The sequence below is a fragment of the Silene latifolia genome, chromosome 3 (genome assembly GCF_048544455.1).
Source record: "Silene latifolia isolate original U9 population chromosome 3, ASM4854445v1, whole genome shotgun sequence".
In the NCBI taxonomy this organism is placed as follows: domain Eukaryota; kingdom Viridiplantae; phylum Streptophyta; class Magnoliopsida; order Caryophyllales; family Caryophyllaceae; genus Silene; species Silene latifolia.
In genome coordinates this window covers 133177714-133249802 of record NC_133528.1, presented here as the reverse complement: position 1 = coordinate 133249802, position 72089 = coordinate 133177714, and the positions used below count along the sequence as shown (strand labels likewise).

Here is a 72089-nt window from a genome sequence, read left to right as displayed (position 1 = left end):
CTCTGGTTGTGACTATTCAGTGTCATATATAGCAGGCCAGAAATGTTTGCAGGAATGATCATTATGTACCCAGACTAGTGAAACTTATTGGTACAGTGAAGGAGGAATCCAGGCTGAGATTGATGCAGTGCCATATTGGACAGATAAAGCAAGGAGATAGTGAGTGGTGTAAAAGGAGAGGGTCTTATGTGAAGAGAGAGTTTGTAGAGAGGCAGCATGTAATGAGCTATGTTATGTAATCCTCAAAAGTAAATCTATGTATCGTGTCATATATGGTGTCTGTAACAGGAAGGTGATTGCCCTATGGACCTTTTTTAATACTACTTATAATTACACCAAAAAGATGATTGAACTAAGTTAACAAAACTTGATAAGGTACTTGTTATGTTCAAAATGGATTCATCATGTATAACATGATGTGTGCTCGACCGGATGCTGCAAATGCTTTGAGCATATGCTGTAAATACCTGTCAAACGCAGGACTAGTGCTTGGGTTGGAGTGAAGAACATCCTTAAATACATGGGAAGAACTAAGGACAACTTCCTGGTATACGGTGGAGATGATGAGTTGGTTGTTATTAGTTACACAGATGCGAGCTTTCATAGTGACTTAAGATGACTTCCGCAGTTAGTCTGGTTTCATTCTTTGTCTCAGTGAAAGAGTGCTGAGCTAGAAGAGTTCTATGCAAAGCACCCTCCTACTTTCTATGTCTAAAACTGAGTATATAGCAGCGACAAATGCAACAAAGGAGGTTATTTGTAAGGTTCACACCAATGCAAATGTTGTAAACTCATTTGACTAAACTTATTCCACAACCTAAGTATGAGAGTTATACTAGGTCTATGGAAATTAAGTCAATGGCGTTTTCGCATTAAAATTGTATTTGAGGAAATACAGTTATTATATTAAACATGGTTGATGTTTTGGAATGTTCATCTATATTATAATATTGATTTCTTATTTAATTGTTGGTTTAGTATTAAATAAAATGTCTAGAAAGCGTGTGATTTCTCTATAGGATTATCAAAAGTCTTTTGATAAGTGGAAACTATAAGTGAACAGAGATCACAGCTTAATTTTGTCCCTAGTCCGTATCACTAAATTGGACATAAGTGTTACATGGAAAGACAAGCATGAGATTGTTTGATGGCGCATTTCCATGGGCTTTGGGAACATGAGGATGTTCACTCAATCGCGTGGATATATTGGATATATTGCGACTTGACCAAACTGGATTCTAAAGTAAAATCAATTTCTATATTTAGTAGATTCCTATGACATGAGTATATCATGTCAATCATAATATGATTAGTTATGCATTGACACTGTTATATATCGCGCCGTAAAAGGAGGTTATAAAGGCAGTAGTCATGGTGACTAAGAATTGAGAAATGAAATTTTATCTCAAAATTATGTCAATCACATTATATTATAACTATAATTTTTTTTATGGTTGATTTATATTTAGGTTTATGTATTATATATCTATATATGACCGTGTAATTTTATATGGGTCTAAGCTAGTAATGTTATCTATGATTATCAATTGTCCTAAAATATGCCATGTTTAGTTTAGTAATGTTATCTATGATTATCAATTGTCCTAAAATATGCCAGGTTTAGTTTATCAAGTTTACTATTTTTAATTCATATTTATCATCTTTTAAGTTATTCTCTTGAGTAATGATTGACAGGCTATATTTGTATACCTCATATTAACAATTTATATCACTTAAATCCAAATACTAAATAGTAGTAAATCGGAAATAGGGGTCAAACCCAAGGGAATCATACTAACAATTTATGTAAGCTATAATGAGGAAAAGTCGATCTCTAATGTAATTAAAGATCGTAGTAACTAAAAGGGAGGATTTTGAGTTGATTTTCTAATGAACTAAAATGAATAGCTAATGCAAATTAAGTAATAAAGTTACTGACTTTCGGTGTATCAAATGATTTAAACAGTCTCAGAGCCAAGCATATATCCACACTCAATAACAATTGATCATTGTAAGAGATTTCAACTACTAATCTTGATTACTCTATCGTGAATATGAAATTCCAATCCTCCTTACGAATATTCAATTAAAACGAATCACGTTCTTAATCAACCCTAATTATTAAACAACCTTAACAATTCAGTTCAAAGTTTAATTCAACAACAGCAAAATAATTTAGAGAATCCGATAGAGACTAAATAGTGCATACAATCCAGTTGCACTTTAGATATTTATGTGAATTACTTCTAAGTACTAATATCAACGTATCCCGTTCAATATTAATTCCTAACTGTTACTAATGTAAAGTTAATCAATTAACCCTATTCAATTAACAATACTAATAATAGAATGAAGAAATTGATCACTAGTTGTACACCTAGCAATAATCAATCAATGTTCAAATAACTAAGAACTAAGCAATTCACAATAATCAAGAAGAGGAATTAAAACATTCAAACGCACTATCGGATTTAGAGTGCTTCAATTGCTTGAATCCAAGAAAAAAGATTAGTTTCACATCGTCTGAAAATAACAGTAATAGGGTTTTTCTCTAAAACTTGCGTAAGTATTTTCTAAAACTCTAATAATAAGTTATATAGTAATTAGGTAAAATAACTTAAATAGGAAATAAAGTGTTAATAATAATAATAATAATAAATACTCATCGGAACAAACCGAGTAAATAAAGAAACAACCGAGTAAGTTGCTGAATTACGCGGCCATGAAACAAGCAGGTGTCAAATGTGTGTCGCGCGTAGGTCGCGCGTTGGTCGCGTTAGTGTCAAATGTGTGTCGCAAATTCTGCTGATGTCGTCTGCCTGTTTGTCGTATGCGCGCCTGATTAGTGCAACATATGACCAACGTTTGTGCACACATCTCAAGGCGTCTTCATAGGACTTGGACTCTGTCTCAAACATGCAAAACCGACCCAATAGCTAATCAAAACTCACTAACAAGTAACCTGCAATTAAGCTTCATAACACCACTTAACACAACAAATTCATACTAATTCTCTTCAAATAAGTACGACTAAATGACTTGTATCAACGATCAAACTTAGAATCAGAAGGAGATAATTTAATGAGGTGAAAGGAGTATTTCATAATGTATAGGGTAGTAATAATTTACTAAACATTTGTTTGTAGTGTGCATTGTCATATGGTGTGACGGAGAAAAAGAGGTAGGTATATGATAAAAAGTGATTATTTTTATATTAAAAAGTGAATATTTTTAAAGGTGGTCATTTTCTAATAACAAAAATAGTTACGTTTTAACATAAAATTCCATTTATAAGCTTAATATTGTTACTACTACTTTTATTTACTCAAAAAAATGGATTTCACTACATCTAAAACTCTCCCTGACCTCTCCAAACTTGAACTACTTGATGGAACCAACTACAAAATATGGTCCCAAAAATTGCTGATATTTTGATAGGATGTCAAAACCTAATAAAAAATAAATACCCTATACACATATGAATGTAGTAATAGGGGTCGAACACAAAGAGACGGGAGTTGCTATATGAGTTGTTATGGGGTGAATTCTATCTAGGGTGGTTATCGATTGATTGTATGATTGGGTTTATAAACAATAACAATAAAGGAAGAGTCTAGGGAGGTCGGGTCACACATGCAAATTATGTAAATATTCAAGTTAAACATAGGAGTTGATAAAATTGTTAATTGTTTAGGCTTAAAGACAACCACCTCTCGGCCTTATTGTCAACCATAGGTCGGGTCCTACAGAACTCTCGTTATGACTAGGTCGTCCTACTAACACATGTTTAGTCTAATTCAATTTTGTGTCTCTCGATTTATAAAAGTGAATTAACAAATTTAATCTAAGATAGTGATCATTTATCAAAGACTAACAATACAATGCAAACATGTGAAAGAAACAATGAAACGATATTATAACATCCTAATTCAACAATTGCAAAAACTACTTATGCATGGTTTCCCTTATTCCCTAGGCAAATTTAACTACACTTGCATAATGTAAATTAGACTAATGACAAATGATAAAGTGATCATAATTAGTAAATGGGAATGACAAAGGAATAACAAAGTAGTACTAGAAATCAGATTACCTTTATAATGGAAAAATAACTTGAATATAGAAGAACAAATACTTGAAATGGAAATCGCAAATGAACTTGAAATGTTTAAAGGAAATTACAATAAAGAAATGCTTAAGAGAAATCTAATCTAATCTAAACTAAGAACTAAAATAAGAGTATAAAAGTGGTGTAGAAGGTGTGTAAGAAATGTATAAGAAGTGTGTTTGAGGTCCCGGATCACCACCCTTTATATAGGAGTGAAAGATGAAACATAAACATTCAAGAGGGAGGTAACCCCGATCGGGGCCACCCCACCCTGATCGGGGTCGTGGGTTTTCTCATTCTTCTCTTAAATTCATCTTAACTTTGCACTTAATGTTGATGCGGAATCCGATGCTTGTTTCTTAATGCGTCCATCTAAGGTATCTTTGGCATCCTGTGGCATCCAATTCATGCATGTGGCTTGGGCTTTTATTTGGATTTCATTTGTTTACATATCCACCAACTAAGATTGGTTTTCTTTTGCTCGGGTTTTTCAATTTCTTCCCAAAATTCCCATATGCTTCCCGAAACACCTTTGCATGGTGAAGACTTGCCCTCATTAGCCTCGTGAACTTGGGTAATCGCTAATTTGACGGGAAAAAGCTATCAACAGCTTCATTTCCTACAAAATACAATGAATACTATTAAAAACACCTAGAACACGGAATTAGCTCATTAAATCACTAACATAGTGCAAATGACATGTAAAATAGAGCTAAAATAGGGGGTTAAAATGTATATAAAATGGACCTATCAAACTCCCCTAAGCTAAACCCTTGTTTGTCCTCAAGCAAGAATACAAAATAATGTATGATAAGGACAAGGGTACGAGCAAAAATCATCCCTTCCAAATGCTATTTTCGTCAAGTAACTTTAAAGAAAAATGAATCAAATCCCGAAACAACATTGGCATATAGAAAATACAACAACGTGGATGAGATTTACATGACGGCGTAGCATGAATGACTTCACATGAACTTTTCGGCCCTTGCATGATCATTTTTACTTTGGATTCTCACGATTCACTCGTTACTCATTTATATGTGAAAGGATTATTGTGTGAGTAGCAATCACCTATCCTCGACTCATGAGAGTGTGCCCGCAACTTAATATGGTAGTTATTTCAAATCACAAGTCAAAAACAATCAAAATGCAAGCATATAAAAGAAGCCAATGGGTAAGAAGAAGGCAATTTGTAATGAGAAAGGGGAACATGCAAATTATGGTATGTGGATCTAAATCAAGCTTGCAACAACCAAGTGAAAGGATGCTCAATCTCAAAACTAAATCCAAAATTTCAATGCAAACCATAAGAATACTCTCCAAAAATTCATGAATAAACATGAGAGCTTCTTATTTCAACTTTTTTTTTCAATCCAATTCATGCTTCTCTTTTTTTTTTCATTTCTTTACTCATTTTTTTCTTTTAATCTCTTTCATTCTTTTTTCATTTCTCTTTTTTTTTTCTCAACTTCCTTTTCACTTTTTTCTTTTCTTTCATAAACAAATTCCGGAAAATAGCAATTCCGGCATAACCAAGCTCACAAAGACTCAAAATAAAGCATATCCCAAATGAGAACCCTAACACCAATGACATAGCTACTAGCTTAACAAGGTATGAAAGTTTAAAATGTAGCTAGATAAGATGTAAATATGTGCTATTGGGAAGTATGTCTGGTGGATAGAAGCTAAAGCTGACCATCTTTGGGTCCGTTGGGTTCATGCCATCTATATAAAACAGCAGGTGTGGCAAGATTATGTTCCTCCTTCTTCCTCTAGCTGGGCTTGGCGTAAGATTTGTTGGGTGAAGACTTTGTTGAAACCGTTCTTGTTTAATGAGCAATAGAGAGGAACTAATCCTCATTACAAAATTAAGTTAGGCTACTCTTGGTTGGTTGATAAGGGTACGCCTGTTGGGTGGCATCCCTGGGTGAGTAATAGGATGCTATTGCCAAAGCATTCTTTCTTCATCTGGTTAACTGCTCAGAATAGACTATTGACTCAGGACCGTCTGCTCAAAATGAAGATCATTCAGGAGAACAGGTGCTTTTTGTGCGGTGCTGAAGAGGAATGCATTGAGCATCTTTTCTTTGCTTGTATGTTTAGTAGGAAATGTCTGGCTTTGCTGAATACATGGTTGCAGGTGGACAACCCTCTGAACGCAGTGCTTACTGGTGGGTGCAGCTGAAGGTGAAGTCGTTACTGATAAAGCATATTATTGGAACTGCATTAGCAAGCATGATGTATCATATTTGGCATTGTAGGAATCAGAGTCGAGTTGATCAGTTTATTCCTAGGCCTGGGAGAGTTTTTCAAACTGTAAGAATTGACTTGTTAGCTAGAGTTAGAAGCAGAAATGATCTGATTAAGAGTAGTATAGCTAAAGGTTAGATTGATAATAGCTTAAGTCGCGTAATATGCTGAGGGTGTAACTCGTGTATGTGTATGTTGGAAAATTGGCATTAATATATAACTTACCTTTTCCCAAAAAAAAGATGTAAATATGTGTATAAAGGGGCTAGAATTAGGCAACAATGTCAATGTGAATGGCTTCAAATGCAAGCATATTATGAAAGTAATGCTCATAAGAGATGAAATAAAAACCATACTTGTGCATTATTGATATAACACACACCATAAGGAGACCTACACTCACCTAAGTGAAACTGAAAATGGATGAACCGGTCCAAGGAGGCTCTACCTTACCATCTTGTGGCTTGGCAAAAGTCAAGATCAAGCCTATTTGGTTCAAATTTCATCTTCCACCTACTATGTCAAGACATCTCCATGAATGCAAAATCCGTCAAAAGCGCGACTCATTAGCTTTAAAAAGCTACAATATGGGAAATGCAAAGAGGAAAGATATTATGCATAAGACAAAAGGGTAGACACAACAAACACTTTTCATGCAATTTTTCCTTTTTTTTCAAATTTTTAGTTTAGTAGATTTCGCATAACTAGACTCACTAAACCCCTCCCCCAAGCTAGAACAACACATTGTCCTCAATGTGTAAAACAAAGAAGGACACCCAATAAGGGGAGATGGGATGACACATGCGGAAATAAATAAAGGAAAGAAAGCATACAACCGCGTAGAAGTTCCCCCAAGCTAGCTTGAAAACAGGGTAAAGTCCAATCCAAGTAGCAAAGTACCTGCGAAAGACAAGCTACTACATACGAAAGCAAGCTAAATTTCTTATTGTCCTAACTATTACATCAAAACGGAATTGAAATTGCAATTGTCCAAAAACTATAAATTGTCTTAAAAAGCAGAAATAAAACAAGAATTTTCCTAATGAATCATCTTTTATCCTCTAAAAAGCATGTCAACGCCCTTAGAATTTGATCATATTCCTGCGCATGAGCAATACTTAAGCATATGTAAGTAATTGATAAGATATAAGAATGAAAGATCAAAGGCAATAAATGACTAATCTTATCAAAATTCCCATGAGAGATTTCAAATATAACCACCGTACTACTCCACTCGTCAGCAAGAGATGGAGCATCATACTTAAGACCATAAAATAAACCGTTAGTGCACAAATTATCGTCATAAATGGTCTCAAATTCGTGGTATGAAAACTCTAAGTGGTAGGACTCGTCAAAAATGGGGAGTGGATCCCACTTAACCTCTATGTGTGCATCACTAAGTCCTTCATCAACCTTAAAAAGGTCAACCACATCCTCTACAAAAGGATTTTCAAAGGGTTCAAATGACTAGGAAAAAATCTCATCATTTTCATCACAAACAGGCCCAACATCATCCATGGTGAGTGTCTCATCTACTACAAGGTCATTTTCTTCAACACGAGTCTCTAAATTTTCAATTGGGATGACATCAAAGGGAATTTTAAAAGAAAGAGTCGTACCATCGTCATTGTCATCCAATAATTCAAAATCATTAGATTGAAAAGACTCACATTGGGGAGGTAGAAAGGCAAAATGAGAAAAGATAGGCTCACGTGGTCTCGATTTCTCTTGAGAAAATTGTTCCAAACGAGCCTGTAACACTTTGAGCTCCCCTTGCATGCACCACACATTCTATTGGCGTGCTACCTCCCGCATTTGATATTGGCTAGCCATGAAATCAAAGAAATGGCAAATTTCTAACCCGATCATGTAGTAGACACTCTCATTACTCAAGTTTAGAGCCATTTCTCGGGTCTCAAAATCCATGTCATCAAGCACGAGATGAACCATGTAATCCCCATCAAGGACATGTCCAAGAGAGAGGAGACTATCGCAAAAATAGTAGAGCCGGGCAAGATAGTCATGAAAAGGCTCATCTTTGAGTTGGGGGACAAATCCGTCATTCATTATGAAAGGCCAAGATTTATTATCTACAAAATAGGCACTAAAACTACAAGGAACTCGTGAGAAGATCTCAAGGAACAAGTGTTCCCCGAGATAAAATAAAACAAGATAAAATTCAACAACTAAATAGCAAACAAAACCGTGCTCCCTGGCAACGGCGCCAAAATTTGATAGGATGTCGCAACCTAATCAAATATAAATACACTAGACACAAATGAATGCAGTAATAGGGGTCGAACACAAGAAGACGGGAGTTGCTATATGAGTTGTTGTAGGGTGAATTCTATCTAGGTCGGTTATCGATTGATTATATGATTGGGTTTGTAAACAATAACAATAAAGGAAGAGTCTAGGGAGGTCGGGTCACACATAAAAATTATGTAAATGCTCAAGTTAAACATAGGAGTTGATAAAATTGTTAATTGTTTAGGCTTAAAGACAACAACCTCTCGGCCTTATTGTCAACCATAGGTCGGGTCCTAAAGAACTCTCGTTATGACTAGGTCGTCCTACTAACACGTGTTTGGTCTAATTCAATTTCGTGCCTCTCGACTTATAAAAGTGAATTAACAAATTTAATCTAAGATAGTGATCATTTATCAAAGACTAACAATACAATGCAAACATGTGAAAGAAACAATGAAAGGATATTATAACATCCTAACTCAAAAATTGCAAAAACTATTTATGCATGGTTTCCCTTATTCCCTAGACAAATTTAACTAATCTTGCATAATGTAAATTACACTAATGACAAATGATAAATTGATCATAATTAGGAAATGGAAATGAAAAAGGAATAACAAAGTAGTACTAGAAATGAGATTACCTTTATAATGGAAAAAGAACTTGAATATAGAAGAACAAATACTTGAAATGGAAATTGCAAATGAACTTGAAATGTTTAAAGGAAATTACAATAAAGAAATGCTTAAGAAAAATCTAATCTAATCTAAACTAAGAACTAAAATGAGAGTATAAAAGTGGTGTAGAAAGTGTGTAAGAAGTGTATAAGAAGTGTGTTTGAGGTCCCGGATCAACACCCTTTATATAGAAGTGAAAGATGAAACATAAACATTCAAGAGGGAGGTAACCCCGATCGGGGCCACCCCACTCCGATCGGGGTTGTGGGTTTTCTCATTCTTCTCTTAAATCCGTCTTAACTTTTCACTTAATGTTGATGCGGAATCTGATGCTTGTTTCTTAATGCGTCCGTCTAAGGTATCTTAGGCATCCTTTGGCATCCAATACATGCATGTGGCTTGGGCTTTTATTTGGATTTCATTTGTTTTCATATCCACCAACTAAGATTGGTTTCCTTTTGCTTGGGTTTTCCAATTTCTTCCCAAAATGCCCCTATGCTTCCCGAAATACCTTTGCATGGTCAAGACTTGCTCTCATTAGCCTCGTGAACTTGGGTAATCGCTAATTTAATGAGAAAAAGCTATCAACGGCTTCATTTCCTACAAAATACAATGAGTACGAGCAAAAACACCTAAAACACGGAATTAGCTCATTAAATCACTAACATAGTGCAAATGACATATTAAATAGAGCTAAAATAGGGGGTTAAAATATATATAAAATGGACCTATCATATTTTATGAACAACTTGAAGTCGATTACGTTCTGTTCTCTGAGTGCCCTGAAGTACTTTCTGATTCTGACCAAACCAGTCGACTTGAACTAGAAAAAATTAATTACAAAAAGCATAACAAACTGGTTCGTGGTCAGATACTTAGTCATATGTCTAATCCGATTTTTGATCTCTTTATTAATAACAAATCGGGTAAGTCTATTTGGGAGACTTTGGAAAAGAAATATGGAGCGGATGATGCAGGAAAGAAAAAATATGTGGTTGAAAAGAGGATTAATTTCCAAATGGTGGAGGATCGTCCAATTATGGAACAAGTTCATGAGTATGAAAACCTGGTAGCTGATATTCTGGCAAAAGGAATGAAGATGTGTGAGGTGTTGCAGGCTAATGTGTTGATCGAAAGGCTGCCCAAATCTTTTGGATGGATACCGTAACCATCTCAAACATAAGAAGAAGGATTTAACTCTTGAGGAGCTCGTTGGTCATCTCAAAATTGAGGAGGCCAAAAAATTGCAGGAGAAGAAAAAATTATCTAATGATAGTTTTATTAAATATAACCTTGTTGAATCTTTTGTTTCTAAATTTGACAGGTCCAAAAGACATGGTGGGGGCGCTAAGAAATTCCAAAAGAAGCTGAATGCACCCAAAAAGAATGTCACTTTTAAGAAAACAAAAGACAACAAGTTTGAGAAGGGCAATGGTGGATGCTATATTTGTGGAAAACCTGGTCATATAGCCTATCAATGTAACCAGCCTGCTGATCTTAACGATAACTAGAAAAAACCGCAAGCAAATCTAACCGAGAACAATGAAATTATTGCCGCTATGATTACTGAAGTGAACTTGGTTGGAAGCAAGACGGAATGGGTAGTAGATAAGGGTGCTACTCGTCACTTCTGTGCTAATGTAATAACCAGAATAAATTATAAGATATATTTACGTTTATATATATAATAAAGGACTACTAGAGACTTTATAGACTATACTCGTATATTTTTCTGTCTAATAAAAACGGCTCCACTTTAGGAATCTACTGAAAATATAGGAGTCGAGACTCGTATTAATAATAAAGTGCAATTTTTCTCCGTACGTTGTAGATTATACTATTCTAGATAAGTGTAAAAAAAAGAGTAAATGGATTTTTTTTACGACTCTACGTAGGGAGTCTAGGTGTAGGATGGATGACTCATCTAAGTTGGTTGCTCATACTTATCTACACCTAAGAGGTAAAAGCAACGGGATTAGTCCGTCACAAGCAAGACGCTTTGAAAAGCAAATCACATGACTTTGGAAGGATTAAACAGAGTACATTTACACAACCAAAACAGTAGGAAAAAAAAACAAAGCGAGAGAGCTTGGGACGAGGGAATAAGCGTTGACTAAGCCGGGTTTTTCTTAAACTAAATGATTCTTACGTCGTATCCGTATCAACCTTTACTATAAGATATGATTTCGGGACCCTTCGTCGATATAATTAATTATTTTATCGCCTTATATAGTCGAAATAAAATTATATTGTTAGAGCTCGTTTATATTATTTCGTTCGTAAGTTTTGCGTTAAAACTGTTATGGAGTATGATGCTCGTATGAACTTTGGACGTCACCATGAAACTTATTTGTTTGCCCTTTTCAATTAGTCTAAATAAAAGCTAAACCCAATTTAGTTATCATATTTTTTTTTCCTTATCTAAGAGGGTTAGCGTAAATTTACGATCGCCGCTTTTGAGGAATTGTGTATATAATTAGCCAAACGAGTGTTTGATGTAGGCATTTTTTTTTTTTTTTGCAGCTGTAAAGAAAGGCAAGACCGACAAAGTTCTTAGTTGCTCATAGCTCCTTTTGCAAGGGCATGAGCAACCCTATTGAACCTACGTGACACAAACTTAAACGATAAACAATGAAAAAAAGGAAATAAAAGACGCATGTCTTAAATGACACCATCAATGAGATGGTGCTCCTTCTCCAGCACGGCAAGTTGAACCAGAAGTTGAAGACAATCCGAGTTGACCTCCAAATGAAGAATCCCTTGTGAAAAAGCCCACCTCAACACATCCCCTAGTCCCAAAGCTTCGGCTTGTAATCCAGATTCCGCACAAATCCTAACACTTCTGGACAACAATGAACTACCACCATCCCCATAGGCCACCCACCCAATAGCCGCATGTCCCACAGATTTCCATCCTGCATCCACCATAACCCGGATAACCTGGCACCCTCCCCATCCTCCTACCACAAAGAAAGGCCGCCCTTCTCGTAAATGACGTAAGTCATTTGCGCATGTTTCCACCTCCACGCCCCCCCCTTTCCTTCTTACCAGCCTCAAATGCCCTCAACGCCGTCTCCACCGAGCATGACCATAAGCCAAAGAACATTTGAGGATGAAAGTGATCCCCCTGAAACAGAATCCGATTCCGCACCAGCCACAGGCACCACAAGGTGGCCAAGAATTTAATGACCTTGACCTCCGCATACTCCATTTTTCTTAAGTAGGTTATCCAGTTAATGACCCAGTCCCCAATATTGATGTGAGCACCGCCTAGTGTCCGAATTCTGAGGTCAGAATAAGCCCAGACCCGACGAGCAATTTGACAATCACGAAACAGATGAGCACTTGTCTCAGCCAGACCCTCAGAGGCCAAACACAGCTTACAAGAGGAATCCACCACAATTTTTCTCCGTGCAAACTCAGCCCCCATCGGCAGTGAGTTAGTCAAAAGTCGCCACAAGAAAACCTTCCAATAACTCGGTCCCGGTAATTTCCAAAGAATTTTCTTGCAGAAAGACACCCCTGCCTCATTAATTCGATCTCGATCCTTAGTGGTACCATGGATCCTCATATAGTCCGCAAAAGCAACACCATAACCACTCTTTACTGAATAGAGCCCATTACTAGTGTGTTTCCAATACACCTTGTCTCGCACCTGCGACAAACAAAGAGGAATGGCCAAAATCTTATCCACCGACTCCGGCGTGAACAAAAAGCGGAGGAACCCCTTATCCCATGTCCCATCCAACAACCGTATATCCTTCACTTGCAGATCCTTTAAAAAGACGTTGTCAGGTAGCATGGCGTTTTCACTTGGTTCGGGCCTTTCACCATTCACCCAACAAGAATTCCACACCGAAAGGCTAGAATTAGTCCCCGGCTTCCAAGCAATATTATGCAAAATGAGCTCCATCCCATAACGAATTCCTCGTACACCCCAGAAGACATTATTTTGCCGTGTAGGAGCTACTCCCGCAAACCACCCCTCACGGCCAAACAATTTGGCTTTAAAGACCTTACAAAACAAGGATTCCTGATCCGAAATAATTCGCCACGCTTGCTTGGCCAGCAACGCTTGATTCAAGCACTCAATATTCCGCATCCCAAGTCCACCAGCACTCTTAGGTAAACTAATAAATCTTCTACTGCACCAATGAGTACTCCTTCCAGATTTGCATCCAGCCCACCAAAAATGTGCCAGCATTGAAGTAATCTTGCTAGTCACACTTACCGGTAATTTGAAAACCGATAGAAAGTAATTAGAAATATTTGATAGGACGGACGAAATCAAGGTTAGCCTACCCTCTGGTGATAGAAAAATCCCATTCCAAGAGGACACTCTCTTCGAAACCATCTCAATAAGCCCTGCAAAGATCTCTCGCTTCGAACCCTGAAATTCAGTGGGTAAACCCATATATTTTCCAATTCCCGTATTATGTCGAATATTAAGCACCTGTAAACATTCCCTGACATGGCTCAACTTTGTACTTGGACTAAACAAGACTCCTGACTTATTATCATTAATGTGTTGCCCTGAAGCTCTGCAATAAGCATCTAAGATACCCTTAAGGCTGAAAATTGACTTGTTGGAGTCTTGTAGAAAGAAGACAGCATCATCCGCAAAGGATAAATGTGCCAAAGGAGGTACATTACGGCATAACCTTATGCCGCGAAGAGCCCCCGCATTCTGTGCCTGAAGAACTTTCCCGGACAACACCTCCATACAAAGAATAAAAAGATAAGGAGATAAAGGATCTCCCTGCCGAAGTCCACAAGTTGGCTGAAAAGCTTCCAGAGGGGAACCATTAAGGAGAACCTCATAGGACACCGTGGAAACACAATTCATGATTAGCTGAACCAGATTTTCAGGGAAACCAAACCTCCTCAGGGTTATATCCAAAAATTGTCATCGCACTCTATCATAGGCCTTACTCATATCAGCTTTAAACGTGAATCTGCCAGACTGTCCATATTTGTGCCTATTAATGACATGAATGGCTTCATGAGCAAGAAGGATATTATCACTGATCAACCTACCCGGGAGGAAAGCATTCTGGAACTCCCCAACCAGAGACCTCATCACCCTAGCCATCCGGTTTGCAATGCACTTAGTGACAATCCTCATAAAGACGTTACAAAGACTAATAGGGCGATAGTCCTGGACCTGTTCCGGATTGTCCTCCTTAGGAATAAGGGTAATGAAAGTGCGATTAGCCTCTCTCAACACCCTCCCGGAGTTAAGCACCGAAAGAACGGCCTTAGCGATAGTCCGGTTTGATGTAGGCATGTTAAAAGGGAAAGTTAGTTAAACTTCGCTCAAGTCTGCCTTTGACATAAATATTGATTTTCTTGTTAAGGATTCAGAGTCCATCAGACCATCATTTTGAGATCCCAAATTAATAAACGTATGAAGTAATAGGATTCTACCATTAGTTTAACACTTTAAATTGAATTAGTTATGGAAACCATACGTAAATAGTCTTATGGGAGGGACATTGGTAGTGTTTCTATAAAGGGATCACATAATCTCATAGTCTGACATCCCTGAATTTGCTCTTACGCTAGATAAATGTTATAAAATTGTCTTCATGGATATTTATGATTATTGTGCCTAGAGTTTATATATTGTATAATTGTCCAATTGTAGCATTCGGGATACGATTATTGGTTTGAGATGACATTATTATATAACCTGTGTACACAGAAGAGGCGTTTGTTAGAAAAAGTGGAGCAATATTACCGTAAATAATATTACAACAATATACAAAAATATAAATGGCGTAAATAAAAGAACAATAATATAAAATAGAGTAGAGAAGAAAGATGTAGCCTGGGTCGAATCGCGCTAGGCGCTTTCCTAAGAGAGATAACGCCTCCACTGCACTGATTACCAAATAGTGCGTTCCTCTCCCAAGATACGACAACCCGTTGGACTCCTTCGGTAGCAGCAAGAGGAGCCCCCGAACCGACGATCGCCCGATGCTCAATAATAATATTATATGATAAAAATAACTTTTAAGAATATTATAATAATGATAATAATAAAATGTTCTTATCCTTTGCATTCGTCGACTCGCATGATTGCATGTAGCTTCAAAAGCCATATTTGCAGAAGAACAAAGATCCTCATATATATTGAATAATTGATAAGGTGGTCAAAACCAATTAAGGTGAATAAAGACCAAGATCACACCATTTTGTAAAGGTAATTATAAACCCAATATAAATGCAATATCCAAAACGGACAAATGTAATAATAGTGATACTAATCACTCATTAGATCACCCACATAAATGTGATTGACCACCATCATATAAAAACCATTAACTACGGAAATAAATGGAGGATAAATCATATTTATATATTATTAAAACTCATTAAATAATTCTTAAATCACAAATATTTTCCAACAATCCCCCACATGATTTAAGAATCAAAAACTTTAAAAAATCAATATAGTAATCAAAATAAATAAAATAAATATTTTTAGAAAATAATAATAATAATGAGCATGCAATACCGCATAATAGGTGTAGGTACCTTTCGGGTTTGAACCAACACTTAGTGTAAGTGAGCTTGCACTCGAAAGGACCATAGTAGTATAAATACTTTGAACTAGGTCCCTTAGATCAAGCTTGGACTCACCACACACACACGGTACGGGCAATCGATCATGTTCTATCAGTGGTGCGCGTTAATGGTCATGCGCAGGTATCTTGTATCATGAGTGCATCTAGGGAGTTGCCCACGTCCCATAGTAGCGACCACACTACGAACACTCACTAGGTGAATCCTCCAAGGGTAGGTGTGACATCCACCCCGCAAAAAATTATGCCTTCGGATTCATTAAGAGTCAATGCTCAACCTCAAACCGTCACAACCAAAAACAATGAGAGCACCTCATAAAACACAATACCAGTATACCACACTTCGCCATAGGAATGAGACGCAGACCAAAATAAAATATCCGCCAAACAAATGGTGCTCTCCTTAATTAGCCCACCCACAGCTTCGTTATTACCCGTTGAACTTCTTTCATGGGATCTCCAATCTATGAAGACGGGTTTCCACTGCGATGGCTATCATATGGGCAATAAGTCTCATTCCCCTCGACGATTCAATTCTCATAATAATTCAAGTACGTACTTGCCGGCCGGCTTTTTCATAAACGGATCCGTAATATCACTTTAATCATATTCAAATAAAGAACATCATCATGATGGAAAACCATGTGTCTCAAGAACCACGTCTCAAATATCAAATATCTCACTTTCGATCGATCTCATCAAACTTTTGTTTTTAGCTTTAGCTAAAATTCTTCCACCACATAATAATGGAATAGGAAGGATAGGATAGGCGGCTTGAATAATATAAGTATATAGAATATGTCTCGATAACTCTTCGATCATTTCTCTTCCAAGCTTGTGGTTTCCAATATAATATAATAATAATAATAATCCACAACGAAAATCTCCATGATACCGCGCACATCTCTATAAAAATAAATAGCAATGATACCAGACCTCCGCCATATAAAAATAAATAGCCATGATAAGAGTCCTCCGGCATATAAAGATAAATATAATATATAACAATGGCTACCTTTGGTCTCAAAAATAAATAACCATCTCGCTTTAACATACCCTTCAAGTAAAGAAGGAAAAAACAATTAGTGAGATATATTATTGTTAGAAACGATAGACATTAATATCGATGTATTGTATTATTCCAAAACTGCTTTGATTTACATATGCTATAGCCTATTTATACCCATTACATATATACGGAAACAAATCATATTTACAACATATTAGGCAATCATATTATTCATTGCCTTGTGGGAGGTTTGGTTAGCCGTTTGGAGGCTCGGGTAGCCGTTGCTAGAGGCACGGTGTAATACCCCCCTCAAGTTGGCGCGTGGAGGGACGAGATGCCTAACTTGGAGAGCAGCGTATCAAATGGTATTCGTCCAAGTGCCTTGGTAAAGATGTCGGCCAGTTGGGCCTTCGTGTGAACATAGCCTGGACGTAGCGTGCCTTTGATTATCTCATCGCGGACGAAGTGGCAGTCGATCTTAATGTGTTTGGTCCTTTCATGAAAGACGGGATTTCGAGCAATGTGCAAAGCAGACTGGTTATCGCAAAAGAGATCAATGGGTGTGTCATGCTTGATGGCGAGAAAGGTGAGAAGGCCTTTGAGCCATTTAAGTTCACAGACCGAGTAAGCAATGGCGCGGTATTCGGCTTCGGCGGACGACTTGGAGACAGTAGATTGTTTCTTAGTTTTCCAGGAGATTGGAGAGCCTCCTAGGAACACGATGTAGGCGGACAACGAACGACGACTTAATGGGCAACTCCCGTAATCGGCATCACAGTAGGCATGTAGTAATAGATTAGTGTCGCGTCGGAATAATAAGCCTTGTCCGGGCCGAGTTTTAATGTACCGAACGACCTCTAAAGCTGCTTGCCAATGATCAAGGCGTGGTGCGTGCATGAATTGAGCGAGGATATGGACGGAGTAGAGCAATTCGGGACGGGTAATTGTGAGGTAAACCAGTCGTCCTACCAATCGACGATAAGCTTGCGGGTCCTTGATCAATGGCGAGGTCGAGAGACTGAGTTGATGATTAGGGTCCATCGGTATTGTCGCGGGTTTCGAGCCAAGCAGTCCGGTTTCTTCGAGTATATCAAGAGCATATTTCCTTTGAGATATAAAGAGGCCGGTTTTATTTTGTGCTATTTCGAGGCCCAGGAAGTATTTAAGTTGACCCAAGTCTTTCATGTGGAAGCACTCACTCAAGTATTTTTTGAAATGCGAGATAGTAGATGAGTTATTCCCACAAATGACGAGATCATCGACATAGACCAATACGTGTAGTTCGGTATCGGGTTTCGTAATAGAGAACAAAGAGTGATCATAAGGGCACTGTTGAAACCCATAAGTTTTAAGTGCAGAGGCGAGTTTAGCATACCAACATCGCGGGGCCTGTCGGAGACCATAAAGGGATTTTTGTAAGTGGCATACTTTACCATTCGAAGCCGACGAGTACCCGGGTGGTGGTTTCATGTATACTTCTTCATTGAGATCGCCATGTAGGAAGGCGTTGTGGACGTCCATTTGGTGTAGGTCCTAACCCTTAGCAGCGGCTATAGCGAGTAGTGTGCGGACCGTGACCATTTTGACGGTTGGAGCAAAAGTTTTGTTGTAGTCGATGCCTTCCACCTGTCGATTTCCGAGTACCACGAGGCGGGCTTTATAGCGTTCGATGGACCCGTCAGCGTTATACTTTATTTTGTAAACCCATTTGGACCCGATGGCTTTCTTGTTCGGAGGAAGATCTTCGAGAGTCCAAGTATTATTTCGTTCGAGGGCATCGATTTCATGTTGCATAGCAACGCGCCATTCCTTTACCTGCATAGCTTCACGAAAAGTGCTAGGCTCGTGATTGTTAGTCACGGCCGCTAAAAAAAATTTGTGAGTAGATGAAAATTTATCATAGCTAATAAAATGTGAGATCGGGTATTTCGTACCTGAAGATGATGCTGGTGTATGGATGGCATGAGTCGATGGTCGTCGAGGAGGTTGGACAAAGCCGGATAAGCGAGAGTTTGGGAATTTGGCGCGCTGTCCTTTGCCCATAGTCGTTGGTTCAGGGATGTTTACGGTTGGGTCGTTGGCTTGGGTGGGCTCGGTGTGGTTTTGGGCATTGTGTTGGGTTGTGTCGGGCGTAGGGATGGCGGGTTCGGTGGATGGAGTGTCGTGAGAGGTGGAGGAAGGGGTCGTGGTATCGGGTTGTGGTTGCTCATGGGTTGGTGTTGGTTGATTGGGAGAGGTTTGGTTGATAGTTTGAGAGGATGGTAAGAGGAGTAGTGTTTCAACGTGGGTTGTGGTGTCATCGAGAAAGGAGTGAGAGTCGGGGGACGGGTCGTTGATGTGAAGATTTTGATATGGGAACTCATTTTCAACGAAGACAACATCGCGAGAGGAAAAGTATGTGCCCGTGTCTAGGTCGTATACTCGCCAGCCCTTTTTCCCAAAAGGATATCCGATGAAGACGCATTTCTTACTTCGAGGGGCAAATTTGTTATTTGTTCGGTTGATGTTTCGTGCGTAACAGAGACAACCGAATGTGCGCAAATGACCAATGGGTGGTGGTTTTTGAAAGAGAATTTCGTAAGGGGTTTTACCTTTATGTAAAGACGACGGGGTACGATTGATAAGGTATACGGCGGTTAGGACACACTCCCCCCAAAATGAGATCGGTAGACTTGCTTGAAATAAAAGGGCACGAGCGACATTCAAAATATGTCGATGTTTTCGTTCGACTCTCCCGTTTTGTTGAGGGGTGTCAACTTGGGAGGTTTGAAAGATAATTCCATGTTCAAAGAAAAAATCGTTTAAGGATGTGAATTCGGTGCCATTGTCGCTTCGTAATGTTTTAATTTTCTTATGAAATTGTCGCTCAACCATGGCGAAAAAATTTAATAAAAATTGTCGAGTATCACTTTTCTTTCGAAGTAAATAAACCCAGGTAGACCTGGAAAAATCGTCAACTATCGTTAAAAAATAGTGTGACCCACACGAAGCATTTGCAGAGTATGGGCCCCAATAAATCGCAATGTATCAAATCGAAAATACCGTCAGCAATACTTGAACTTAATGAAAAATGTTCACGAGTTTGTTTAGCTCGAAGACAAATGTCGCAATGAGAGCTAGAAAACTGAGTTTTAGAACTTTTATTAAAACCAGGAAGAAAATGTAAAGTAGAGGAAGAGGGGTGCCCCAACCTCCGATGCCAAAGCTCGATGTTGTTAGGGACGGTGACGGAATTCGCTTGAAGCATGCTTTGTCGAACCCCAGTCAAAAAATAGAGCCCATCGACTTGCTCACCCGCACCAATCACCATCTTCGAGGAACGGTCCTGTATAAGACAGAGTTTATGAGAGAATTGAATGGTGAGTGTGGTGTCAAGAAGTAAACTAGAGACCGATATCAAATTACATGTTAATTTTTCGGCAAAATAAACATCGCGTAAGACCAAACGGGCCGAGAATCGAATGTCGCCTATATGGGTGGCGATTGTCAAGTCACCATTAGGCAACCCAACAGACAAATGTTTAATAGGTCGTAAGTTAGTAAAAAACGAACGGCAACCCGACATGTGATGAGAGGCGCCGGTATCAATTATCCAAGAGGAAGAGGAGAAAACATTACCATTCAGACGGTCCATGGAAGAGGTCTTATGAGCCTGCCATAGTGTCGCTAACTCGTCGAGTTCGTTGGAATTTAAATTGTTGAGGTCGATTTTGTCGAGCTTGGCCGAGGAAGAGGAAGGAATACCGAGGGACTTACCCGACACCATATGAGCGCGGGGGGTAGCTGTCTGCATATTGTTCTTAAGTGCGGCATACTTTGCGCGGCCTTGGGTATCGGGAATTACCGTACGACTCATATCTTTCTCATTAATAACAATTCTGTCGCGGGGACGGTCTCCCCACCAGTCGGGAAACTCCCCCGTAACGCGGAAGCAAACCGGATATAGGTGACCATGACGACGACAAGCAATGCAGTATGGTCTATTTGGGTCATCATTATCAGGTTTCGTGGGCCTAGGGTGACGGGTCTGTGGTGTTCCAGAGGGTCGGGGATTGTGGGACATACGGGTGGCAAAAGCCATGGAGTCGGGGCGTGATTCGGGTTTGTTAGTCGAGAAGGAACGGACACTTTCTTCCTGAAGGAGTCTATTATAAACAAGATTAAGTGTAGGCAGGGGATTGATACCTAGCAATTGAGATCGAGCATTATCGAACCGCTCATCCAAACCCATTAAAAAATCACGCACCTTCTTGCGTTCACGCCAAGCATCGACAATGGAAACCCATGAGCAGGAACACGGGTTGCACGGACATGAAGGAACCGGGTCGGCTTCAAAGGACTCATCCCAGAGGGTGATAAGTCGACTATAGTATGCCATAATTGTTTCCGTAGGCCCTTGACGACAAGCGACCAAGTCTGCCTGCAAGCGATAAATACGAGCATCGTTGTTTTGGCAAAATCGAGAACGGATGTCGAGCCATACCTGTTTCGCTTCGGGTCGTTTCGAGATGGATCGTTTGATAGTCGAGTCAAGTGTGTTAAACAGCCATGCCGTCACGAGAGCGTTTTGCGACTGCCAAGATGCGTAGGTAGCATCTGTGGAAGCCGGTTTTGGAATCGTGCCGTCGAGGAATCCACTTTTGCCTTTGGCTAAGAGAGCAAGGAGGAAGTCTTGCGACCATTCCTCGTAGTTTTGACCATTGAACTCAGTGGTGGTAATCTTGAGGCCGGGGTTTTCGATATGAGCATAAGAATAGATCGTGTTTTTCGAAGGATCGATGATTTGGGAATTTTCGGAAGTGGCGGTGGTGTTCGTCATGGTATTTGGGTGTCGAGAGAAGAAAAGGAGGCGGTATTATTGTTGATTTCGAAAACCTAAGCAATTGATACCATGTTAGAAACGATAGACAATAATATCGATGTATTGTATTATTCCAAAACTGCTTTGATTTACATATGCTATAGCCTATTTATACCCATTACATATATACGGAAACAAATCATATTTACAACATATTAGGCAATCATATTATTCATTGCCTTGTGGGAGGTTTGGTTAGCCGTTTGGAGGCTCGGGTAGCCGTTGCTAGAGGCACGGTGTAATAAATTAGTGAGATATATTATAAACATCCAATAAATAATATATGTCCCAAATTCTATGTATGCTTTCACCATATTTAACTAGTACATGTGATAAAATCTCATGAGTATATGTCACCAATTCAATAGTGATCAAAAATCACACACCAAACCAAAACTCCAGATGTTATCAATACACCACATATCAAATCTAAATAAACATGGTGATAAGATTAATAAAAATATTGAAACAACCGTTAATCTTTATAACATTTACAAAGTACAATAACACTTATCAACACTCATTAAACTACGAAATTCCGATGCACCATATTTATGAGTATCGCAATATAAATTCTCACTTCCATGCATTAATCCACAATACATAAAACAATGACTTTGCACATTGTCATGGTATATTATCACATATAAAAGTATAGACATAGATAAACCGATTGACTAAGATATGTCTGTCACCTACTCATTCAGTCAAAATAATAGGAATAACCATTAAAAATGCACTTATCCGCCAAATTCTTTATAGCGAAAAATTCACATATAACAATACTCTCAACATATAATCGAGAGCCATATAAACAATCATCAACTCTTTAAAGTATATCATCTGTTTGGGCAAACGTAAACAATCCATAATATAATTCTCGTAATCAAAAAAAAAAAAAAATTATCACAAACATGAATATTTGCGTCCCATTCATCGAAAAACCGCTAAAATCAAAGATATTCATACAAATTTATTGATTGAAAATAACCCCCACATTTGTTAAGTCCATAGTATTAGTTAAATAGAAAAGAATGATCAACTACATGCTTACTACAAGATATGCATGCAAACAAATATATTTAGCTACTAGGCAAGACTAAAATCCTAACAATGTAATCGCAAAGCATAATAGGATGATATCTATATATCCCTTCAATAACATTATTAATAATTCACCAAACAAGTACAAAAACCGCATAAATTAAACCGAAGTGCTTGTTCCACAATATGAAAATGAACAAAGATGGATAGATTATCATCCAATTAACACTGAGCAATCTATACACATGAGTAATAGCGGCGAATAAAATATGGAATTATGGAAGATGCAATCTCAAGTAAAAACTAGAGTTACGTGTTTCATGCAATAATTTTACTCACACGTTTACTCGTATCCCAATTACTTTAACAATACGGTAGTCAACAAAATAAAACAAGCTCCGAGACCATGACTTAACTAATTACGAAAGCACATTATAATACTATTTACGGTAACAGTTTATCTCTCTTAGATTGTTAGAAAAAGTGGAGCAATATTACCGTAAATAATATTACAACAATATACAAAATATAAATGGCGTAAATAAAAGAACAATAATATAAAATAGAGTAGAGAAGAAAGATGTAGCCTGGGTCGAATCGCGCTAGGCGCTTTCCTAAGAGAGATAACGCCTCCACTGCACTGATTACCAAATAGTGTGTTCCTCTCCCAAGATACGACAACCCGTTGGACTCCTTCGGTAGCAGCAAGAGGAGCCCCCGAACCGAATATCGCCCGATGCTCAATAATAATATTATATGATAAAAATAACTTTTAAGAATATTATAATAATGATAATAATAAAATGTTCTTATCCTTTGCATTCGTCGACTCGCATGATTGCATGTAGCTTCAAAAGCCATATTCGCAGAAGAACAAAGATCCTCATATATATTGAATAATTGATAAGGTGGTCAAAACCAATTAAGGTGAATAAAGACCAAGATCACACCATTTTGTAAAGGTAATTATAAACCCAATATAAATGCAATATCCAAAACGGACAAATGTAATAATAGTGATACTAATCACTCATTAGATCACCCACATAAATGTGATTGACCACCATCATATAAAAACCATTAACTACGGAAATAAATGGAGGATAAATCATATTTATATATTATTAAAACTCATTAAATAATTCTTAAATCACAATATTTTCCAACGGCGTTGGCCCCAAGGGTGGTGGCTCCAGGAGCGTTGGTTTCACATATAAACTGAGGGGCGTTGGCTCCAGGAGCGTTGGCTCTATATATAAACTGAGGGGTGTTGGCCCATGGGAAATTATTCTTATCCTGTGTACATGGAGGTGGGTCTTAGACGCAGTTAGAGTTTTTACTCCGTAATGTTCTCTTTTCAGTAATGGTATACCGATATTAATATAATGTGGTTTTATATTATTATTATTAGAATAATAAAGGTATAATGTCTCTGGGTACCAGGCAGGTACTTAGTAAAATATTGAGTTGTGGTAAGTATCGTATCGGGTGATACGGTGATAAAAATTGTTATCTAATAAAGAAAAGGACATAAAGTCGGTGGAGGTAACCGGGGTTATACTGCCTGTGGTTGGCTGATCCTGTTATTTTATATTCTTTTCAGGTTTCTGTGCTGGGAATTAATAAGGGGTGAACATTGACTGAAAGAGGAAGTTTGTTAGATATGTAATGTATAAAAAGAACGTTTTTTTTTTTTCAGTACCTGTTGAAAGAATAAGATTGTTGTCATTTTGTAAGTAGCCTTGTATTTTATGTAGGGAAAATACGGCAGTAACGTCTTTGTAAAATATGTTTTCTTCTTAACGTTGTGTAAGTTTTCGCTACTTAATAAGATAATGATACTGTTTGTACACCCGTTCGTATTTATATTTGCTCTTTTAAAATCGGGACGTTACAGCTAACCGTGACATGTTCACATATTTTGAGGTAACTTCTGACCATGTTTACATGGATAATGAAAGTTCATCTGAGGCGCTTGGTAAGGGTCAAATCCTACTCAAACTTAATTCTGGTAAAACCTTAGCTTTGCAAAATGTATTGTTTGTGTCATCTTTGCGTAGAAACTTAATTTCTGGTTATTTACTTTATAAGGTTGGTATTAAGTTGGTGTTTGAAGGTGATAAGCTTGTTTTGACTCGCGATGGCCAGTTTGTAGGAAAGGGTTATTGTGCAATATATTTTATTATTGTTTGTTTGGTTCAGTGGTAAGAAGTATTTATTCTAACCTAGAGGTTGTGCGTTCGATTACTACAACTAACAATTTCTGTTTTTTTTTTCTTTTAATTATTTTCACCTATCATTGTACAAAATAGGCCTAATAAATAATTAAATACTCTCTCCCTAATATAACAAGTAGTTTTAGTATTGTAATTATAAAATTCTTGATAAATATGTCCATCATTATTAAAAAAAATTACCAAAAAGAATAATTTGTTTGGTATATAATAAATGATTTTTCCGTAGTCTAATTTTGCATCGGTTTGATAGCCTCGTATTAAAAAATCCTTTTAAAAAAGACATCCTTTAAGAAAGGCGTATGTGAAATATATGAAATTTTATTATATTAATATTGATTTCGCCGTCACGAACTAAAAGTCTTTCGATTTTGTAAAATTTCCGCACCCCCTTTATTCAAATCCTAGAGCCGCCACTAATTCTTGTGGTGGCCGGTTTGTTTATGTTAGACACCATTGTTGAGATGAATAATAATGCTTCTACTTCAGCTTCTATTGTTGAGTCTTTTGATCGTACACTATAAGAGCAACTCCAATGGTTGCATTTATGGACATGCTTGCAATTATTTTAAATATTCAAGCGGTATGCTCACCATTGGAGTATAGAAATACGTCCCTGCTTGTAAGCTACATGCTTGGAATAAATTAGTAATTAAGAAAAAAATAAAATAATTTAAATTATGATATTTATTTGTTATGTGGGCCCTTTTAAACCAGATTTGTTGTAGTTTACCATTGGAGTACGTTATAACTTAAAAACCGTGTTGCTTTAAAAAACGATGTGACAAGACAAACTACAAAATATTATAGCTTGCCATTGGAGTTGCTCTAACATGCATTTACAAAATATGGTCAGGACATATTATAAAGCCACTAATTGTGTGGAAAAAGGGGGTCTCAAACAATTTGGAAAATAATACTGGTGAAAATATTACCCGTTGTGATACAGAGTTACAAATACGAAGTATCTTTTTATGTCTAAACAAAAAATTTGCTTATGGAAGAAGTTTTTACATAAAATTCAGTTGGTCTCTCTTCAGATGGAATATTTTGTTGATCTGAAATAATAAGATGGAATTTTGTAATCATTTTATAATCAAATGTAATCACTATTGAAAAACAAGTTACCATAACCTATAATACTGGTTGTACCATTATTAAATTTGGCAAATTCTCATTTGTGACGGCGATATCCGTCACAAATTTGTGACGGGTACCGTTTCCTCTCACAAAATACCCATTGAGAGGTGAGTGGGAAGCACATGGGGGGTGCTCCACCTTGTCCCCTCTCCCCTGTTTGTGAGAGGCAGGGCCGGCCCATAGGACGTGCAATTCGGTTCATGGAACTGGGGCCCAAAGGGAAGAAGGGCCTCATAATATGTATTGTTTGACTGCAATTTATATCAAGATAATAGGAGTGGCATAGTGGTGTAGTATATTAGTTGCACGATTAGATGGACTACGAGGGTTCAATCCTCATTCAAAGCATTTTTTGATTAAATTTTTAACGGAACTATTATGTTCAAACTTCTGATTAAATTTTCAATGGACTTATAATGTTCAAAATTCTAAAAATTAAGTGCGTTGAGAATCGATCCCTGTCAAATATGCTTCGCAAAGGTTGTAATGTACTAATGTAGTATCACTAGACCACTAAAGATTTGATAGATATAAAGTGAAGTAAATGGTCTATAATTTGTACATTAGTCTAATATTAATACACTAATTATCATTTTAAATCATGTAGAGTATACCCTTTTAAATAAATTTTTAATGAAAAATGTGAGAATGACATATATAAAATAATGGAGGGAGTACAATAAATTTTTAATTGTAAAAGTATGCAATTGATAAAATTCAATGGTCGGTAAATATAAGATAATATATTATGTAACTTTTTTATAACCATAATATATGGGGCCTCTTAATAAAACTTGAACAGGGCCTCCAAATATCATTGGCCGCCCCTGGTGAGAGGTCACAAGCTTGTGACGGGATTAGCCCGTCACAAGCAAGACTAGCTGATTAAATTTAACCGTAAAATAATTACATATATCTTTTGAAATTTCAGATAAAAAGTAGCCGTCTGAAACAAGAATTTGCGCATAAAATTAGTTTCGTGAGTGGGTTATACTTTATATAGCATATGATATGCGGCCTATTGTACATAATACACGGGAGGTTCGAAAATCGAAAAGCATGATTATGGATTTAAGTGTATGCTAATGACTACTTACACTAATAATTAAGCTCACAAAGCGTCTTGCTTGTGACGGGCTAATCCCGTCACAAGCTGAAGACCTCTCACAAAAAGGGAGAGGAGACAAGGTGGGGCACCCCCCATGTACTTCCCCACTCATCTCTCATGGGTATTTTGTGAGAGGAAATGGTATCCGTCACAAGCTTGTGACGGATATCGCCGTCTTCAATGAGATTTTGTGTTAAGCTCATTAGTACGTCGGTATTAACGCCCAAAAGGAGCTTTTCTTTTCATATAATTCCTTCCAATTCATTTTCACATAATTCACAACACTTGCTTACGTCTATCAACGCATGCTTTGATTAAATCAATTCCTGGCCACACGGCCTTGAAAACGGTTTATTGATTGATTTACAAAATAAGAAGTCTCGTATATGTATTCAGTTTTTAAAGTAGGAAATTAGTTTCATCTATATAAGAAACTTCGATTAAAAACATATAAGAAGATTTATGTACGATGATGCAGCAGTAAAAAGAGGTGGTAAGAAACTTCTATATTTATTATTATAATAATAAGATTGTTGTATGTCTTTTAATGGTTTTATGAGATGCTTCATTTTGTCCCAATTATTTATTTGTCTTTTTTAATCTTTGTGAAGGATATTTTAATTAAAGATAAACAAATAATTGAAACGGATGGAGTGTAAATTAATAGATGCTTAATAGATAATGAGAGTTAATTACGTTAACAATGTAAATGTCGAAATAATAAAGAACTATAATATTCAAAAAGCTTATTTAGGAGCATGTGTAATAAATGGAAACTCTATATCAATTTAATTGTTTCAGTTTCTTCATACATGATGCTTAATATTTCACTCTAAAAATGACGGTGGTGAGATTTAAACCCTTGACCTTTCAGTCACATGACTCTGATACCATGTCAAGGAAATTGTTAACTGTATTATTGATAATTGTATTATTGATGATGTTGTTTGCCATTAGAATACATCGACATATATAATAAACCATAATACTCTAACCCCTAGACGGTTGCCGTCGTAACTCATAACTCGTAACCTAACCCTAATGATAGCCGGCCCTAATGTGCCTAATATCCTAATACCCTCCAGCAATCGTAAAGGCAGTACGTAATACGAACTTTACGATTGGAGAAATACAAAGAAAAATATAAAAAGAAAGCGTTGTTCATCTTCACTAAAGATCTCCATCTCCGCAAGGTTGGTAAACGAGTATAAGACTCGCTAGAAAATTTCCGAACAAGAACGTTAATTTTTTGGGACTTGTCGGAAGTATGAGTTAATTTGCAGGAACCCTAATCGAACCTGACAAAGATCAATAAAACGAAAGATTATCCGTTAATTTTAAGATCCGGAGAACGTTAAGCTTTTCGAACTCCAAATAAATCAATTTAGGTACCACCTTGAACAAATTTGAAGAATTTTAATTAAGATTTCACAATAGAAGAATCATGGTTTTGTTTCTTAAGGGGTCTTGAGGACATTTTATTTTGGGTAAAAGAAATTGGGAAAAACCCTTGAATAGTGGTACAGCATGCTCTTATGATCATTTCATGGATAAAAGATGGAAATAATCCATGAAAGCATATTTCATAAAAGCTGACGTACGTGCATCCAATTATACAGTAATTTTTTTTTTGAAAGGCGAATTCAGTACAGATTATCATAAAATCCTACCGGTGAGCGCCATGAATTTTCGCCCACCGGCAAGATGGCGGAAGCGATTTTAAGAGTCCTCTAAGGAAAGAGGCTCTGATATGTTAACTGTATTATTGATAACTGTATTATTGATGATGTTGTTTGCCATTAGAATACATCGATATATACAATAAACCACAATACTCTAAACCTTAGACGGTAGCCGTCGTAACTCATAACTCGTAACCTAACCCTAATGATAGGCGACCCTAATGGGCCTAACACTACTAGAAAAACGACATATTGGGGCGCTAAGTTTCAGACGCTCTTATAATAAAAAGCACTAACTTAGATTCAATAAGCCCAAAACTGAGGCGCTTTTAAAAAACGCCGCCCAACAACACCGCTATGATTATATTCTACGCGGGACTTGGAAAATCTAAGATCTCAATTTCCCCAAATAAAAAGGCAAAAGGAATTAAAAAAAAAGCTTCCCCTACTCTTCAAGACTTCGCCTCTTTCAACATTAAGGGTTATTCTTCCATTAATTGAAGGCTTTATACTGTAAGTTCTCATGATAAATTGGTTTCTCGTATGAGTTCTCATCGCTCTTTTTTTATATTTGTGTTGATTTTGAAGTTTAATTATGATCTTACTTTTATTTGTTCGTTTTCTATTCAAAATTTGAGGTTTCTCCAATTTTACACAAAGTTCATTCTTTATGTCTTCTTTTTGAGTGGACATCATTTCCGAACCCAGTTTAATCTCATATTCTTAAAGGTAAAGTAAGAATTTTCTTCAGGTGTTCTAATTAAATGGATATTTGATCTCAGATCTGTTTCAAGCAAATAGTTAGGGTTTCTTAGTTTTTGTTGATTTTAGTAGATATTGAAATTGGATTTGAATTAATTCAGAATTTTATGTTGTACACTAATTGATTCAGTTATAAATGTTATTGTTCTAGTCATTGTTCTACTCATACTACTGTTTTTGAGAATATTTTTGTCTTTGTTAATCGACCAAAATCATACTACTGACTTTGAGAACGTTATTGCTCTAGTCATACTAATGATTCAATTAGGGATTGTAAAAGATCACAACTTTTAGTACTCATATTATTCTTCTCCTCATCTCAATTGATATTTCCGTTGGTTTGGTGAAACTTAATAAATTGAATAACAACTACACACTTTGAGGCACAATCTGATTGTTCAAGTTATTGTTGATAGGTTGTGACTAAATTTCTAAGCGCTCTTTATATTTAGTTTGTGTTAAATCCAAATGATGAAAGTGTAGATAAGACATTAGTTAACTTAGTTTTTGATCTTACTGCAGCTTATGAAAATTAAAGTGCTCAACTTGTAGATTGTGACGATGAATCATTACAATCAGGTATGCTTGATATATCGCAAGCGTCAAGAAGTTTAGACTTAGTATATTTGTTTTTTCTGTAAAATTTTGTTTGCTCTTTTCTTACGTTATTAACTATTGTAGGGACATTTGATCGTGTTGAATATATATGAGGACTTCAATCCAGAAGCGACATTCGACATCAGGTGAGTCAGGTTAATGTATATAATAACTTCCATAGTTTTATATGCTCACTAGGTATCTTATATGCTGATATGAAGTGTGAATTTTGTTTATTTTTATACTAAAATTTGTTGTTATTGGTTAGCTTTTAGAAACATTTGCCAATCTGTTAGATTTTACATACTGGACTGATCAATGTACCATTGCTAAAACTTTTGGGTGATTTCCTAGTTCCACAGTAGATAATTGATATTGTTAATAATTTCATCTTTTTCAGCTTTATTTGTTGTAAATAATCTAGATGTAATTTTATTCTTTTCCGATTACAGTTTTGTATATTTCTACATTATGGAGCGTAAGTTGACATCAATCAACTCTCTTTGAGTTAATGCATTCTACTTTTGTGGTACAGGTGGTTGTTTCAGGCATAAACCTAACATAGAAGATGGCAATGATGTTCCTCACTCCTTGTTGCATCCTGAGTACATGGCCTGACAATAATCATTTCATGCTTTCCCATTTAGTACTTAAGTTGTTCTTTTTCTTGTACAAGATATGTACGGTCTTGGATTGCTATCCGTATTTGACATTGTAATGAGTTTGAAATTTTGTATCAAAAAATTGTGAAGATATGTACAAAATATTAATAAGAAAGTTGTTTATTTGAAATATGTATTATGCGTATCATATTTTAATACTCTTGGTAAAAATGTGGTCTTTTAGCAATCTCAAAAGCTACTACAAGGTTTGAAATATATCTAGCACAACTAGCGCGATGCTTTTAGAAAGCATTGCTAGGCTTTCGCAACGCTACAAAGCGCTGTAATTTCACTCCTATAGCGCCTCAAACATTGCGGCGCTTTTAATTGATCTATACCGACGCTAATAAAAAGCGCCGTAATAGGGGGTAGCGGCATAGGCAAACGCAACGCTTTTTATAGCGTCGGTAAAACCCATTGCGACGCTATTTAGCGTCAGGACAAACAAATTAAAGCGCCGCAAGAGCACTTTTTTGTAGTAGTGTAATATCCTAATAAAACCATCTCAACCAAAAGTTTAAGTTAATGGTTGTAGTCTCAAGATCCGTTTTATACTTTTGACAATTTTCATATTGAAATTTCAGTCGTCAGCAATAAACTAACAATGAAATTATACAAAAATATGATGGCACTATTCTCATTTATGATGGTACTATTCCGTCACAAGCTTCTAACCTCTTACAAAAAATAAGTAGGTGAACAAGTTGAAGGACAAGTGCAAGGGATGTTGTGAGAGGCCGCAAGCTTGTGATCGTCCCAAACAAGACATCCTGAAAAAACATTTAAATAACCAAATGATCTAATAAGAAAAGTTCAAGATTCAAGAGTAAAGAGTAAAGACAAAAAAAACCATGCATGAGTAACTTCTACAATTAGGCCCTGTTCTTTTGGACTTAAAGTCACTTAATTTAAGTTCACTTCAGATCCTATAAGTTCAGTTCAGTTTACATCAGATCCTATAAGTGCAATTCAGATCCTATAAGTTCAGTTCAGTCAGATCCTATAAGTTCAGTTAAGATCCTATAAGTTTAGTTCGATTCAGATTCTATAAGTTCAGTTCAGTTCAGATCGTATAAGTTCAGTTCGAATCATATAAGTTCGGATCCCATAAATTCAGTTTAGAAAAGTTATATACAGAGTATTATTTTTAAAAACCGACGCAAAAATATTTGACATTATTAATTATTCGATACATATATGCATTATTATTTTTAAAACAAAATTATCACTCTTCTCATTATTTTTTATTTTAGTGTAACCGTAGTATAGTGTATGAACAAACCAATGTATATAAAGCGGAAAAATCTTATTATCTTACCTTATGTTTTAGACTATATTTTCTTATCAGGGTTTTCTCTTGGCTGCTCACTAATTTATTGTAAAATTTTTGTTTAATTACGTTTTTTTATAATAATAATAATAATAATAATAATAATAATAATAATAATAATAATAAAAGTTGCGGTTATATAAAAAAAATTCAAAAAATAACAATAATAATAATATTAATATTAATAATAACAACAACAACAACAACAACAACAACAACAACAACAACAACAACAACAACAACAACAACAACAACAACAACAATAACAATAACAAATAACAATAAAAATAAGTGTTTTTTGATAACTACTAACTACTATAATCTTACTTTCGACAACTACTACCAAAGAAATTTTGGGTTAAAAACTACTACCATTTTAATTGGTTCGGATTGATAACACTACCTAATCCTAAAAACCCCAAAATTGCTTAATCTCAGTCGTTCATTTTGAATTTGCCTCTTAAGTTCCAAATTGTCTTCCTATTTTACCCTTTTCCTCCGTTTATATTCAATCATCATTCACTGCCATGAATGTTCTTCTTCCATTTCTTTTATTTTTCATTATAATTCCAATTCTCTCTCTTCCTTACTTTTCCTGGGTTATTTTTGTTGAATGTAACTGCAAATTATCAGGTAACACTTCTTCTTCTTCTTCTTCTTCTTTGTTTCCATTCCTATGTTTTGTTTCAATCCTTATGTTTGATTTATTGTTTATGTGTCAATTAAGAGTTAATTGTTTCAGTCCTTTGTTTCAATTTAGGTTTATTGTCTCACTCTTTTTTAATTGTGTCCTAGCAGAAATGTCAAAGGGGGTTATTGTTGGTAAATGCAAGTGTGGTGTTCCATTGGCATTGTTGAAGTCTTGGACTATTGATAATCCAGGGAGAAGATTTCTAACCTGCAAATCTTCAAACCCAACTACAAAAAATCAAGGTTGTGGATTTTTTAGGTGGTATGATGAAGAACAAGTTGAATGGCAGAGGGATGTAATCAATAACCTTGTATTGGAGAAGAAAGTTGTTCAGTGCGATTTGAAGATGCTTAAGTGTGAAAATACACATTTGCAGGATCAATGTGAAAAGCTTAAAGAAGCTAATGGCTCACTTAGAAAATTCAAGTGAGGTGGTGAAGAAAAAAAGAGGGGATTGTTAGGGTTAAATCTTGGTTGCCATTTAAATGGCTTATGTTTCTTTGTGTTGTAATAGTTTTTCTTAGTATAGTGCCAAAGCTTTGATTGTGTCAAAGCTTTTAGGATGAATGGATGAATTGTAAAGGCTTATTAGTATTGTGCCAAAGCTCAACACAGAAAGATGTAATGCTTGAGCAATTTTCAAATGTAACCCTATTAAGGCATCAATAAAGTGGCAGATTAAGACACAATCGTCGCTTCAAATTTAACACAACTTAGAAATTGTATTCAAAAGCTTCCAAATATTGTCTTACAGCAAAATGAACACACATTGTCTTGCAAAAACTTATAGATACCTTGTCTTACAAAAGGGAAAGATATATTGTCTTACACAAGTTATGAAATAGTAATGTTTTAATTGAAACCAACATCTTTAATCTTCAAATCCTAGCTTTCTCCTTGAATTTTGAGCTGGTGGAGCATTGCTTGCACTTGCTTGACTTTCTTGATGCTGAAAGTGTTGGCTAACACTGGGTCCAGAAATCCCTTGCACCACTGCTGCATCATGTTATTTCTTTGCTGCCTTTCTTGTTGCTGCTTCTCTAACCTTAATGCTCCATGCTGAGGTGCTAGTTGATCTGGTGATTTTCACAGTTTGCTTCTCTTCAGTCATTGGGGGGTTCTTACAAGTTTTAACATTATGTCCTATTCCCCCACATTTGCCACAAGCCCTGGTTTGCCTCAGTTTTTTGATGTCTTACTACTTTCCTCACCTGCTTCTTTTCTCCTTTTGTTGAGCTTTGGCCTACTAGGTAACTTCTTAAATGAAGGTGGAAGAGGGGCTACCTGTCCAACCTTCTCCCATTCCTAGTTGTAACACCCCCATACTCCAAGTGCCTTACCAGGACCACTCTGGTATAAGGATGCTACCATCTCGGTTACTCGAGGCAATGATAATCAAATAGACAATAACGAAACAACATTTAAATAGTAATACTTTAGCGAAAGGTTACAATCCGAAACCAAAACCAAAATACGAAATACGAATACAAGTTCTCAAAACCAACTGTCTACTGAGTTAACTGAAATGTTTATTAAACTACTAAGCTACAGCGGAAAACTTCTATCATCAGACGGTGGCACATCCCAGCTATCCCAAAGAACTCGACTCATACCGCTCAATAATCGCTCACCATCCCCGAATGGATCACTACGCTTTTAAAACATTAAACAGGGTCAGTACTAATCACACAATTTATATAAACCAACAATACAGTAAAACAAACAGCTCAATCGTCACAGATATTCTCCGATCTCCAAACCCAACTCCACAATCCTGACTACACACTAAAGTGTGTAGCCCTGCCAGAGTGCCCATCGCAACAGGTCACTCCTCGCCGCCAATGGGGGACCGCAGCCGTTCCCACCTAAGCCCCGCTCATCTCCATCGAGCGATAAACCCAAATCCATTAATGTGCACATCCCTTCTGTGGCGGGTTCCACAAAAGGCGAATCATGGGTGTGAAGCCACTCCCGCAAGTGACTCCACTCAGCCAGGGAAGCACCCCGAAGAACACAGATAGATACAATCAATCACAACTACTATCAAAGAACCAAATCCAAAGAATCGTCACAATACGAGTATGATAATATTCAACAACCACAAAACACCACAACACATTATGGGACTAATACTGAGTAGGAAACCCTACCTGGAAAGCACAACACAATCGACGATCTCACAAACCGATATCAAAACGCTTCCTCTACGAATCCTCCTCCTAACATACAAACATATAATCACTACCAATCATAAAATACAACAAAACCCCCAAATCCCAACACTAGGGTTTAACCAACTTTAATGAAATACTATAAAAACGGTACATAGATCTTACCCTCGACGCAAGGATTACAACGGTATAAAGAAAGGTAAAATCCGACCTTCCAAGCTCCGGGATTTGCCAACAATGCGATTGATGCGAAGAACGTAGTTTGATTTTTCTCTTTGAAAGTAATTAGGTTTTAAAATTGTTTAAAGAAAAGTGACGGAAGTTATTATATACTTAATCGGATTATTAACAAAACCCGACAAATCAACCCCCGTAAACCGGCTACTCGATCGAGTAGCTGAGGTACTCGATCGAGTGCCCCCTTACTCGATCGAGTATCTACGTTACTCGATCGAGTACCCAACAGGTCAGAAACTATTTTAAACTGCATCTCACCCTTACTCGACAGAGTAAGGCCTACTCGATAGAGTACTCAAAGACTCATAAATCCGTAGTATTACACTAGTAACCAGGCATAGCTCTTATGGCATATTTAAAACACCTGATATATGTGGCTTTTGTATAAGCCTCATCAACATAGTCCACCACTTCCTCTATTTCCTCATTAATGCACACAATGGCATGTGGACATGGCAAACCAGTGAGCTCCCAAGTCTTGCAAGAGCATGTTCTGTTACCCAAGTGAACTGCTTTTTGAACTCCCCTATGAGTTACCTCATACTCACCACTTATTGAATGGACATAAAGCTACACAACCTTGCCTTATTATCAGCCCACTTTAGGTACTTAGTCACAAATGGCATGACTGTTCCCTCATAGCCAACAACCCCAACTCTTTTGTCATAGTGCCTCTTCATAACATATCTTCTTATCCATTCCATTAGGGTTATTATAGGCTTATCTCTTGCTTCTTTCAAGACAGCATTGAAAGACTCACACATATTGTTCAATAAAAAGTTGGTCTTACTTGTGGTGGAGAAGGCATGTCTTGACCAATGCTTTGCAGGAATTGAGGCCAGGTATTCATGGGCTTTTGGGCTTAGAAATTTGATTCCCTCCAATTCCCTATTGAACTCTGCCAAGGAAGTGGATTTGGCAGCCTTCCAGAAGGGTTCCTTATAATCTGGGCCACTAAACTGTAGCTTGAAATTTGCCCAAATATGCCTTACACAAAATCTGATCTCATCCTTCGAAGTGACAGTATTGAAAGCCTCCACAAGACCCTGACATCAAATGACAGTACATGTTACAACCTTCAAAATGACATGTTATAACATATGAGAACAAATAAAAATAAGAATTGATTATTAACCTTTTTTCAATCAGACATTATTGTTAACCCTTGACCATCCTCCTTCTCTAAATCTTCCATAGGAAGGGCCAAAAACCAAGTCCAAGTAGCTCTATTTTCAACCTCTACAACAGCCCATGCAACTGGATATAGGTTGTTATTGGCATCCATGACAACTGCTACCAAACACATGCCTAGGTAAGCCCCTTTTAGATGGCATCCATCAATACCAATAAATGGTCTACAACCAGCCAGAAACCCAACCTTACAAGCCTTCAAACACACATACATTCTTTGGAAAAGTTGGGGTGGATTCTTAACACTGTCAACAACAACAATGGCTGTTGAGCCTGGGTTATACTTAATCTATGCAGCTGCAGACTCCCAAATTCTACCATATTCATCATCCTCATCACCATAAATCATTAATTTTGCTCTTGCCCTAGCTAACCAAACTTGTGAATAGCTGATATTTATCCTCATATCCCTATAAACACGCTTCACAAAAATACTTAACAACCAAGTAGGATTCTCCCTCCATTCCTCTAAATATTTTTCAGCTAAATATTGGGAGGACAATTTCTTATTGTATCCATTAGAAGAGCAAGAATGATTTAAATTCATTGTTCTAATAACAATATAATCTTTTGAACTCTTTTTAGTAACATAAATTCTAAATGGACACAAGAATTGTTTGCAAACACACCTGATCTTAGCCCTGATTTTATCCCACTCACACTTACATTTGTATCTGCAGTATGTTGTTAATTTTTTACTACCATTGTGTAAAAATTAGTAATCATACCTGTTCTCTATGACATGTACCCTTAAAGCTTGCCTTAATACCTCAACTGTAGAGAACTTCAAACCAACATCCAGCTGAACCTTTCTTTTCAAATCAGTGTCAGGGTTGAAAATATTGTATCCATCTCCCTCATCTTCTGAACCATTTAGACTTCTCAATTCATCAGATTCACCTTCCTCCTACTCTAGTTCTGCCACAAAATCTTTACCATTTCCCTTCTCTACTTCAACTTCAAACACATCCTTAGCTACCAAGTCTTCTTCATCTACCTCAAAATCTGAAACTTCAATGTCAAACTCTTCACTTACATCAAAATCTTCCTCCAACTGTTCTTCCTCTACTACACTCTTCCTCTTATTCTGTAATTCCTTCTTCTTTCCCTTTCTTTTCACTAATCTCACTGTTTTTTTTTGTACCCTTCTTATTCACACTTTTCTTTTTACCATTCTTAGACACTGTTGTCTTTTTACCTTTCCCCTTACCTAAAACAACTTCACCTACCACAGATCCACCCACCTCAGCCTCCACCTCAGTCTCAATAGATCCACCTTCAACAGTTTAAATTAACCTGGCACAGATCCACCCACCTCAGTCTCTTTGCCCTTCCCTTCTTGCACACCAACCTCTTTGCCCTTCCCCTGTTTTACACCGGCTCTTCTAATTGGTAATTTTGAAGGTGGCAGATTTGAAGGTGGCAAAATAGTCTACAATGGTTGTATGTTCAGGGGTTTACTCACCAAAGAGTCCTCAAAAGGAGTGGGTTGTTTATGTCTTGGGCTTTTTCTTAAGGGTGTTGTAGGAATGGGCTTCACTTTAGGCTTTGGCTTTGTGGCCTGCCCAATTTTTGAGGTTGTGGTATGACTACTGCTATTAGGAATTGAGACATTTGCAAAGGGTATAACTTTTGTGGTAACATAGAAAGTCTACTCTATTATCCTTATCCCTGGAGTTTAAAACATCAACCATATCCATATCACCAAGTACAATAGTCCTACCAAGACCCATAGTCAACCCATGCTTTCTGAACCATATAAACACACTTACATCATGCCCCGCTACCTTTTTTGCTTTAGTCACTACCATGTAATAACTCAGTTTGTTACTCCAAATATCACTAAGAAGTACAACTACTCCACCAGTATACTGACTTCTCCCATTAATATATTGAAAACGACTACCACAATGAAGCATGACATCAATTTTAAAAGGATTCTTCATCCTATATAGATAACACCCATTACAATAAATCAATCATACAAACTTTAAGATTAACTAATTAAGAAAGCTGTAAATTTCTATATCAATTTAAAATTCCAAAATTAGGGTTAAAGTAATACTCCTTGCTGCTTTTCAATAAACTATTAGGCACGACAATCAAAATCAATTTTAAATTGTTACCAATAACCCTAAATTTTATATAAACAACTAAAGAATAATAATAAAGTAAGTAAATTTCAGTAAACAAGAATAACGCGCCTGTAAAGGAAATATGCAAGTATCAAGGTGAAAAGGATCGATAATCTGGGTAAAAGGGTTAATAATTGTATGTGATTCAAATGAAGTATTTTTTTTTTTTTTGGAGTAGATTTGATGAAAAGTGAAGGTGATTTTTCCTCAAATTAAGATTCACCAGATGATAATTTGTGTTTGTGAGATGGGGTAAGATGAAGAGTGAGGTAAGTAATAGAGGGTTAGGTTAAATAAGCGGGCAAAATGGTCTCTTCACATCAACGTTTCGGTTTTTTTAGGATTAGGTAGTGTACTAGTGTTATCAACCCGAACCAATTAAAATGGCAGTAGTTTTTAGGGTTTTTTTGTCAAATACAACCTTTAAAAAACTTTTTTTTTCCAAACATCACCTTTAAAAAAAAGTTTGTGAAACACAACCTTTAATAAAAAAATTTTTGTTAAACACGACATTTTGGCTAGAGCTTGAACACTTGCAATGAGGTGACTTTCAGTCGATGTTTGGGATAGCAAACGAGGTCGGTTTGAGATGTTTTTAGACTCGTTGGAAAGGTGGGAGTATAAGCTTTCTAGACATTATCAATACGGTGGTGATAGGTGGACTTATGTGGGGTCTATTGCTGTGTAAAGTAAGGTTGGTCAATGAGTGAATTGGTGTTTTTCTGATTTGTTTGTATCTCCAATTCACTCCTTGACCAGCCTTACTTTACACACCAATAAACCCCACATAAGCCCACATATCACCACCGTATTGGTAATCCCTGGAAAGCTTGTACTACCACCTTTCTAAAAAGTCTAAGAACACCTCAAATCGAACTCGTTTGCTACCTCAAATATCGACTTAAAGTCATCCTATTGCAAGGTGGTTAAACTCTTGCCAAAATGTCGTGTTTTACAAAAAAAAAAAAAATTATTAAAGGTTGTGTTTTACAAAAAAAAAATTAAAGGTGGTGTTTGGAAAAAAAAAGTTTTTTAAAGGTTGTGTTTGACAAAAAAAACTCTAGTTTTTAACCCAAAATTTCTTTGGTAGTAGTTGTCAAAAGTAAGATTATAGTAGGTAGTAATTATCAAAAACACTAAAAATACAATAATAATAATAATAATAATAATAATAATATTTAAGTTAAATTAATTTAAGTTAATTTCAATTCGGATAGTGTAAGTTCAGTTTAGATCGTATAAGTTTAGTTCAGATCCAATAAGTTCAGTTCAGTTCAGATCCTATAAGTGCAGTTCAGTTTAGATCCTATAAGATTTGTTCAGATTCTATAAGTTCAATTCAGTTCAGTTCATATCCTATAAATTTAGTTCAAATCCGTTTTAGTCCAAAAGAAGAGGTAGTGCATTGTAGTCTAAAGAGTGCGAACTGCGAAGTAAGGTTGCCGATGAAAGTGAAGAAAGACTTGAAAGTTAAGCATGCTTTCAAAATGAGCCACAACTCTGAAATTATTTTACTAAACAAATAACCAATTTACATGCATGCTTCCTAAATGTAATAAAAGACATAGTGCGTATTTACACCCATCATTTACATTTGACACTAACTAGCTTAGGGTTTTGTGCATCTTGTTCAAGAAACAATATTAAAGTTGTTCATCATTTGCATAAAGTCACGATCATTATTATCACTTTCAACAAATCAATTTTTAATCTTTTTATTTATTATTGCCTAATTATTAATTAGTTTACATCATCACTTGCCGTCCAGATGGATGAGAACATTGTTTTTTGACATCATTATTACCACAAATTCTACTCTAACACTGCCGCAGGTGCGACCAAAAAATAAATAATAATTTTACGAATACTTTTATTGCTATAATAAAATGATTATTTTTATAAAAGTGGTCACTTTTTAATATAAAATGATTACTACTCATTAAAAGTGTCACTTTTTGTCAATTACATGAATAAGACGGTCGTACCCAAAATTGCTGCATTATTACTAGGGAGACACTACTACAAAAAATGTATAAGAAACCGGTTATAAATGGCCTAAGAAACCGGGTTATAACCGGTCTATATCTCACAGGTGTCTTAGCCTAAGAGACCGGTTAACAAGCCGGTTTCTTTGTTAATTCTTAGGAGTCCTGTTATAGAAAATAACCGGTCTCTTTGCTTTGTATGTAGAAGACCAGTCACTACCAATAACTGGTCTATTTTCTTTGAATTTAAAAGACCACATGTCGGTTAAAACCGGTCTCTTTTATTAACATTAGAGACCAGTTTTTCAACGGAACAGGTCTCTTTAGCTTTCACCTAATTAAGAAAACCGCCTTGCTTGCTATACACTGATTTCACTATTGTCATTATCATGCTACATACACAAATATGCCCATTGATACATTGTTTCACCTGCAACTTATTATTGTTGTTCTGAGACAATAATAATATTAATAATGCTCATCTATTAATTTATACCATCAACAAAAAAATTCAATACATATCACCCAAATATCCCAATCATTACTACTCCAAAACTACAATTCCTTTTGATGTTCTAAAAAATAAAGCCTCCCTTCTAAAAAAATTATCAACTACAAAGGAAGTCAAAGAAAACTCGAGGTGAAAAAGAGAAGTTCTAACAATGACTACAATCCAATTAAGCTTTCACCAACATCCATATATTATGATCGCCTTTCATCGTCTTCAATCTTTTCATCTTCACCGCATAACCAACTACAAATGAACAATCTCAAAATTAGCTACCAAACTGATAACTTGACAAACAAAAACATTATTCAGCAATTAAAAGTCGTACTTGTTATAAATCAGTACAAATCTCACAATTATTCAAAAATAGAAATGTATAATGATGGCATCAAGATGATTACCATAATCACAGCATATATGATGAATCAAGGCCTTTCACGCATGAGATGTAGGCAATACATACAAAAGAATCGATTCGCTGATTGATGCTGGCAAAGTGTTTCATACGCACTTGAAATTTATGTATTCTTTATGTGGCAGTAAGCCATAACATGCTCATGTCCCTTCTCTAACCAATTTTAATATTCAAAAGTAACATCTCAGACGGGTAAAAAAGCAATCGCTATCTTTGACAACTCAAATTTGAGTTGTAGCAACATTCCAATAACTAAACAAGTCATCTTGCACATCCAATATTGCAATTTAGCCTACCATATACTACACATCTCATCCTAGTTTAAATTATGATATAGATTATCTAAAGTAATTTGTTATGCTACTCTAGATCAAACTACCATATACTACACATCTCGTCCTAGTTTAAATTCTGAAACCGCAATTGACAACCTATAAACCATTATTTTTGTGAGTGGATATAAGCTTTCATTAAAAAATCAGCCGTATTAAAATTCGTTTTGACCATTACCAGCCATTATCCCATTACAATCAAGCAAATCAACAGAAATTACTCTGCAACCCGATCAAATTTTGCTTCAACTTTTGAACAACTGATCAATGACTAAGAAACAATTAAGCAGTATTGCAAAAATAATTCTACACATACTACACCGCACACAATAATATATACACCTTAAAAGGACTTGAAATTTAAATAGTTTAGCGGAGATGAAATCAATTAACCTTTTAAATTGAATTTGAACAAACAAAAATAGGATCGGAAATAATTAATCAAAATCAGTAATTTCACCAATTGTTTATGAGCAGTAAACTGACTATATATACTCACACACAAATTCAAACTTCAAAGTAGCAAGAATAATTGTGATTCACATAGAGAAGAAAACAATCAAACCTAAGAGAGGTAGATGTGCGATGGCGTCGAGATCGCTACGGTCATCGCTGGTGATTCAAGTAGGAGACGAATAGACGATCGAGAAATACTTCAATGGTGATGCAGACTTGGCGGTGTGAGTAGCTAAACTGACGGCCGAAGAAAACAACGGCGGCACTAAAGCAGTTGTGTTTTCCTTCTTTGTTTTTTTTTATTTTGGAAGTGGTGGAGATGTTTTTAGGGCTTAATTAATAATTAATACGTATATCAAAAAAGTTAAGAGACCGGGTTTAGTGGGAACAGGTTTGTTATTCCCGATTCTATGAGACCGGTTCTTTCAGATCAATGGTTTCTTATATTAAGAGACCGGTTTAAAAACAAAATCGGTTTATTATTTCCAAATCTATGAGACCGGTTTTAAAAAATTAACGGTTTCTAATATTAAGAGACCAGTTAGAAAACCAAACCGGTTTGTCATTAGTAGTTCCTTTGGCCATTTTTGTAGTAGTGAGATTAGGAGCTGAAGTAGTAAGGCCCTTTTCTTTTGAACTTAAAGTCACTTAATTTAAGTGCACTCCAGATCCTATAAGTTTAGTTCAGTTCAGTTCAGATCCAATAAGTTCAGTTCAGATCCTATAATTTCAGTTCAGTTCAGTTTAGATCTTATAAGTTCAGTTTAAATCCCATAAGTTCAATTTAGTTCAGTTCAGATCCTATACATTACTTAATTGAAGTTCACTTCAGATCCTATAAGTTTAGTTCAGTTCAGTTCAGATCATATAAGTTTAGTTCAGATCCTATAAGTTCAGTTCAGATCAGATCTTATAAGTTCAGTTCAGTTTAGATCTTATAAGTTCAGTTCAGGTCCTATAAGTCCAGTTCAGTTCACTTCAGATCTTATAAGTTCAGTTCAGATCTTAAAAGTTTAGTTCAAATCCTATAAGTTCAGTTCAGTTCAGTTCAGATCCTATAAGCTCAGTTTAGTTTAAATCAGTTTCATTCCAAAAGAACAGGGCCTAATTCATCCAGGAATAATATATTTGATTGATTTAATGGAGTTCATATAGTGGAGCTACGTGTAGGGTTCGTAGGGAAGGTCGTTAAAAACAATAATAATATAAATTGTTTTTTAATACAAATATAATTTTTCTGTCTCACTATTTTTTTTAATTCGCTCTAAAAAATTTCAATCTGAATTTAGCTCTTTTAAGACCAAATATTGGTTTTGCTAATCAGTTTGTGGAATGGAGACATATAACGATTTGTAATAAAGTTATACCAAGTATTTTCTTTTTTATTTTTGGCTAGAAAGAACAATAAATAAAATAGTCCAACGATGCATTTGGTCTAAAATACAATTATATAGTATTCCCTAATGTATAGTTTTCCTCGTTTGAGATGTCGTTGGACTAAGTTATTTGCCCGTAATTGTAAAAGTGGACCTAAAAGTTAGCGCCTTACTCCGTAATACTTATATCAGTCTGACAATGCCACCAAATATTTAGACCAAACGCAGCTAGCTAGACAACATTTTAAATCAACAATCGACGTGCTTACTAAAACTGTTACTAAAATGGACCATTCACAGTGCACGCTAGTTCATTTCTCCCGTAATTTGGAGCTATTGAAAATACAAGTAATATCATGTACACTATATTATAGAGTACTCTATAATACTCGTATATCAAACATTATAGAGTACTCTATAATACTCGTATATCAAACGGCAGTAGTACTCCGTATATTATAACTATCCTCGATCTCCGTATATTATAACTATCCTCGATCTAATGTATCCATTATTAATACTCCGTATCACAAGTGATAACTATTAATCGTGACAGGGGAGTACAAATCTCCCATTTACACATGGGCTATAAATGAACAATATAATGATAACTATTGATCGGGACAAGGGAAGTACAAATCAACGAGACTCTAATCATAAAATCCTGACTCAAATTGCCCACCTTATTTGAAAGAGTTCATGGAGATGAAACCCTCCATTGATGAAGATCAATCAAACTTGAAGAATGAATGGGTTGTAACTGAATTGTAACAGATTAGAGAGAGAAAGAATTGTTGAGAGAGTAGGTAAATAAAATTTGGGAATTGTATTAATGAATCTAAATAATTACAGCTGTACATGGTGTTATATACAAATGAGTAAGGTTGACTTGGGTCGTATCACCACGAATTTTTAGCTCAAATTTGGCCAGGGTCGTATCACCACGAATTTTGGCTTACGTATAGTTGAAATTTTGCAGGATGCGTTTGGCTTGAAATTTTCAAGTTGGACTTGCTACGCGGACAAAGGTGATTTTGTCCTCTTTACTTGGACGAAATGAAAATGAAAACATTAAGTAGCATTTTTGGCCAATTTGTCACTGCCTTTCACTCAGGGGCGAATCCAGGATCTAAAATATGGGGTAGCGAAGTTGTTGTACAAAATAAATCTGCTAAAAGACGGGTAAAATTAAGAAAATGGATTTTTATCAAATGGCTTGTGTTTTTATCCATAAATTCCATATTAATCATATTTTTCATTTTGAGGATCCGATAAAAAATTTTGCAGCTATGACTATGGTGTGTTGATTATTTCTCACGTCTTAGGATGTTACCACTTCTAACAAAATATTTTGCGTGAATAAGTTGTTTGACCATCAAGTATAACTAACATACGAGATTTCATTTAATATGATTGTATTATATCATTGTCAAATTTTGTATGTTTTCAAATGCATTTAACAAACTGATTTTTTTTTTGTCATATTTTCACTTTAAAAGTTAAAAAGAAACACAAAATCATGGGAAAAAGAAATGAACTAGGAAAAAGATATACATCAAACTTATAAAATGAAAAGCGATCAAAATAAATGTGAAAGAAGTAAATTAGGAATAAATGTTAAAGAAGTAAATTAGTGAAATTAGGAGAAAGAAAAATAAATAAACAACTAAATATATTAAAAGTCGAGTGGCAAGACAAGCATAGATTAAGCTAGATAAGTAAATTAGGAATAAATGTTAAAGAAATAAATTTGTGAAATTTGGAGAAAGAAAAATAAATAAGCTAGATAAAACAAAACATTTAAAAAAAAACGCTGCTACCAGGAGTCGAACACCTATGCTCTTGGAAGTTAGATTGAAGCCTTAACCACTACACCCAATCAGATTGATATGAACAACATGGTCTTGTTATTTATTTATTATTTATTAACTGTGAGACGGGGTAGCAGAATATCTTCTTCTTCATTAATTTTTCTGGGTTTGGGGTAGCAGGGGCTACCCTTTGCTACTCTTTAGCTTCGCCCCTGCTTTCACTTTTTTACCAATTTGGTATTAGTTTGTCCCCTTTAATTCAACCTAAAACCCAATTTGGCATTTGTCATTGCCAAGTCTAATCCATATGAATGACAAACTAAAAAGACACACATCAAACTAAAACTCCAAAACTAGAACCCCATAAAAACCAAAGAAAACGAGACAATAGACAAAATACAAGAATATGACAGACTGACAGTTACGCATTTATGCCTACTATTTCGGGTGCTAAATTTTACTGTTATGTAACACTCCAACTTTTTACTACCTACGAAATGAAAAGTCGAAAAATAGGAATGTGATGACAGATTAATTTAACAATGGCCCGCATTTCGGTAAAATACGCGTGGTGGTACATTCTCTGCACAAGTGCGGCGTTGTATTCACTGCTCACTAATTACTGCAATCAACTTTCTGTGCTGCTACATACTCTGGGTGGTTTATGAACTGTACATTTTTGTTTACTGTCACTGTAGTCAACTACGTTTGGTCTTGTTTATGCCCCACATTTACCTCGGTGCTTGCTCTTTTGGTCCCTCCTTCCATCCTTTTCTACTTTTTTTTACCAGTTTTCTTGTTTCACCTATTTCAAAGCCAATTAGTCTTGCTGAATACGGGTTGGAGCAAGTAACGGATAATGCCACTCACAAAACGAATAGGGGGGACAAGGTGTGGCACCCCCATGTACTTCCATCTCTCCTCTATTTGGTCATTTGTGAGAAAAAATGGTATCCGTCACTTCAAAGTGACGGATACGTGCCGTCACAAATGAGATTTTGTGTTTCAAAGCCGGCTTATTGATTTTTATTTTTATTTTAATTCCTGCGTGATATGGTTAAAAAAAATATTTTTTCAAAATGCGATTACAAAAAAAAAAAAAAAACAATTTAGCTAACACAAATTCTTGTTTAAAACCATAATATTCGTCAATTTTAAAACGGATCACAAACGACTCAAGTATGGTAGATGAGATAAAAATATTATGCCTAGGACTAACAAACGATTTATATATACACAAATTCTCATTATAGACGGGCACTGTCCGTCTATAATGAAAGACGGAGTCAAATACAATACCACTTTTCTAACAGGACAAACAACAAGTGTGAACATATTTGACCTAGGGCTGTTTTTTTTCCTAAGATGAATATTGTCGTTTTAAGAGAGACATAATATTTAGCAAGTTAGGTCGGAAATAAAAGTATTTCTCATTACAGGGTTTATTTATGTAAGATCTTGCCCAAGTAAGGTCAATTGCTAGGTCATGACCTTACTTGGTCACACTAATCACCATTTAACTAGAAAATTATGGTGACCTTTGGGGAGAAGAAGTCAATTTGTAACCTTTGGTGGAGCAAGTTGACCCAACTCATGACCTTATATGTGGAGATATGTGATTGGTTGACAATATTAATAATTAATAAAAAAATATATATATGAAAATGTGATATAATGTGGAGAGATGCATGTAATTGGTTAGAAAGTGAAAAATGATTGGGTTGATGACCTAGGTCGTGACCTTCTGCTTGGGAGGGTGAAAGTAGGTCAAAATAAATAAATTGGAATTAAGAGTAAAATTGGGTCGCGACCTAATTAGCGCGACTTCTGCTTGGGGATGGTCTAATGAACCTGCACCTAGAGGCGGTTTTGCATTAATTGAATACAATGTTAGATCAAGTTAAGACTTTTTTTTAATGCGGACTGTCATTGCGAGTGGCGATTTTAGTGCCTAAACATTCAGTCAATCGCCACCAGCCCGCTCATAGTTACAGTTTTAAGATGGGTATTATTCCCTTTTTGAAATTAACTGGCCTGAAAACTGACACCAGAAGTGACGGTTAACTTCCACTTCCTAATCCAAAAACGAATCATACATGAATAACAAAATGGTAAAAATTTTCGATCATTATAAATGATACTAGTATTTAAATCGTGAAATTAACCTACATAATTAGTTATTTGAGGTAGTATAACAATTACATCGTCAATCATTATACATGATACTTCCCCCTGTTTTGTGGAACTGAAACATTCCATTGAAATATTTCTCATATATAATAAAACAATGTTGGCATTCAAGGAATAAGACGGATTAGTATCCTAACTCTGAAAAAAAAAACATTTACCTAAACACAAATTATTGAATAAGCTCCTTTTACACCGAGATGGTTCTTTTATTAATTAAAACTCATTTCTTTACTATTAATTAATGAATAATTTTATATATAAATTAACCGTCTTACACTATAAAACAGTCTCAAACTACAAATTGTTATTGAACTAGTATAGACCCCGTGCAATGTAAGCACGGTATCTATAGAATTTCATTTATTTTTCATGTTTCTAGCAACTCATTGTATTTTGATTAGAGAAATAAAAATTTAAATCGTAATAAGTAATGAAATGAGTATTTTCTGAAAGCTTTTTTTTTGTTTTTTTATCGAGAAATTAATGATGTTAATTTACAAATATTTACTAATAACATATTTTTTAGCCGTAACTTTTTATCATAAAAAGTCAATAAATTTTTAACAAATATTTACTAATAACATATTTTTTAGCAGCAACTTTTTATCATAAAATGTCAATAAATTTTTAACAAATATTTACTAATAACATATTTTTTAGCAGCAACTTTTTATCATAAAAAGTCAATGAATTTTTATCGTAAAGTTCTTTAAAAAAAAAGGGATTTTTTTTATCATAGAATGATCGGAGATAAATTTCTGCATAATGTGAAATATTGAAAGTTATAAATATTTAAACACAAAAGATTATGTACATTTATAACCTATCATGTCCATACATATAATATATGTTAAAAATACCAAGCACTATTTTAGGAAATATGTTTTAGGCGGGAAAAGTTGGAGTTCCGCCTATTCATTTAGTAAATAGGGGATGTGCATATTCCACCAAAATAAACCAATGAAAGAATAGTTGTCATTACTTATTAGTTATTACGATAGTACTTAAAGTAGTTCAAACATTTCCATTAGTTGAAAAATTGAACCACCCTTAATTAAAGCTTTAAACACATTTACTGACATAGTCCATTACACAAACAAAACCAATAAATACTCCTAAAATATAAATCTGACATACAAAAAAAAAAGCTAAAATAATTTAATTCCATTTGGCCCACTCTTTAAAAACCCCTTAACTCTTCCCGCTTATCTTCCACACCAACATACCCAACTCTTTAAGGACACTTAGAAAGACACCTGAAAACCATACCTAAATTAGTAAACCATCAAATATTACTCCATTCTATTTAAACCTTAAAGCTTACTTATTCTTACCATATCTATCAAAACGGGTCTTCCTTTGTGGATGCTTGGCCTGGCCGCTCAACAGCTGCGTGCCGATATGAATCGCTTGCTCGGCCTTCTCTTCCACCAAGTATGTTTTAATTTTCTTATACGATTTTGTAAAATGTTCAAATTCTGTTAGCATCAAATAGTAATATTAGTATTAGTATTCCGTATTATTTTTGCGCCTCATTTTCGATAGAATGATGTAAATTTATGTTGTAATTTATGAATGTGAAAATGTGTAGGGGGTGTTGGATGAACAATTCTTACAACTACAACAACTAGAGGATGAGAGCTCTCCAAATTTCGTGTCCGAGGTTGTCAACATTTACTTCCATGAATCCGAGAAGCTCCTTCGCAATCTCCGAGCATACTTGTAATTTATACTACTCTTTATCTCTCAAGTTAATACCAACCTTTTGATTTATAATTTTAAAGTAACCTAGCTAGTTGATTAAAAGTCATTTTAATTATTGAATTCTTGATTAGGGTTTTGTTGAATTTAAAACCAAGGTTGATCATTATGTATAAATCTTTATTTCTAAATGATTTGCCCAATTATTGATTAATAGTGGTCTCAACCTAGCTATTAATTTACATTTTACAATTGTCATGATTGTTTAAATATTCTCTTGAATATTGAGAAAAAATACATAGATTTCCTAATTATTACATACTCCATAATTTAAAAACTAATATTTCGTAATGATTTTCATATAATGTATTGTCGTTTTATCTAATTTTAGGTATTAAGAGTACGACTTTTTATAAGTAATAATTTCGTGTCATTTCAAATTAAATTAAAAGAGTACGTTAAACCGCTAACTCTCGTTATCAAGACATTAAACCATTGTTCTCTCAAACTCATAAGATATCAAAATATTAGCAAGGGGGGTCATAATGCAATTCCAATGGTCCATCTTACTCTTCCAAGACATTTATAGATTATACGACTAAATGCAAAAAAATTAAATCCATTTAATTAGCTCATAAATTTAAATCCATTTTTTTATTTTTTTTTTATAGTAATCACAAATTTTTTCATGAAATTTTACGAAGGTTTGACTTTTATTAGTAGTGTTATTAATTAAAATTGTGTGACATGAACATGAAGGATGGATAGGGAGTTTTCGGACTACAAGAAGATAGGAATGCATTTGAATCAGTTCATGGGGAGCAGTTCGAGCATTGGTGCTAAAAGGGTCAGAAATGTTTGCGTTGCCTTTCGTGCTGCTTCTGACCAAAATAACCGTGCTGGGTAATTTTCCTTTCTTATTCATTGCTTTACCAAAATACCGAAATACGAGTATCAACTAATCGGTTTTTTCTAATATGTGACCTTGAGATATAAGACGGCTTTTTAATTCGTTAAATACTCATATACTCCGTACATATCAATCAATGGGGTATCTAACATACAAAAGAAACATTATGTAGTAACGTGTAGTATACAACAGTCTTATATAATAGCTACTGCGGAAATGGATATATATCGCAATAGTGACTCAAACAATACTTAATCTCTATTATTTAAATTTTTTACTCATGCTTGTATTATTGTTTGCGACTTTTAAGGCCATACCTCTATTACTTTTAACATCCGCATGAACTAGGTATTATAAAGTTATAATATGTCAGTAGTTAATTAAGTAGTAGCACGATTATTAATCCTATAATTTGTTTGTCTTATCTTAATTATGTAGGTGTTTGAGGGCATTAGAGCTTTTGGAGCATGAGTATTGCTACCTTAAGAACAAATTGCACGAGTTTTTCCAAGTAAGTCGTCCTCCCCGGACTCCATGTATTTATTTAATAGAAGTATTTGCAATGAAAAAATCCCAAATAAGACCTTTTTTAAGAGTTTCATTCCATATTACTCCCTACTAACATATTGGAAAAAAAATACCTTTTTTAAAATATGAAATTGAACGGATACTTGGATCAAATGACCAGGAAATTTTAAATTTTATTGTAATAAAAATATCAAATAACTATAAATATATTTTTGTCCACTTGACTGCATGTTTTCATAATAATACTCATTTCATTTTTCTATTTTTTCTTCCAATTTGACTGCATGTTTTCAATGCGCTATAATTTGTAAAAGTTGTGTTACTATAAGTTGCAGTCGATTTTTCTCCTTACATAACTTAAACTATAAAATACTCGATTGGCTTTATATGTATGTTTTGATAATTTTCATTTGATTTTTTTTAATTGTGTTAATTTGTGTAATTAATTAAATGAAAATGCAGATAGAGCAACAAAGAGTACTTGCAGCAGGAGTGAGATATCCAGTGCAACACAATTGAAGTATCAACAACATTAGTTTCGTCGAAAATTTTATTAGCTCCTTGAGGGTTTCAGAAATAGGGTTCGTGATGATCAAAGAAATAAATGCGTTAAAGAAATTATGTAGGCAAATAATAATGATACAACATATTTGTATTATTATTATTATTATTATTAGTATTAGTATTAGTATTATTATTATTATGTTACTACTCCGTATTATTAAGCATTTAAGTGTTATGATGATGTGTAGAGCAGAAATGCCATGCATGGAAGTTTTTAATGAAAGATCAGTAATTGTGAGTTTAAATGTTTGTCGCAGATGGGAGTTATTTACATAATGAATGGGCAGTTAATTTTATATGACTGATTGTTTTGTATGTTTCAGATCTTTGATCAAATCAGAATCCCACTAAAAATAAATACTGCACTGTCTTCTCATATCTTACCGTTACCAATTTTTTTTTTTTTTAGATAGAAGGAACTTGAATTAAAAGAAAATAAAGTAGTTAGAGTACATCATGGGGGCGGGTCAGGGGAAAGAGGCGCGGAGGCCAAAACAAAGTCACTAGTACAAAGATCAACAACAAAGGAGGGGGCATGAGCCCACTCAAAACAACCTAAGAAGGAACTAGTATCATGGACGGAGTGATGAGCAATAGCATCCGCCACACGGTTAGCAGTTCTCTTCTCAAAAATCAGCTTCAAATGAGGTGAGTCCTGCAAGAGGGCCCTACACTCAAGAATGATGTTAGGGGCCACAAGGGGCAATAGACTGCAAGATAGAGTTAACGGCATCAAGACAATCAGAGGCAATCAAGACATTGTTCACAAGAGCACTAGAACGTAAAATCCCTTCTCGGATGGCAAGGACCTCACAGAGGTAAGGGTCACGACCAGGGAAGCGAAACGACCAACCTAAAACCCAGGACCCATAACAGTCTCTAATGACACACCCCAGACTGGCTAAACAAGAAGAGGGGGAAAGAGCCGCATCAACGTTGGCTTTGTGCCAACCCAGCGGCGGAAGGGCCCAGCTAACAGGATAGCTAAAGGCATCAAGGGGGGCGGTACCGGTGCAAGGGGCAGTGAGGGTGCGGTCATTGGCTCGGGTCCAGGTAGAGGCTTGGGTGGAAATGGAGGCGCAGAATGAGAGAGAAGGACGGGGGTTGGGGGTGCAGAATGAGGCGCAGATGACAAAGGAGAAGAGGGTGTTCCAACTAGGGGAAGGGGAATTACAGTTCTCAAAGATCCAGTGATGAAGATCAAGAATGAAGAAAGTGTGGGGGACATTAAGGGAGGTCCAAGTATCAAAGGCAAGGCTACAATCACGGAGGACATGGAGGGAGGTCTCGGGGATAATGGAGGGGCTGTGACAAAGAGAGCAAGACGGGTTAGGAAGGATGTTTCTGGCAAAGAGGGAGACTTTGTGCGGTAGCTTGTTCCACCACACGAGCCAAAGAAAGACTTTAATCCTAGGTTGAGTATGAAGATCCCACAGCCAGGACAAGTCAGAGGGAAGGGAGGAGATAGGTGGCGAGAGGGTGGCGGGGGCCCCCGAGAGATAGTGGTAGGTTTCACCAACAGAGAACTTGCCTTTGGGGGTAAGGGAGGTGGAGAGGATGTCACATCTAGGAGAGGAGGGAATAGGGAGAGATAGAATGGTTTAAGTGATATGATCAGGAAGGTCAAAGTCAAGGGAGTCAAAGGACCACGTACCATTAAAGATAATGGTGCTAAGTCTCGCAGTAGAGGAGGTAAGGCTTAGAGGACCTGAGATGGCGGCCCGGAGAGGCCCCAAGCTGGACCACAGATCATACCACAACCGGATAGTGGAACCATCACCAATAGACCAAGTGAGGTGGTTTTTGAGGAAGCTCCACCCTATTCCCACATTTTTCCAAATATGGGAGCCATAGGAGAAGGAGCGAGGACGGGGGTGAGGTACTTGCTATGCAAGGCTTTGGCGGCAAGGGAGGACTTGTCAAGGAGGACTTTCCAGCTCAACTTAGCGGAAAGAGAATCATTGAGCGGTTTTGCAGCCTTAATACCAAGTCCACCCAGAGAGAGGGGAAGGGTAATGAGGTCCCAGTTGGCGAGATGAAGTTTCTTATAAGAGTGGCTAGACCAAAGGAAGCTTCTAGTGATTTTGTCTATGTCATTGAGAATGGAGGAGGGGAGACGAATGCATTGCATTGTGTGATTGGGAATAACATTAAGGGTGAATTTGATGAGACAGATTCTCCCAGCCTTAGAGAGGAAGCGGGATTTCCAATTAGCAAGTTTGGTTTGAATGTTGTCAATGATGAAATGGAGATCGGCTCTCTTAGGTTTCTTACCATGAAGAGGATAGCCAAGGTAAGTGCCAAGGTGGTTGGTTTTTTTGATACCTAAGGCTTCCTCAAAGAGATGGACGTCCGAGGAGGGGGTGTGCATGGAGAAGATGATTTTGCTCTTAAGACAGTTTATTTTTTGGCCCGAGGAGGAGTAGAAGGAAAGGATGGTTATCTTGAAGGGCATAGAGATTTCTCTCAGAAGATCTTCCGAAGACGAGAATGTCATCAGCAAAGACAAGGTGGGAGAAAGAGGCATCACCTTTCCCGAGGGGGTAAGGGGTCCACTCATTATCGCAGCAGGACTGGTGGATGAGGCGAGAGAGAGCCTCATACAAATAATGAAAATGTAGGGAGAAAGGGGGTCACCTTGGCGAATTCCCCGGGAGGGAAGGAAGTTGTCAAGAGCGGAGCCATTAAGGGTTACCTGAGTGGAGACCGTAGTAATGCAGCTCATGATAAGGGAAATGATGTCGGGGTCAATGTTAACCGCGATAAGGCAGGTTCTAATAAATTCCCACTCAAGTCTGTCAAAGGCCTTTTCAAGGTCAAGTTTGAGGGCAAACCAACCCAATTTACTCTTTGAGAAATGAATGGAATGGAGATCTCCAAAGCAATGATGTAGTTTGTATCAGTCCCTCGCCCAGGGATGGAACTCCCTTGGTTAGGGGAGATAAGGTTGTGCATGTGGGGCTTGAGACGGCTAACAATGATTTTTGTAATCATCTTGTAGGTGGTGTTGTAAAGACTAATGGGTCGGAAGTTTGTGATCGATTTTTTGAGGGGAAGGGATCTTTGGGATGAGGGAGATAATGGTTTGGTTGATGGAGGGAGGAACAAATTTGGTTGATAAAATATTTTTAATGAAGGGGATGAAGTCAGGTTTGATGATGTCCCAGCATCTTTTAAAGAAACCCGCATGGAATTCGTCGGGTCCGGGGGCCTTGTTGGAGCCAAGGGAGAACAGAGCAGATCTAATTTCTTCATCAAAAGGGATCGTGAAGGTTGTGATGTAGGGGGTCCCGGGGTTGGGGGACCAAGAGGGGGAGGTGAAGAGAATGAAATCTTTCCCAGAGGTAAACAAGTTGGGAAAATAGTGAGTTATATGACTGTTGAGGGCGTCGTGGCCAGAAATGGTCATGCCCACATCATTAGTCAGGGAGAGGATACGGTTGAAGCTCCTACGGAGGGTGACAGATTTCTGGAAAAAGGAAGTTTTCCGGTCACCGTCAGTAAGCCAGTTGATGCGGGACCTATCCTTCCAGTAGTGGTGTTCGAAGTCAAGGACACAGTTTAGGTCGTGGGTGAGAGAATCATTGAGGTTAATGAGGAAGCTAGAGGAGGGGTGGTTGCAAAGGTCTTTTTGGACCCCAAGAATTCGGGAGGAGAGTCTCTTTTTCTTTTTAGGGAGGCTACCAAAAGTCACGGCCGCCCAGTCACTAAGAGTAAGGCTGAGACTGGTAAGTTTGGTAGGGGGGCAGCCGCACAGGGAGTGTAACACCCCGTAATTTCGGACCGTTAATATATTGCGAAAGTAATTTATTAATCAAGTTGAATTTAATATTAACGTATTTGAAGTAAAAATAATTCAAAGAAATATAATTTTATTATATTTTGAAGAAAAGTATTTATTTTGATAGTTTCGAAATGTTTAAAAATAGTTTTAACCGTGTAAAAACTATTTATTTCGAAATAAGGGCATATCGGGGGGAAAATGACAATTCTATTGAAAATTGGGCAAACGATTTTGGAAATGGGTCGTATGAATACTCAATTTTCTTGTAATCTCGTGTTTAAGAACTTTGGTCTTGTCGGAATTTGCGTTTGACAAACGGTTTTAATTATTATCCAAACGAGCCAAACCCGACTCGTAAAATCCCGACTAAAACCCGTCTCCCTCCTTTCCTTTCTCCCTTACCCGCGGCTCCCCCTCCCCCTTCCTTTCTTTTTCTGATTTTTTCTTATGTTCATCTTCATCAACATCTTTCCAAAAACCAAACACCATTAAAACTTATACAATTTCAAGCTAATTTTCGACATAACTTCTTCATTTCTTGTCGGATTTTCGCATAATTTATATTTCCGGAATCCTCTCGTCGAGATCTACAACCTAGTATGTTTTAATTTCAGTTTTCATTAAGTTGTTTTAAGACGAATTTCGGTAATTTCGGTAATTTATACTTATTATTGTGTTTTTATTGTTTAATTAGGTGAAGAATTGGAGGACGAGTTTGGGGACTCGTATATTGTCGAAGATAGCGGCTAGTTGCTTGTTAGGGTTGGTTTTTAAGGTGCTAAATTGCTCATTTTCTAGCTTAAGGTAACATATTTCGAGTTACTCGACGAATAATCGTCACATTCTTTGTTGTTTTTGTATGTTTTGTGATTTTTGGTTGAGTAGTAAATTTTCACATGATAGATTTGGATGCATGCATGTCTAATGCTTGTCTTTTGTTAGTTTAAGTTAGCATATTAATTTAGGAACGATTAAGTAAGGTTTAAAACGGAGTTTAAATGAACAAAAACGGAAAAATGGAGGTGTAGGGGTGGCGGCAGCAGGCCCGGCAGGCCCACGGCAGGCCCACGGCTGGCCCACGGCTGGCCCGGGTTGGTCCGTTGCATGTTTCGTGGTTTTCCATGCAATATTTGTCATTTCGGGTTTATTAATGTCATAGTTAGAATAAGTACACTTTTGAATTAAATCATTTTAGTAGTAAAAATTATGTTAAAGGTAAAAATTATGTTTATATTGGTAGTTGCACATGTTAGTATAGGTTAGAAAATGAAATTGTAAAGAATAGGCTCAGCATGAATTATATAGCGATAATTGTAATGTTGGATGATTATGCCGAAAACTGAGCCTTGGTCCCTTTGACTGATTCGATGTCAGTCAATTGTGTGATTGGTCAGCCGCAATTTAACCCGTACCTGTCGCAGGGCTGGGGTTGCGAGTAAAAATTCGGTTGGATGAAATTTTATATGAATTGGAAAATCGGCCTTTTTCTTGTTTTAGGCCATTCATTATATCTTTATTTCACATGTGTAGTTAGTTGGTTTAAGTAGTTTCTTATATTGTAAAAACGGCCCTAGATTCCCTGAAGCCTTTAATATTGTTAATTTTGCTAGAAATGAAAATTGGGATTTAATACTTCTTGCAGGTTGTTGTGTTTGTCATAGATAGGTCTTTATAGTCTCTGACGAGTATATGTTCACTGCTTGATAGCCTTTGTGTTCCTGACTAGTGGATTTATATCCAAGTTGGGGCATGACCTCGTTACTTATTTTGATAGTAAGTGGTCAGCTTAAGTACTAGCCAACCCTTTGGTGGGCTCCTTAGGGTACTCACTTTGTTTTAGAAAAATTGTGGGTCTTGGGTGCGGTGGTGTGTATCCGCATGTCTAGGTCCGCACAGATTTTAGGCTAGGGTTGTGTTGTGTCTTGGCCATGTTTTATTAATATTAACCGCTGAGCCAAGATACCGGTTCGATTACCTTCCCTACCTCGTGGTATAGACTCGAGTTACAGAGTGACTATTGACGGTACTAAGAACTTATGCCTGTCTTTGATATATTGCCCTTTTTTGTATGGTGACTTTATGAATTGTAATAGGTGAGATGTAAGCCGGTTACAATTGATAAAGTTTGGATTACTACTTGTTATATGTTTCACATGATAGTTTAAATTGGTCAGTTTAGAGTTCCCATGTTAGAATACTTGATAAGTAAATGGTTTATCAAATTGTTTACATGTTATACTACATGTTACATTAAATATGACGTTTCGTGGCTGGGAGGACTCGAAGTTACTCCCCACTGAATTGTGGCTTTCGTGTTTGCATAAAATGCGATTGACAGGTTGAAGATTTAGATGGGGTCACAGACGAGCTAGTGAGCATAAGAAACCTTGGACCTAGTTTGGCTAGTTTTGTAGTAAACCTTTTAACTTTTGGTTATGTATATATATTTTGAAGGGACATATGTCTCCCTCTTTTTCTTTCGGTTGCATCATTATATTTTCTTATCGTTAGCTATGGCATGTAAATTAGTTCGTTAGCATTGCAGGTTTTGGCACCCTCCTCTTGGGAATGTTGGAAATGTTTGTGGTTGGTTTAGGAAAGTTTTAAAAATTACAGGCTTTGTCTAGTTGAACCAATTACAAACATATCCTGTCAGTTTTTCTGTAGAATTTACGCGTTTAATTATCGGGTTATTTAAGGGTGTCACAATTGGTATCAGAGCTTGTTGCTCCCGACGCACGTTTGTGCACCCCACTTAAAATCACTTGACCTTTAAATAATAAACTTGAGAGATGGGTAGGATGGGTAGATTTAGGATTTTGTGTGGTAGTCTGTTTGTGATTGCTAATTGTTAGGTACTAATTAATTTTCTCTTTTGTAAGATGGCTCCGCCAAGAAGAGGAGTTGATGATGCTATTTTATTAGTTCTTACTCAAATTCTCCAAAACCAACAAAATCAGCAGAATCAACAAGCTCCTCCTCCTCCTCCGCCTGCTGAGGGTACTCCAGGCACCTATACTTGGGTGGCTAATCAGTTAACCCGAATCAACACTCCCACTTATGGTGGAGAGATTGATCCAACTGCTCTTACAGGGTGGTTTCGGGAGTTGGAGAAAAGCTTTACACTGTATGATGTTAAGGAGGAACATAAAGTGAAGCTAGCCTCTCACTTCCTAGTACGAGAAGCAGATCGATGGTGGTCCATGACTGGGCCTACCGTTTCATCTGAACCGGGATTTGATTGGGAACGTTTCAAGGAGTTAGTTGAGGCCCGATTCTATCCACAAGAACTTAAACAGCAGAAGTTGAAGGGATTCATGGAGTTGAAGCAAGGAAGCCTTCCTGTTCAGGTCTTCACCGATAAATTCAATGAGTTGGGTCATTATGCAACTAGATTGGTGAAGGATGACAACGAAAAAGCCTTCTTTTATCTTGAAAAGCTCTCTCCTAAAATCAAAAGTATGGTCCGTCGAGACTCCACCAGCTTTGTTTCAATTTACAATGATGCTTTGTGGGCTGAGAATTCATTGAAAGAGATTGAAAATGAAGCTCGTGCAACTAGTTCCAATCTTGGCAAGAGGCCTTTATATCCATCTTCTAGGCCCTTTACTCCTTCACCTAGGTTCATCTCTTCTCCCTCTGACTCAAACAAGAGGAGATTTGTTTCTAATGTGCAAGCTAACCGGGGTGGTCAATATTCAGCTTTTAATGATAATAAAGGTACTAAAGACCGAGTGTGCTATAACTGCAAGAAACCAGCACACCCTGGTAAATGCTTTGTTGATCCTATCATATGTTTTTCTTGTAACAAACCGGGCCACAAGGCCAATGTTTGCCCGGAGAGGAAGGTGACGGCTCCTACTACTCCTGCCGCCCCAGTGAGGCCAGTGAGGCCGAAGGGTCGGATCTTTGTCATGAGCCGAGCGGAAGCTGAGGCACACCCTGATATCATTATTGGTACATTTTCTATGTTTGATGTTCCTTGTTTGGTACTATTTGATACGGGTGCCTCTTTATCTTTTATTTCAATAAAACTCTCCAATAAATTATCACTTGAATCCTCACAAGAAGAAAGCACATCTATATCCTTACCCTCTGGTAATGTCTTTTCCTGTTCAAAAATCTATCCGGAAGTCCCTATTTCTATTGTGGGATCTATATTTCCAGCAAATCTTTTCCAATTTCCGCTTGAAGAATTTGATGTCATTTTGGGCATGGATTGGTTACATACTTATCATGCTCGATTTGAATGTCGAGACCAGAAAATAATTCTTACAAGCCCGTCAGGTCACCGTGTGTCTTATCAGATGGTTAAAAGACAAACCGGTACTAAATTAATTTCTGCTATGAAGTTTGTCAATGCGATGAAAAAGGGTCATCAAGCCTTCTTGTGTATGGTGACTCCTTCTGATTCTTCCTCTCTACCTCCTAAAGAGAACATTCCTGTAGTATGTGAATTTCCCGAAGTTTTTCCTGATGAAGCACACCTCTCTCCTTACTCCATTCATCCGGGAGGTACCAAAATGTACAAAGATTTGAGATTACAATTCTGGTGGGCTAGGATGAAAATTGAAGTTATGGAGTATGTCAGTAAATGCCTCACCTGCCAGAGAGTAAAGATAGAGCATCAAAAGCCCGGGGGTTTGCTTCAACCCTTGGATGTTCCTCTTTGGAAATGGGAGTCTATTTCCATGGATTTTGTGATGGCTTTACCCAGGACTTCCACTGGGAAGAATGCTATTTGGGTGGTTGTGGACCGATTGACTAAGTGTGCTCGGTTTATTCCCATCAAAGAGACCTGGAGTTTAGAAGTTCTAGCTCGTGTCTATGTGGATGAGATAGTGCGCTATCATGGGGTTCCTAAAGATATAGTTTCAGATCGAGACCCTCGATTTTGTTCTCGTTTCTGGACTGCTTTACAAGAGGCCTTGGGTAGTAAACTATTAATGAGCACGGCTTTTCACGCCGCCACTGATGGTCAAACTGAGAGAACAATTCAAACTTTAGAGGATCTTCTTTGTGCCTGTGCCTTAGATTTCCAAACTTCTTGGGAGAAATGTTTACCTCTGGTTGAATTTTCTTACAATAATAGCTATCAAGCCTCCATTAAAATGGCACCATATGAAGCTCTGTATGGTAGAAAATGCCGTACTCCAGTCTGTTGGGATCAAACCCAAAATGTTCCAATGTTAGGACCCGATTTGGTGACCGAGTCCATTGAACAAGTTAAAATCATTCGGGAGCGGATGAAGGCCGCTCAGGACCGTCAAAAATCATATGCTGATGTCCGTCGTCGACCACTTTCTTTTGAGGTTGATGATCAAGTATTCCTTCAAGTGTCACCTATGAAAGGGGTGAAACGGTTCGGCGTTAAAGGGAAGCTAAGCCCTAAATATATTGGACCTTTTCGGGTGATTGAAAAGATTGGTCCTGCTGCTTACCGTTTAGAATTGCCCCCAAATCTGAGCAAGGTTCACAATGTCTTCCATGTTTCTCAATTGAGGAAGTACATTAGTGACCCTAGCCATATCATCCAAGAAGAGATTCTTGAATTGGAGCCTAACTTGGCGGTTGAAGAAAGGCCAATTCGGATTCTTGAAAAAGCCAACAAGCAACTTAGGAGCAAAGTTGTACCTCTAGTCCGTGTTCTTTGGCGTTGTGGAAATGTCGAAGAAGAGACTTGGGAGACTGAAGCTTCTATGTTAGCTAAATATCCTGAATTATTCTCGTAAGGTATTCCTTTTCTTACTCTTTTTCCGAGTTACTAAGCCTTATTTAATCATAATTAGTAAAGATAGTATTCTTACTATAGAACTTTAAACTAAAATTTTGAAAATACTTATATGATTTTTAATGGTTTTAACATTAATGAGTGTTTAATCTCGTTGTTGGTGACGTCCCAATAATGGGTTTTCTCATTTATTGGTGTAGAAATATTTTTATATCTTGATATGAATGTGGATGTTCTTGTCGATCAACGAGTATCACCGTTTCATTGAAAAGATACCTATATTTTCTTATAACTATATTATTAAGATGTTGTTTACTATAATTTCTCCTTCTAAGTTTCGAGGGCGAAACTTTTTAAAAGGAGGGGTGATTGTAACACTCCGTAATTTCGGACCGTTAATATATTGCGAAAGTAATTTATTAATCAAGTTGAATTTAATATTAACGTATTTGAAGTAAAAATAATTCAAAGAAATATAATTTTATTATATTTTGAAGAAAAGTATTTATTTTGATAGTTTCGAAATGTTTAAAAATAGTTTTAACCGTGTAAAAACTATTTATTTCGAAATAAGGGCATATCGGGGGGAAAATGACAATTCTATTGAAAATTGGGCAAACGATTTTGGAAATGGGTCGTATGAATACTCAATTTTCTTGTAATCTCGTGTTTAAGAACTTTGGTCTTGTCGGAATTTGCGTTTGACAAACGGTTTTAATTATTATCCAAACGAGCCAAACCCGACTCGTAAAATCCCGACTAAAACCCGTCTCCCTCCTTTCCTTTCTCCCTTACCCGCGGCTCCCCCTCCCCCTTCCTTTCTTTTTCTGATTTTTTCTTATGTTCATCTTCATCAACATCTTTCCAAAAACCAAACACCATTAAAACTTATACAATTTCAAGCTAATTTTCGACATAACTTCTTCATTTCTTGTCGGATTTTCGCATAATTTATATTTCCGGAATCCTCTCGTCGAGATCTACAACCTAGTATGTTTTAATTTCAGTTTTCATTAAATTGTTTTAAGACGAATTTCGGTAATTTATACTTATTATTGTGTTTTTATTGTTTAATTAGGTGAAGAATTGGAGGACGAGTTTGGGGACTCGTATATTGTCGAAGATAGCGGCTAGTTGCTTGTTAGGGTTGGTTTTTAAGGTGCTAAATTGCTCATTTTCTAGCTTAAGGTAACATATTTCGAGTTACTCGACGAATAATCGTCACATTCTTTGTTGTTTTTGTATGTTTTGTGATTTTTGGTTGAGTAGTAAATTTTCACATGATAAATTTGGATGCATGCATGTCTAATGCCTGTCTTTTGTTAGTTTAAGTTAGCATATTAATTTAGGAACGATTAAGTAAGGTTTAAAACGGAGTTTAAATGAACAAAAACGGAAAAATGGAGGTGTAGGGGTGGCGGCAGCAGGCCCGGCAGGCCCACGGCTGGCCCGGGTTGGTCCGTTGCATGTTTCGCGGTTTTCCATGCAATATTTGTCATTTCGGGTTTATTAATGTCATAGTTAGAATAAGTACACTTTTGAATTAAATCATTTTAGTAGTAAAAATTATGTTAAAGGTAAAAATTATGTTTATATTGGTAGTTGCACATGTTAGTATATGTTAGAAAATGAAATTGTAAAGAATAGGCTCAGCATGAATTATATAGCGATAATTGTAATGTTGGATGATTATGCCGAAAACTGAGCCTTGGTCCCTTTGACTGATTCGATGTCAGTCAATTGTGTGATTGGTCAGCCGCAATTTAACCCGTACCTGTCGCAGGGCTGGGGTTGCGGGTAAAAATTCGGTTGGATGAAATTTTATATGAATTGGATAATCGGCCTTTTTCTTGTTTTAGGCCATTCATTATATCTTTATTTCACATGTGTAGTTAGTTGGTTTAAGTAGTTTCTTATATTGTAAAAACGGCCCTAGATTCCCTGAAGCCTTTAATATTGTTAATTTTGCTAGGAATGGAAATTGAGATTTAATACTTCTTGCAGGTTGTTGTGTTTGTCATAGATAGGTCTTTATAGTCTCTGACGAGTATATGTTCACTGCTTGATAGCCTTTGTGTTCCTGACTAGTGGATTTATATCCAAGTTGGGGCATGACCTCGTTACTTATTTTGATAGTAAGTGGTCAGCTTAAGTACTAGCCAACCCTTTGGTGGGCTCCTTAGGGTACTCACTTTGTTTTAGAAAAATTGTGGGTCTTGGGTGCGGTGGTGTGTATCCGCATGTCTAGGTCTGCGCAGATTTTAGGCTAGGGTTGTGTTGTGTCTTGGCCATGTTTTATTAATATTAACCGCTGAGCCAAGATACCGGTTCGATTACCTTCCCTACCTCGTGGTATAGACTCGAGTTACAGAGTGACTATTGACGGTACTAAGAACTTATGCCTGTCTTTGATATATTGCCCTTTCTTGTATGGTGACTTTATGAATTGTAATAGGTGAGATGTAAGCCGATTACAATTGATAAAGTTTGGATTACTACTTGTTATATGTTTCACATGATAGTTTAAATTGGTCAGTTTAGAGTTCCCATGTTAGAATACTTGATAAGTAAATGGTTTATCAAATTGTTTACATGTTATACTACATGTTGCATTAAATATGACATTTCGTGGCTGGGAGGACTCGAAGTTACTCCCCACTGAATTGTGGCTTTCGTGTTTGTATAAAATGCGATTGACAGGTTGAAGATTTAGATGGGGTCACAGACGAGCTAGTGAGCATAAGAAACCTTGGACCTAGTTTGGCTAGTTTTGTAGTAAACCTTTTAACTTTTGGTTATGTATATATATTTTGAAGGGACATATGTCTCCCTCTTTTTCTTTCGGTTGTATCATTATATTTTCTTATCGTTAGCTATGGCATGTAAATTAGTTCGTTAGCATTGCAGGTTTTGGCACCCTCCTCTTGGGAATGTTGGAAATGTTTGTGGTTGGTTTAGGAAAGTTTTAAAAATTACAGGCTTTGTCTAGTTGAACCAATTACAAACATATCCCGTCGATTTTTCTCAGAGAATTTACGCGTTTAATTATCGGGTTATTTAAGGGTGTCACAGTTGGTATCAGAGCTTGTTGCTCCCGACGCACGTTTGTGCACCCCACTTAAAATCACTTGACCTTTAAATAATAAACTTGAGAGATGGGTAGGATGGGTAGATTTAGGATTTTGTGTGGTAGTCTGTTTGTGATTGCTAATTGTTAGGTACTAATTAATTTTCTCTTTTGTAAGATGGCTCCGCCAAGAAGAGGAGTTGATGATGCTATTTTATTAGTTCTTACTCAAATTCTCCAAAACCAACAAAATCAGCAGAATCAACAAGCTCCTCCTCCTCCTCCGCCTGCTGAGGGTACTCCAGGCACCTATACTTGGGTGGCTAATCAGTTAACCCGAATCAACACTCCCACTTATGGTGGAGAGATTGATCCAGCTGCTCTTACAGGGTGGTTTCGGGAGTTGGAGAAAAGCTTTACACTGTATGATGTTAAGGAGGAACATAAAGTGAAGCTAGCCTCTCACTTCCTAGTACGAGAAGCAGATCGATGGTGGTCCATGACTGGGCCTACCGTTTCATCTGAACCGGGATTTGATTGGGAACGTTTCAAGGAGTTAGTTGAGGCCCGATTCTATCCACAAGAACTTAAACAGCAGAAGTTGAAGGGATTCATGGAGTTGAAGCAAGGAAGCCTTCCTGTTCAGGTCTTCACCGATAAATTCAATGAGTTGGCTCATTATGCAACTAGATTGGTGAAGGATGACAACGAAAAAGCCTTCTTTTATCTTGAAAAGCTCTCTCCTAAAATCAAAAGTATGGTCCGTCGAGACTCCACCAGCTTTGTTTCAATTTACAATGATGCTTTGTGGGCTGAGAATTCATTGAAAGAGATTGAAAATGAAGCTCGTGCAACTAGTTCCAATCTTGGCAAGAGGCCTTTATATCCATCTTCTAGGCCCTTTACTCCTTCACCTAGGTTCATCTCTTCTCCCTCTGACTCAAACAAGAGGAGATTTGTTTCTAATGTGCAAGCTAACCGGGGTGGTCAATCTTCAGCTTTTAATGATAATAAAGGTACTAAAGACCGAGTGTGCTATAACTGCAAGAAACCAGCACACCCTGGTAAATGCTTTGTTGATCCTATCATATGTTTTTCTTGTAACAAACCGGGCCACAAGGCCAATGTTTGCCCGGAGAGGAAGGTGACGGCTCCTACTACTCCTGCCGCCCCAGTGAGGCCAGTGAGGCCGAAGGGTCGGATCTTTGTCATGAGCCGAGCGGAAGCTGAGGCACCCTGATATCATTACTGGTACATTTTCTATGTTTGATGTTCCTTGTTTGGTACTATTTGATACGGGTGCCTCTTTATCTTTTATTTCAATAAAACTCTCCAATAAATTATCACTTGAATCCTCACAAGAAGAAAGCACATCTATATCCTTACCCTCTGGTAATGTCTTTTCCTGTTCAAAAATCTATCCGGAAGTCCCTATTTCTATTGTGGGATCTATATTTCCAGCAAATCTTTTCCAATTTCCGCTTGAAGAATTTGATGTCATTTTGGGCATGGATTGGTTACATACTTATCATGCTCGATTTGAATGTCGAGACCAGAAAATAATTCTTACAAGCCCTTCAGGTCACCGTGTGTCTTATCAGATGGTTAAAAGACAAACCGATACTAAATTAATTTCTGCTATGAAGTTTGTCAATGCGATGAAAAAGGGTCATCAAGCCTTCTTGTGTATGGTGACTCCTTCTGATTCTTCCTCTCTACCTCCTAAAGAGAACATTCCTGTAGTATGTGAATTTCCCGAAGTTTTTCCTGATGAAGCACACCTCTCTCCTTACTCCATTCATCCGGGAGGTACCAAAATGTACAAAGATTTGAGATTACAATTCTGGTGGCCTAGGATGAAAATTGAAGTTATGGAGTATGTCAGTAAATGCCTCACCTGCCAGAGAGTAAAGATAGAGCATCAAAAGCCCGGGGGTTTGCTTCAACCCTTGGATGTTCCTCTTTGGAAATGGGAGTCTATTTCCATGGATTTTGTGATGGCTTTACCCAGGACTTCCACTGGGAAGAATGCTATTTGGGTGGTTGTGGACCGATTGACTAAGTGTTCTCGGTTTATTCCCATCAAAGAGACCTGGAGTTTAGAAGTTCTAGCTCTTGTCTATGTGGATGAGATAGTGCGCTATCATGGGGTTCCTAAAGATATAGTTTCAGATCGAGACCCTCGATTTTCTTCTCGTTTCTGGACTGCTTTACAAGAGGCCTTGGGTAGTAAACTATTAATGAGCACGGCTTTTCACGCCGCCACTGATGGTCAAACTGAGAGAACAATTCAAACTTTAGAGGATCTTCTTCGTGCCTATGCCTTAGATTTCCAAACTTCTTGGGAGAAATGTTTACCTCTGGTTGAATTTTCTTACAATAATAGCTATCAAGCCTCCATTAAAATGGCACCATATGAAGCTCTGTATGGTAGAAAATGCCGTACTCCAGTCTGTTGGGATCAAACCCAAAATGTTCCAATGTTAGGACCCAATTTGGTGACCGAGTCCATTGAACAAGTTAAAATCATTCGGGAGCGGATGAAGGCCGCTCAGGACCGTCAAAAATCATATGCTGATGTCCGTCGTCGACCACTTTCTTTTGGGGTTGATGATCAAGTATTCCTTAAAGTGTCACCTATGAAAGGGGTGAAACGGTTCGGCGTTAAAGGGAAGCTAAGCCCTAAATATATTGGACCTTTTCGGGTGATTGAAAAGATTGGTCCTGCTGCTTACCGTTTAGAATTGCCCCCAAATCTGAGCAAGGTTCACAATGTCTTCCATGTTTCTCAATTGAGGAAGTACATTAGTGACCCTAGCCATATCATTCAAGAAGAGATTCTTGAATTGGAGCCTAACTTGGCGGTTGAAGAAAGGCCAATTCGGATTCTTGAAAAAGCCAACAAGCAACTTAGGAGCAAAGTTGTACCTCTAGTCCGTGTTCTTTGGCGTTGTGGAAATGTCGAAGAAGAGACTTGGGAGACTGAAGCTTCTATGTTAGCTAAATATCCTGAATTATTCTCGTAAGGTATTCCTTTTCTTACTCTTTTTCCGAGTTACTAAGCCTTATTTAATCATAATTAGTAAAGATAGTATTCTTATTATAGAACTTTAAACTAAAATTTTGAAAATACTTATATGATTTTTAATGGTTTTAACATTAATGAGTGTTTAATCTCGTTGTTGGTGACGTCCCAATAATGGGTTTTCTCATTTATTGGTGTAGAAATATTTTTATATCTTGATATGAATGTGGATGTTCTTGTCTGATCAACGAGAGTATCACCGTTTCATTGAAAAGATACCTATATTTTCTTATAACTATATTATTAAGATGTTGTTTACTATAATTTCTCCTTCTAAGTTTCGAGGGCGAAACTTTTTAAAAGGAGGGGTGATTGTAACACCCCGTAATTTCGGACCGTTAATATATTGCGAAAGTAATTTATTAATCAAGTTGAATTTAATATTAACGTATTTAAAGTAAAAATAATTCAAAGAAATATAATTTTATTATATTTTGAAGAAAAGTATTTATTTTGATAGTTTCGAAATGTTTAAAAATAGTTTTAACCGTGTAAAAACTTTTTATTTCGAAATAAGGGCATATCGGGGGGAAAATGACAATTCTATTGAAAATTGGGCAAACGATTTTGGAAATGGGTCGTATGAATACTCAATTTTCTTGTAATCTCGTGTTTAAGAACTTTGGTCTTGTCGGAATTTGCGTTTGACAAACGGTTTTAATTATTATCGAAACGAGCCAAACCCGACTCGTAAAATCCCGACTAAAACCCGTCTCCCTCCTTTCCTTTCTCCCTTACCCGCGGCTCCCCCTCCCCCTTCCTTTCTTTTTCTGATTTTTTCTTATGTTCATCTTCATCAACATCTTTCCAAAAACCAAACACCATTAAAACTTATACAATTTCAAGCTAATTTTCGACATAACTTCTTCATTTCTTGTCGGATTTTCGCATAATTTATATTTCCGGAATCCTCTCGTCGAGATCTACAACCTAGTATGTTTTAATTTCAGTTTTCATTAAATTGTTTTAAGACGAATTTCGGTAATTTCGGTATTTTATACTTATTATTGTGTTTTTATTGTTTAATTAGGTGAAGAATTGGAGGACGAGTTTGGGGACTCGTATATTGTCGAAGATAGTGGCTAGTTGCTTGTTAGAGTTGGTTTTTAAGGTGCTAAATTGCTCATTTTCTAGCTTAAGGTAACATATTTCGAGTTACTCGACGAATAATCGTCACATTCTTTGTTGTTTTTGTATGTTTTGTGATTTTTGGTTGAGTAGTAAATTTTCACATGATAAATTTGGATGCATGCATGTCTAATGCTTGTCTTTTGTTAGTTTAAGTTAGCATATTAATTTAGGAACGATTAAGTAAGGTTTAAAACGGAGTTTAAATGAACAAAAACGGAAAAATGGAGGTGTAGGGGTGGCGGCAGCAGGCCCGGCAGGCCCACGGCTGGCCCGGGTTGGTCCGTTGCATGTTTCGCGGTTTTCCATGCAATATTTGTCATTTCGGGTTTATTAATGTCATAGTTAGAATAAGTACACTTTTGAATTAAATCATTTTAGTAGTAAAAATTATGTTAAAGGTAAAAATTATGTTTATATTGGTAGTTGCACATGTTAGTATAGGTTAGAAAATGAAATTGTAAAGAATAGGCTCAGCATGAATTATATAGCGATAATTGTAATGTTGGATGATTATGCCAAAATCGAGCCTTGGTCCCTTTGATCGATTCGATGTCGACAATTGTGTGATTGGTCACCATAATTTAACCCGCACTGCCGCAGGTGGGGTTGCGGGTAAAAATTCGGTTGGATGAAATTTTATATGAATTGGATAATCGGCCTTTTTCTTGTTTTAGGCCATTCATTATATCTTTATTTCACATGTGTAGTTAGTTGGTTTAAGTAGTTTCTTATATTGTAAAAACGGCCCTAGATTCCCTGAAACCTTTAATATTGTTAATTTTGCTAGAAATGGAAATTGGGATTTAATACTTCTTGCAGGTTGTTGTGTTTGTCATAGATAGGTCTTTATAGTCTCTGACGAGTATATGTTCACTGCTTGATAGCCTTTGTGTTCCTGACTAGTGGATTTATATCCAAGTTGGGGCATGACCTCGTTACTTATTTTGATAGTAAGTGGTCAGCTTAAGTACTAGCCAACCCTTTGGTGGACTCCTTAGGGTACTCACTTTGTTTTAGAAAAATTGTGGGTCTTGGGTGCGGTGGTGTGTATCCGCATGTCTAGGTCTCAAGAGATTTTAGGCTAGGGTTGTGTTGTGTCTTGGCCATGTTTTATTAATATTAACCGCTGAGCCAAGATACCGGTTCGATTACCTTCCCTACCTCGTGGTATAGACTCGAGTTACAGAGTGACTATTGACGGTACTAAGAACTTATGCCTGTCTTTGATATATTGCCCTTTCTTGTATGGTGACTTTATGAATTGTAATAGGTGAGATGTAAGCCGGTTACAATTGATAAAGTTTGGATTACTACTTGTTATATGTTTCACATGATAGTTTAAATTGGTCAGTTTAGAGCTCCCATGTTAGAATACTTGATAAGTAAATGGTTTATCAAATTGTTTACATGTTATACTACATGTTACATTAAATATGACGTTTCGTGGCTGGGAGGACTCGAAGTTACTCCCCACTGAATTGTGGCTTTCGTGTTTGTATAAAATGCGATTGACAGGTTGAAGATTTAGATGGGGTCACAGACGAGCTAGTGAGCATAAGGAACCTTGGACCTAGTTTGGCTAGTTTTGTAGTAAACCTTTTAACTTTTGGTTATGTATATATATTTTGAAGGGACATATGTCTCTCTCTTTTTCTTTGGGTTGTATCATTATATTTTCTTATCGTTAGCTATGGCATGTAAATTAGTTCGTTAGCATTGCAGGTTTTGGCACCCTCCTCTTGGGAATGTTGGAAATGTTTGTGGTTGGTTTAGGAAAGTTTTAAAAATTACAGGGTTTGTCTAGTTGAACCAATTACAAACATATCCTGTCAGTTTTTCTGTAGAATTTACGCGTTTAATTATCGGGTTATTTAAGGGTGTCTCAAGGAGGGCCAGGTCGAAGACACAAGAGGGAGGAAGGAAGGATCACAGTTCCAAAAGCTTTAAAACTTGAAGGGTTTAGTCACAGGGTGGGGGGGGGGGGAGTTTTAAGGATGATAGGTCAATGGTCCGAGGAGAGGCGAGTCAAATGAAAGTTATAGGAGTTGGGGTACTGGTCAAGCCACAATTGGTTCACCCAAACCCGGTCAAGCCTTTCCAAGATAGGGCTAACACGTCGTCTATTGGTCCATGTGAACTTGGGTCCAGAGAACCCAATGTCAATGAGGTCACAAGAGTCAAATGTGGTCTTGTGGTCCAGAGAACCCTTACCTATTGTTGATAAGCTCATTATCTTACCATCTAATTAACTTATTTTATGCATAATAAAGGGGTATTGGGACGTGGTTTCACATTATTTACGTCACATTTACCATATTCTTAATGTCGGGTTAGTAATGGAGTTTTGAGAAATGATCGGAAGTAAAGGCATGTCTTGAAGGCTACCATGGTAACTACTACAAAACATTTACAAGCAAGAAGGAAGACTAGCTAAGACATGAAGAAGTGAAAGGATGAAGCAAATGAAGATTTGAGGATCGACTTCAAGTAGGTATATCTTGAGTTCTAGAGCTCTTATCGATGCAAGGCTTAATGGAGGTGAAAGCTTATGTTCTTAGCTTTTCAACGCCTCTCATTTGGCCAAGTAACGAGAGAGATATAGATTTCGGAAAAAGTGTTGTCCAGGAGGAAAACCGCACCGTGTGGTTTTCTCATACCCAAAACTCGCACGGTGCTTGTGCTCCTCTGGAACTATGCATTGCTGATTACGGGCTTGTGTTCATCTTAAAGCCCATTAATCCTTCTTATGTTTGGACTATATATAGATGGATATCATTAGGTTTTCATCATCTTAAGCTTTGTTGTGGAATCAATTTGTAATTTGAAGAATTATCATCTTTTAATTGGGTTTTAGATCTAGCATGGAGAACTAATCTCCTTTTCTTAATCCAACTCAAAGGTGTAAACTTTGGTTGTAAGACACCCTAATATTTCCTTAATTTTCGTTATTGCCATTAATCTCTTGTGTTTTATTTGTTGAATTTTGGAATCCTTGTTTGATTACAGTAATTAAGTGTGATTTACTTATTACTTAATTAAATCAAGTTCATTAAATTATTGTTGTTGGGTTTATTAAGTGTGATTTTCTTGTAATCCCATCTTGCAACAACTTGTTATTAGACTAATGAATGTGATTTTTTCTTGGTTTAATTGACAATTGAGAGATTAATTTGTGATTACTCATTAATTGTGTTTTCATTGCTGTGAGTAATTACACCTATTAGATTCCTATTACTTCATCTTCTTGTTAACTACTCTATGTGTGTGATTTTCACTAGGGGAACTAATAAGTTGGGTCAATTGCTAAGTATGAATTCCTTGTTGTTAGCTTCTATTAAGGGAATTTGGAGATTTTATCTCACTAATAGGGCAATAATATTAGTTAAAGGATTTATTGTGTCAAGGATCAACTAAAGTGTCTCACTTTATTGAGTTAAGTTTAGTCTTTCTCAATATTTGAAAATTCTCCATCTTAAAATCGATTTGCTTGCTTACTTGCTACTCACTCTTGCTTGAATTTTGTTTTGCTTTTGTTATATTTGAAAACCAAAGTATTCTTGTTTTTAATTAATCCAAGCTCACCCTTTTCACCCAGTGATAGTGATTGGTGCGAGCGGTCTCGGGCAGGATTGGTGTGCGTGCCTTGAGTGTTTTATGTTTTGCTCCATCCGATGGGTTTTTTCGGTCTTCCATGGCCTTTTGTGTTCATGGAATGCTTGTGGTGTAATAAATTATTCCTTTTCCATTTTAGTCTTTTAAAGTGATAATTTAGACCGAATGTTGGGTTTG

General features: G+C 36.6%; 3 protein-coding genes and 1 long non-coding RNA gene across 4 annotated transcripts; 1 reads left to right on the top strand and 3 right to left on the bottom strand.

The window, feature by feature from the left end:
- Nucleotides 1-18414: 18414 nt before the first annotated feature.
- On the bottom strand, nt 18415-21700 carry LOC141649724 (uncharacterized). The gene is made up of 2 exons (XM_074458406.1): nt 19924-21700; nt 18415-18746 (listed from the first exon to the last, which is right to left on the bottom strand). Exons 1-2 carry the CDS (start codon nt 21698-21700, stop codon nt 18415-18417), a joined length of 2109 nt encoding a protein of 702 aa, XP_074314507.1.
- A 14251-nt stretch (nt 21701-35951) lies between these two features.
- Nucleotides 35952-36805, bottom strand: LOC141649722 (uncharacterized). Its single transcript, XM_074458404.1, has 2 exons — nt 36638-36805; nt 35952-36446 (listed from the first exon to the last, which is right to left on the bottom strand). Exons 1-2 carry the CDS (start codon nt 36803-36805, stop codon nt 35952-35954), a joined length of 663 nt encoding a protein of 220 aa, XP_074314505.1.
- Nucleotides 36806-41174: 4369 nt separating this feature from the next.
- LOC141646308 (uncharacterized) lies at nt 41175-42913 on the bottom strand. The gene is made up of 2 exons (XR_012545492.1): nt 42532-42913; nt 41175-41465 (listed from the first exon to the last, which is right to left on the bottom strand). It is a non-coding gene; the product is annotated as an uncharacterized LOC141646308 (long non-coding RNA).
- A 6079-nt stretch (nt 42914-48992) lies between these two features.
- LOC141646306 (pseudo histidine-containing phosphotransfer protein 6) lies at nt 48993-51747 on the top strand. The gene is made up of 5 exons (XM_074454245.1): nt 48993-49233; nt 49391-49521; nt 50260-50403; nt 50849-50921; nt 51401-51747. Exons 1-5 carry the CDS (start codon nt 49165-49167, stop codon nt 51455-51457), a joined length of 474 nt encoding a protein of 157 aa, XP_074310346.1. The 5' UTR covers nt 48993-49164; the 3' UTR covers nt 51458-51747.
- Nucleotides 51748-72089: the final 20342 nt, after the last annotated feature.

Excerpts from the sequence above, each read along its gene's own strand:
- LOC141649722 (XM_074458404.1), bottom strand. The coding sequence starts at position 36,805 with ATGTATGTGTGTTTGAAGGCTTGTAAGGTTGGGTTTCTGGCTGGTTGT. Across the intron at positions 36,447-36,637 it reads TTGCATGGGCTGTTGTAGAG|GGTCTTGTGGAGGCTTTCAA; the intron begins GTTGAAAATAGA and ends ATTTGATGTCAG.
- LOC141649724 (XM_074458406.1), bottom strand. The coding sequence starts at position 21,700 with ATGACGAACACCACCGCCACTTCCGAAAATTCCCAAATCATCGATCCT. Across the intron at positions 18,747-19,923 it reads AAGTTCAAGTATTGCTGACG|CGGCCGTGACTAACAATCAC; the intron begins GTATTTTCGATT and ends AATTTTTTTTAG.
- LOC141646306 (XM_074454245.1), top strand. The coding sequence starts at position 49,165 with ATGCTTGGCCTGGCCGCTCAACAGCTGCGTGCCGATATGAATCGCTTG. Across the intron at positions 49,522-50,259 it reads CGCAATCTCCGAGCATACTT|GATGGATAGGGAGTTTTCGG; the intron begins GTAATTTATACT and ends ATGAACATGAAG. Across the intron at positions 50,404-50,848 it reads GACCAAAATAACCGTGCTGG|GTGTTTGAGGGCATTAGAGC; the intron begins GTAATTTTCCTT and ends TTAATTATGTAG.